Source organism: Nicotiana attenuata, unplaced genomic scaffold (assembly GCF_001879085.1).
Source record: "Nicotiana attenuata strain UT unplaced genomic scaffold, NIATTr2, whole genome shotgun sequence".
NCBI classification, from domain to species: domain Eukaryota; kingdom Viridiplantae; phylum Streptophyta; class Magnoliopsida; order Solanales; family Solanaceae; genus Nicotiana; species Nicotiana attenuata.
The window spans coordinates 10,579-82,667 of record NW_017674234.1 but is presented as its reverse complement, the minus strand read 5'-3'; the positions used below and the strand labels follow the sequence as shown (position 1 = coordinate 82,667).

Below are 72,089 nucleotides of genomic sequence, written 5' to 3'. Positions count from 1 at the left end.
TCCTGCTTACTCGAGTGTTTAAATTCTTTGAAGTACCACTGGGGACAGGCAAGGTGGGGACTAAGAAGCAGACTTTCTCACAGACAACTTTGGAAGAATGCGAGTGCATAGAAAAGAATGGGGGAGTAGGAAGTACATCAACCGTCTCACAGCTTATTAATGCTCAGAACAGTGCAGCTGAGGAAATTCGTCGCTTGAAAGCCAGGAATGCTATCCTGGAAGGTCAGCAAGCCCACGGGGTTCCGGTGTCAAATGATGAAGTAGCTCGTTTGACAAAGGAGAATGCTGATTTTGGGGCGCAAGTAGAGAACCTGAAAGCAGAACTGCTCAATGAGCAAAAGTCGGGAAATGCCCGAATAGATCTTGTTCTCCAAACACTTGCTGCAGCTTCCAAGCCTTTTACTCCTAGTGCCCCCTAAGTACCCCTTCAGTGGCCAGTTTCTGGAAATGTTCTTTAAGTTTTCTTTGTTGTTTTGGCAATTGTTTTTTGTTTTCTTTTTATGTGGTTGGGATGGAACACTACTGCTCCCTAACAAGTCCAATGTTGCCTTTTGCTTTTCAAGCAAAGGCATATTAAAGTTTTATTGATATCAATTCTATCCTCTTTTATTAGATCAGTGCTTTACGTCTGTGTTTCTATTCTCTATCATGTTTGTGTGCACATATGATGGCATGAGTTAGCATAGCTGGACTTCTTTGTGCTGATTCTTCTGTTTGTGTTTTTTTTTAATGATGCCAAAAGGGGAAAAATAAACTCAGGGGGAACATGTGTACGAAAGGGCAAAGAGTCAGGGGGAACTTGTGTTCTCCCGTTACTCAATCTGGTTCTCTGTGCTCTCTAAATCCTCGTTTTTAATTTTAAGTTTGTCATCATCAAAAAGGGGGAAATTGATAGGTTTTCAATATCTTTGCATGGTGTTTTGATGATCTAACAAACTTAATGTCAAGAACCAGAGAGGGAACCTGACACACTTGGACTATACTGCATTTAACGGATTCCAGCTATATATGAACCGCTACAGCTTCAGGAGCTAGGAAACTATACAAGGACCTGCTACCCTTGTGGTTCCCTCATAGCATTACAAAGTCAGTTGGACACAGCTGGAAACGAAGTGACTGCCTGCACTGTTTCTGCCGCACTGCACTGTTTTCAGCGCCCACTCATTCCTGACAAACTAAAGTGCTCACATCATTTCAAGTGATGTAATCAAGGTGTACCAACATGAGTTTATATTGCAACATCACCTGAAGGTTTCAGTTTCTCATTCAAGCCTCTTGCCAAAACAGAGAAACCAATCCTCACGAACTTGAAGAACAAAGTTGAACGCAACTACGGACCAGTTCCTAAAGTTAGCATGTTGTTGTCCTAGTTGAGTTGTAACTTTGTGATTGTACTTATTGTATCTCCTAAATTGCTTTGCTAGAAGCGTTGATTAGGAATCCTTCTGTAAATCCGTAAACTCCTTGAGTTTACGTTGTGGCTAGGTTTAGTCATAAGCCAAAGCCTTTGTAACTGTAGAGTGACAAAGTGGCTTGTGGTGAGAGCATCAGAAGTTAGTAAAAGTCTTTGTAACTAGGGAGTCACAAAGTGGTTGTGGTAAGGGTACCACAAGTTAGTTGAGTAAACTCTTTGTAATGGAGTCATTGCAAAGTGGCTTGTAATCGGTTTTTACAAGTTAGTGAAGTTAAAAGCCTACAGGTGTAGGTCGTGGTTTTTTGATCCCCTTGTGTGGGATTTTTCCACGTAAAAATCCTCTGCCTTATTTACATACAGTTTTATTAGCATTCTCAGCAGAATCTCGTAGAAGACCGGGTACACTACTGGTTGGTGGACTCACACACACACACACACACACACACATATATATATATATATATATATATATATATATATATATATATATATATATATATATATATATATATATATTCTTGAAATAACGAATATCGATTCGATTTAGTTGGCTTAACAGAGGAGTAATTCTTTCCCACATACCTCATATGCTTATTGTGACTTCAGGTTTGCCTCCATTTATTGAAGTTATCCGGTTGTCTTTTTTCTTATGGGATTAATTAGCAAAATTATTTGATATAAAAAATCAATTATAAGTTGTAATAATAATATTTTTATTTTCTATAAATTTATGTTGTTTGGACTTAATGTTAAGTTTCCTTCGTTAGTACTCGATAATTTGATGTTAAGTTCAATATATGTTACGTTCAATAAATACAGGCATTTTGCTCATGTATTATTGTCCTCTTCATTTTTCATTAGTCTCTTACTGCATGTACACAAAGCATCCTATAATCTAATACTCCCACATACAAAATCGTCTCATACTGTGTGTTATATACAAAAAACATAGTTAAAAACTAATATTAAATAATGTGTAATAGTTTAAGTTTTATATCTCCAACACGTCTCTAAAAATTTACGGTATTATAAAATGACAACAATTGGTGGCAAGGTGAGAAAAACACAACTAAAAGTTTTAGTAAGACTTCGTCTATTTTCACCCAAGATAAAATATGATTAAGTTTCAAATATAACGATTGACATAATGAACATGGATAAATTGTGATATGACACATTATATTATTTCAATATGAACTTCATTTATAACAAGAAGTTTAGATGAATTAAAATTTATGTACTAAGGGAATCTTCAAGTTCATTACAAAGTTTGCAAACAATCACGGGTTCCTTCACAATTTAGTCTGATATAGGACATTTGGGAAGAAAATTAAATAACCGGGGCTCTCTTTTGAAACTTTTCTTAGATTTCATACAACAATAACAACATACCCACTAATATCTTATGAAGTATGTATTTTAATATTTTACCATAATAATGATAGCATTTTCAAAAGCCTTGAAAAATGATTTGGGGAATCTATATATTATTTTTTGGTTAAATTGTCAAAATTTTTATTTAACCAAGTATAAGTCTTTATATTCGCTAGCTCATTTGGACTCTAGAGCTAGACCCTGTTCTAAAAACTTTCTGACTAAACAGGTAACACATTTCCTACTACATTTACAATTAACTCATTTTAACTAGGAAAACTCTTCACTCTTTCCAGCTCTTTGTGCCACTTTGCTTCACTCTGCCCTCTGATGTGCAATTCCAGCACAATGTCTTTAATCCTCTGAGTGCAAGCCATCATCTTTCCTTGGAACCTTCTTTGATTTTTCTCTGTCCAGACGTGGTAGACCACTGCTGTAAATAGGAATATTAGTATATCACCTCTAACCTTGCTGGCAGTCCTTCTTTTTATCCATTCAATTTCCTCTTCCCAGCTATCAATTTGATGTTTTTCTCCTATCCACTGCAATAATGTAGCCCATATTATTCTGGAGTAATCACACACAAACATCATATGTTTCATTGTCTCGTCCACACTCTTACCATATAGTACACAGTCGCTTGCTACTGATATTCCCCATCTCCTTAGTCGATCAACTGTGGCTAATCTTCGATGTAATGCCAAGCATAGTATGAACTGGTGTTTTGGCATTGCTTTGGATCCTGTTGTTACTCTCTTCCAAGGACTCTTCTGATACAGACTCATAGCAATATATAGCTGCTTGATGCTGAACTTTCCTTGCTTATAGTAAATGCTCAATTCAGCAGCTGGGTGCTTTTCAATGAACCATTTCTTGATATAAAAAAGCTTCCCAACAAGCCAACATGCCTTTTTAGGAGTATCCATTGTCATGACATTTTGCTCTTTAATATAGAAGCTGTGGATCCATTGGATCCACAAGGTGTCCTTCTTTGCACTAATTGCCCACAGCAGTTTGCACAAGGCAGTATTATTACATAAATGAATATCCAGAACATTTAGTCCACCGGCTGAAAATGGCATACAAACTGTGTCCCATCCAATTAAGGCTCTCTTAGATGGTTCACTACTTCCTGTCCACAGAAAGGTTCTGCATGTTGTAACTATTAGCTTGATAATCTTCTTTGGCAATAGAAACACCTGCGCCAAGTATGTCTGCATTTCAAATATCACACTCTTAAGTAGTTGAAGCCTTCGACTGTATGAGAGAAACTTGGCAGTCCAACAGTTAATCCTAGCAATGATCTTCTCAATCAATGGCATACATTGTTGAACAGTCAATTTCTTTGAAGACAATGGTACTCCAAGATATTTAAATGATAGCTCCCCTAGTGTGAATTGCATCTCTTCTAAAATCATTTCTTTGAATTCCCTTGTGACACCATCAATGTATAGATCACTCTTCTCCATATTAGCCTTAAGACCTGACACCTCAGAGAAATGATTTATTCTTTCCAGTAATAAGTTGATAGAAACCTTATCTGTTTTATGTCACGATCCGAATTTCCCACCGTCGGGACCGTGATGGTGCCTAACATTGTACTCGCTAGGAAAGCCAACGTTACTGAATATTTCACCTTTTCCCTTTATCTTTTTAATATTTAAAACTTAACAAAAACAATCGGCGGAAATAAATGCGGAAGAAATCAGTTTAAAAGATTATCCTTATGCTACTAAAGAAAACTATAATAAATTCCACCCAGAACTGGTGTCACAACTCATGAACAGTCTATGAATACTACAAATAATAGTCTGAATAAAAAGTTTACATATGTCTCGAAAGTAGATAAAATAGAAATACAGTAAAGATACAAGGGGACGCCAGGGCCTGCGGACGCCTGCAGGACTACCTTGGGTCTCCTATGGACTAAAGGCAGCAACCTCGAACTCTGATCAGCCACTAGATCCGTAATCTGCACAGGAAGTGCAGAGTGCAGTATCAGTACAACCAACCCCATGTATTGGTAAGTGCCGAGCTTAACCTCGACGAAGTAGTGACGAGGCTACGGCAGAGCATCACAACATATACAACCTGCAATAGTTTATACTAAAACGAAAAGGAAATACGGAATGAAATATAACAGAAGCTTGCATTAATGTATACGAAAACCAGCTATTCTACCAGTACTCAGCTAGAACCAATCCTTAGGGAGTTCAACACCTCAGTAATGAATTTTAGCAGAAATGAATACTAAAAACAATAACTGATGCGGCGTGCATCCCGATCCCACCATATAAACAATAACAGTATCAATGTTCACCCTTATTACTCCTTGTTGCGGCGTGCAACCCGATCCCACCAGTCCACCCTTATTACTCCTCAACACATATCACCCTTATTCCTTCTGTTGCGGCGCGCAACCCGATCCCACCTGTCCACCCTTATTACTCCTTGTTCCGGCGTGCAACCCGATCCCACCGAACAATCACATTTCACCCTTATTCCTCCTGTTGTGGCGTGCAACCCGATCCCAGTATATGTATATCAGCACCAATCAAAAAAGAATAAAGACGAGTGTTTCACAAGTTAACTCAAATCCTCCACATTACTTATACCTCAACCCACACGATGGAATATCGCTACGATTATGAAACTTCACCAGTGAAAACTACTCAGCGAAACCAACCAAGGTGCACCATAAGGCACCACTAAATCAATATAAGCCAACAGGGTAATAAAACGAAACCATGAAATAATTAAATACCTCAATAAAGAGAACAATAATTAATATGAAGCAATTAGACATGGAAATATTTATGAGCAAGTAGCAATTAGACAGGAGAGCAATATATAGGGAAAACGGGGAAAGGAACAGGCTAAAATGATAATTTGGTGGCGCATAGGTACTCGCCACCACACCTATACGCCACACACATGGAATTCCACATAGCAAATAAGTCGAGGACTCCTAATCCCTCAAGTCAAGGTTAGACCAAACACTTACCTCAAGCCACGGGTATTTCAAAGTTCAATCACCGCTTTACCTCTCGATTCCACCACCAATTCACTCGTATCTAGTCATAATTAACTTAATAGCATCAATAAATACCAAATAACTCGACTCCAATGCATAATTATAGGTTTTCTAACATTTTCCCCAAAATTCAAAAACCCAACCCCGGGCCCGCTTGGTCCAACTCGGAATTCGGACCAAAACCCGATTACCCATTCACCCCCGAGCCCAGATATACAATTGGTTTTGGAATCCGACCTCAAATTGAGGTCTAAATCCCCAATTTATAAAAATCCCTAATCCAACACCCAATTTCCTATGAAAATCCATAGATTTTGTGGTGAAATCTTGCAAAAAGATGAAATAGATTGAAAGAAATGAGTTAGAATTAACTTACCTATGATTTGGAGAAGTTTGGGTCTTTAGAAAATCGCCTATGGAGGTTTGGGGTTCGAGCGAATTGAAAAATGGGTGAAAATCCCGTCTAAGTCCCAACTTAACTGCTACAGATGACGCAATTGCGACTGGAGCTTCGCATTTGCGAAGCTCGCAAATGCGAGAAAGGCATCACAATTGCGAACCTTCCACATTTCTGCTGCGATCGCAAATGCGAACCATTTGGTCGCAAACGCGAAGTCCCCCCTGCCCTGACTACTTCGCAAATGCGAAGAACTGTTCGCAATTGCGAACACCGGCCTCCACAGCTACTCTTTGCAATTGCGATGAGTAGGTCGCAAATGCGAACCCAGCAGTGGTCGCAAATGCGAGGCTTGATCACGCAATTGCGAGATCAGAGGCTCTGCAACAGAACTGAAACACACCAGCAAAACTTCTAAGTTCAAAACACTCCATAGCCTATCCAAAACTCACCCGAGCCCTCGGGGCTCCAAACCAAAACATGCACACAAGTCTTAAAACATCATATGAACTTGCTCGCGCGATCAAATCGCCAAAATAACATCTAGAACCATGAATTCAACACCAAAACTCATGAAATTTTCAAGATAGTTCAAAATTTCTAACTTTCCAACTAAAGGTCCGAATTACATCAAATAACCTCCGTTTTTCACCAAATTTCACAAATAAGGTCTAAATACCATAACGGACCTGTACCGGGCTCCGAAACCAAAATACGGACCCGATACCAACAAGATCATATCTTATTAAATTTCCAAAAACCATTATATTTTCAGTTAAATAATTTTCTTCAAAAATTCATTTCTCGGGCTAGGGACCTCGGAATTCGATTCCGGACATAAGTCCAAGTCCCATATTTTACTACGGACCCTCCGGGACCGTCGGAATACGGGTCCGGGTCCGTTTACTTAAAATATTGATCGAAGTCAACTGCAATCATCTTTTTAAGCCAAAAATTATTATTTCTTAAATTTTTCACACAAAAGCTTTTCGATATCGCGCCCAGACCATGCACGCAAATCGAGGAGGGATAAAAAGAGGTTTTCAAGGCCTCAGAACATGGAAACGGATTCTAAAACAAAAGATGACCTTTTGGGTCATCACACTCTACAACACAGAATCAAATCATCAGCAAAGCATATGTGGGTGATGTTGTTTCTGGAGCACCTTAGATGGTAGTTAAAGTCTGGACTGAACCTGTTCAGGTACTCCATCACCAAAAAGAACTTCAAAGTCTGGATTGTTCTAGAGCCTTGTGGCTTTAGAGACTCTTCACGATTTAGTTTTTTAATTTCTCTTTTTTAGTCTTTGAGATAAATTTTAGATTTGGGTTTTTAGAGTTTGTTAATTGTTTATATTGGGTGTTGCTCAATTGATTGAAAATAGCAAGAGGAGTTTAAAACTTAAATATGAAGTGATTTGTAGTAGATTTGAACTAGATTTGAGTTAAATTTCAGAAAAGGCTCAAGGAAGAAGACGAAGTCAATTTTTGTATAATAGTGTATAATATTGTATAATAGTGTATATGGGTGTATAAACACCTTTTATACACTATTATCCACTTTTATACACCTTTATACAAGCGACGAACTTTTTTCACGATTTTCAGTTGCAATTCTTGTTCAAAACTAGTCCAAATCTCCATGGAATGACTTCAAATTTTATATACACCCTCCTTATACAATTTCTAACAAATCTAACTAACATCCAACTCCAAATTTCTCACAAGGCCAAATTCGAAATTTAAACCCATTTATTTAAGTTTGTTCAACAATGGTGAACCAGTCCAAATCTTCATTAAATGACTTTAAATTTTGTATACAACCTCCTTATACTATTTCTAACAAGTCTAAACAACATCCACTCCAAGTTTCTCATAAAGCCAGATTTGAAATTCAAGCCCATTTATTTAAGATTGTTCAACAATGATGGGTTATCTTTAAAATCTAATTTTTACCTCCCAAATGGATTTGGTTTGTTGAACTAATGTTTGAGTCATAATTACTAATCAAAGATTAGATTAAAAATTTCCGTATCTTTTTTAAAAAAATTAAATAGTAATTTCGAGAACCTATTTGGAGTTGAATGTTGAATCTTAGCCTATTATTTTTGGGCTATAACTTTGCAAAGTTAAATATGGGCCACTTAGTTGTAATGTATGTGTGTGAGTTGTATTTATGGGTAATTCCCCCAAATCTAAATTCCATGAATTGTTTCTGGAACTTCAAAAATAATTCATGGAACTTGAATTGAGCCGTAAAAATTGCACGGGGCGCCCTATTTGGTTGCCCCCATTTAACCTATACCCATTTTTTCAAAATTTTTTTTACTTGTACCCACTTTTTAAATAACTTCAGCCCCTTTCTCCTCCTTCGTCTTCTTCTTCTTCTTCTTCTTCTTCTTCTTCTTCTTCTTCTTCTTCTTCTTCTTCTTCTTCTTCTTCTTCTTCTTTCTTTCTTTCTTTCTTTCTTTCTTTCTTTCTTCGTTCCCATCGTCCAATTCATAATCTTATAGGGAATCGAAGGAATCACCTAGACTTATTCTTTTTACTTTCTCATATACATAATAATGATGTGAATGCTTGAATTAGTCAAAAAATGAATTAAGTTGACAATGTTAAGCATATACCGTGCTATAAATATCACCATTGCTGTTGTCAGTTTCCTCACCAAGAAATCTAAAAGAAAAACAAGCTAGATATGGCTAAATACACAGCCTTCATTGCCCTTCTCTTCTGTCTTCTCCTTGTCGCTGCTACTGGTGAGTCAAATTAAGTAGCTTATTTTTTTTTAATCAAATTAAAGGATTGGGATGTTCAGGATTGTCCCAAGATACAAAACAAAAACTTCCTTCAATAAAAACTTCAGCTCTAGAGCTGAAGTTCGACAGTTCCAAAACAAAAACTTCAGCTCTAGAGCTGAAGTTCACCAGTTACAAAACAAAAACTTCAACTCTAGAGCTGAAGTTCGCCGGTTACAAAACAAAAACTTCAGCTCTAGAGCTGAAGTTCGCTAGTTACAAAAACAAACACTTCGCCAGTTACAAAAACAAAAACTTCAGCTCTAGAGCTGAAGTTCGCCAGCTACAAAACAAAAACTTCAGCTCTAGAGCTGAACTTCAGGCCCGGCTACTAGAATGCTGAAGTTTTACGTGATTGCCTTTGCTACTTCAGCCCCGTATGCTGAAGTTATGCGAAAAAGCGGGTATGCTTGCAATTTTTTTTGCAATGCGGGCACAAGTTAAAACGTGACACAAAAAGCGGGTATAGATGCAAATGCCCCAATTGAGCCGTTAAGGTATTTTTATTCAAACCCGTTTTCGTGTCAAAAAGCTTTCAAAATAGTGACAATGTTTGATAGCAAGAAATAGCTATTTGCCCATTTTTCCGTCTATTTATACATGTAAGTAATGTTATCATTGATTTTCTTTTCCTAAAGATCAAGAAAGAAAAAGAAGAAGCTTAATGTCACGACCCAAATCCACTACGGGTCGCGATGGCGCCGGACACCATTGTCAGGCAAGCCAACTAAATTATCAATTAAATCCTCTTTTAATACCTTTGTAAATCTAAGGGTTTTCCTTCCATTTTTCATATATAAAACAATCTTTGTTTCGATTCAAATTAAGAAATAACTATTAATACACATCTTTCAGAAAACCATCCCAGAACCCGGTGTCACAAGTGCATGAGAAACTACTGATAAGGAAAATAAAATACAATATCTGTCCGAAGTACAGTGGACAGGAAATAAATAAATAAAGTACTGGAAGGGAACTACACTAGCTGCGGGTCGCCTCAAACAACGCAGCTCACCTAGTCCCCAAATCATCCGTGCTGCTATCAAATGTAAATTATACCTGCGCAACAAAAATGCACATAAGTGTACTATGAGTAGGTAATCAACGTGTACTCAGTGAGTATCCCACCTAACCTCGAAGGGGTAGAGACGAGATGTCAACCTGGACACTCATTAGCGGTCCAATAATAATAATACACTAACTGTGTGAGAAAAATATGACATCATATAGCAAGTTCTAATTCACAAGCTGTAAAGCAAGTAAACACCTTTTAACAGTTAACAAGGATTTTTCAAGAATTTACTTTTTATTATCTTATCAATATATATCAGGCCACGAAGGGCAATTCCACGTTTAAAATTCTCAAGCGACAAATAACATGCGCAAATCACACCGAGGCGACGGCCCGATCCAATAGAAATGTAAACTGTGCACTGCCGAGGGTCGAACGGCACGAACCATAGATGCATCTATTTAATCTGCCGAGGCGTTCGGCCCGTTCCATAAATAAACACATACCCTACTCGCGAATCATGCATGCGACGCAGGTACACATAGGGATACATGTTCAATCAGTCAATTAAGAACTTATCGGGGAATATTTATCCAATTAAAACCAATTCTCCTTTAACAAATTTTAAGAAATGAAGTTTAATCCTTTTAGAAATTCATTTACTAATTTAATGTCATTTAAGCAATTCAAGCTATCGATGGATTCACAAATAATTCAAGTATAACATGCTTTTGGGTCCTAACTACCCGGACAATAGCATAATAGTAGCTACGCACGGACTCTCGTCACCTCGTGCGTACGTAGCCCCCACAATTAGGAGCACATAACCATTTAATTCACCTATGGGGACATTTCCCCCTCACAAGGTTAGAATGGAGACTGACCTCGCTCCGAAGACTCATAATCCGCTTTCTACATTCTTCCGAAGGCTTGAACCGACGCACAACACACCAAAACTAGCCAATTAACTACAAACTAATGAGAACATACTCAAATACTCGTTAACAATTCAAATTATACAAATTCCCAACTCCGCTTAGTGAAATGGCCAAAATGCCCTCGGGCCCACGTGCCCGGAATCCGAAATTTTTTGAATATAAAGCTTACCCATGACTTTACTAGCTCAAATATACAATTTACTCCTAATTCCATGCTCAAATTCGTGGCTAAATTCCCATTTATAAATTTCTAGGTCTTCTTCTAAAAACACCAATTTCCCCACAATTTTCATGCCTAAATCCATGGTATAATCTTGTATTTAACTTGGAAATGAGTAGGAGTAACTTACCTTGACATAGATGGCGAAATCCCCCTTTGAAGCTCTCTAAAAATCGCCAAATGAAGTGAAGAAAATGGGTGAAATGAACAAAATCCGACTTTAAAACAACCCCTCTGCCACCAGTGATTTTCGCACCTGCGGTGCATTTTCCGCTTCTGCGGATGTTGCTTCTGCGACTTTTGGCCGCTTATGCGGCTTCCTTGGGCCTGGCCCCTTCCGCTTCTGCGATATCACTTCTGCAGATGCGGTCCCGCTTCTGCGGAACCTTGACCGCATCTGCGGTCCACGAACCTTCGAACAATTCCGCTTTTGCGGCTCCCTCTACCGATTCTGCGGGGCCGCTTCTGCGGTCCCATTTCCGTAGAAGCGGAAATACCAGCAATCAGCAAACCTCAGCCTTCCCAAAAATCTATTTTCGATCCGTTAACCACCCGGAATCCAGCCGAGGCCCCCGGGACCCCAACCAATCACACCAACCAGTCCCAAAACACATTACGAACTTGCTCGAGGCCTCAAATCACATCAAACAACATGAAAATCACGGATTACACCCCAATTCAATCTTTATGAACTTTGAACTTTCTATTACGTAGAAGTACATTTTGTGCTACAGCCTTCCTATCTGATAGAAAAGGATCCCATGATCCTAAACCGATCTTACCTGGGATTGCAAATCCCAAGTTTGTCTATGAAGAGCGGATCTAATTATATTAGTGTCTATAATTGATTTCTTCTGTGTAATACTAATCGATAGGACCTCATTGGTAAGTGCTACAAGATCTCGTGCATTGGAACCCATGGTTATGGACCCGAATCCGTTAGTATGGAACATTTTCTTTTCCAAGTGAAATCCCCTAGTATATGAAAGAGTGAAAAAGTGCTTTCGTTGTTGTGGAAGAAGAAGCCTTCGTATCTTAATGCACGTATTTAATTTATTTCCGATGTTTAAACCTATCAAACCACGTCCGATTGACCTCAAATTTTGCATGCAAATCATATTTGACATTACGGACCTACTGCAACTTCCGGAATCGGATTCCGACCCCGATATCAAAAAGTCAACCTCCGGTCAAACTTCTCAAAAAAAAACTTCAAATTTCTATCCTTAGCCAAATGGCTCCAAAAATGTCCTACGGACCTCCGAATTCACTTCCGATCGCGCCCCCAACTCCAGAATCACCATACAGAGCTATTCACAGTCTCGGAATACTAAACGGACATCGATAACACTGAATTGCACTTCAAGCCAAACTTAAGAAATTTCTTCTAAAATGCTAACTTCCACAATAGGCGCCAAAACACTCCTGGGTTATCCAAAACCCGAACCGGGCATACGCCCACGTCTGAAATCATCATACGAACTTGCTGGAACCTTCGGATCCTGATTCCGAGGTCGTTTACTCAAAATTCCAATCCTAGTTCATTCTTTCAACTTTAAGCTTCTAAAATGAGAATTCTCTTTCTAAATTAACTTTGAACTTCCCGAAACTTAATTCCGACCACGAGTACAAGTGATAATACCCGAAATGAAGCTGTTCATGGCCTCCGACTGCTGAACAGAGCGCTAGGACTCAAAACGACCAGTCGGGTCGTTACATTCTCTCCCATTTAAACGAACGTTCGTCCTCGAACGTGCTGAGAACCATGCCGGAGTAGTCTGAAATCACTGTTTAACACCTCATGTACCTTCCCGAGTTACCGTAACTCAGTTGAGCACATCAGCTCGATCAATTCTGAGGATATTCCCTCTTATAAAAGCAGATAAGCCTTAGGGACCAATTCCAACATCCGGAATTCTATGCCTGGCCTGTTTCCAACTTACGAATACCGTATCAACCACCACACGCTGTACCCAAACATGACTGCCTAACTTTGCTGAATTCACACCTTTCATCATTTTACTCACCGGACCACGATAACATTTCTGCTCAACTTAATTAAAATTCCATGGATCTGGTGCTCTCATTGCACCCCACAACATACACAGGTCTTACCCCAACTCTTACAATACTGCCACGACGGAAGAGATGTGAAGAAGTTCATAATCAACTGCCGAGTTAACCAATCATTGAGTCTATACTTCTGACAAGAAACATTACCATATTCTGAATCGAATAGCAATCCTTGCTCCTTAATATACTTCACGTAATCAGATTGCACTGATCCTAAATCCAACAATCTCGTCTCACCCAATACGAACTGCTCAGGCAATGAGCCATCCCGACATAATCAAAAGTCTTATGTGATGCAACAATGTGCCAATAGGCTACCATTTTAGGATGCGAAACATAAAGGAAAATGAACTCTGAAAAGGATTTTCAACTACCCCGCTCGCGAATCATACATGCGACGTGGGCACACAGCTAACATGAGCTTCCTTCAGAGAAATAGGAAAAAGAACTCATTTAACAGATATGGGGAACTGTACTGAACATTACGCTGTTACGGCGCGCAACCCGATCCAAACAACATAACCATGGCGGCGTGCCACCCGATCCAAATAACATACCCATGGCGGCGTGCCAACCGATCCACACGTAGAACTCACATAAGGAGATAAACATCGAGCTAAATTGCTCATTAGCACAAGATATCGAATTTGGTCACAAGCACGCTAAATGCATAATACCATCCCTGAGGGGACATATAGCGCTATAAGCTACAAAACTCAAGCACAACTGAGGTGCGATATACAATCTGAATCTCAAGAGCCATTTTTGCTCATAATACGTCATTTTCACGCGGATCCTCAACACATAAAAAAAAAATTTCTCAAGCCGTCTCACAACTCACACGGCGCAACGTATCACTACATGAAATATCTGACAACGAAATAACACCCTGACTACTCCATAAGGAGCGCATTACTGAAATGAACACAACTGGCCTGACATAGAGCCCATATTCACATTTAAATCCATCCACCGACCTCAAGTCGATCCTGATCATATCAAACTAAGCCAATAACCTTTCAAAGGTCCATACTAATTTCCCTCTTCTCATAACACAAAAGAACAACCGTCATAACCGGAGTACTCATCCACAGTCCACAACCCAGTAACTGGGTGCCCTCCAGGCATATATTCTCAATTTAGCGACATTATCGCAGACCTTCATACTTGGTTTAAATCTTTAATCATCAAAAACTCCGTTCCTGCTCATTCGAGCTCGCGACATCCTTGTCAACACCGAGCTGTAACTTTGGTCTTCACTTCAAATTTCATACTACTCACTGCACCCATCTTGCCAATATACGATAGAACATGCTTTTCATTATAACTCCGGAACCACTAATAGGTTAACACTTCATCATATGAAAACTTTTCACTTAACTCGCTTCAGGAGATCCATAGTATCACATAGGTGAATTCTCAAAACAGTAGAATATGCAAATCTCTAAGTAGTGGTCTAAGCCACCATAGCCCCTTCCGGAATCTGCTTCCACACAACAGGCCATAACAATAGAAGGCCTCTGAATAACATCAATTGCGGCGGCTGACAAGCCTGATACGTACCGTCACAAATCACTTACATAACTCGATCACGCTGCAGAAACTGACTGCCAACACCAATATGCCAAATTCAACTATGGCCAATCAACTACCTTCTTCCAATTTATCCTTGATTGCCTTGAAGATATTACTGATTTCTTCCAGCACGTAACATACTCCCTCTACACTCATCCTGAGCGACCTCGAATCACGAGACCATGCTGTCTCAAATCCCACGAACCATTTCATATCTCTCAATTGCCACATCGCAAGTCAAAACATCATAGAACATTCTGTGCCTCTTCTCATAGACTGCCACCAAGCTTGGTTCTTAACCGTACCTATAGGCTCAAAACCATTAGGCACCACACTTGACCTCTTTGAATCCACTAGGGCCGTTGCTAAGAGCCACCCGCTCTGACTTGGCCCCGAATATAATCAACTCCATGAGTCTTCCATCACATGAATACCCCCTTGGCGAAGAACCCGCCAAATCACTTCCCTTGGAGCCCGCATCTATACAAGGCAAAATCCTGAATCTTACCCCAAGCCTGAACATGGGCCAATAGGGCCAACGATAGCCCACCTTTAATACTTCCTTTGCTTAAATTACCACTTATGGTCCTTTCCGTAGCTGAAATAGCCCATCGATATGCTAATAGCCAAAAATTTCGCAAGTAGTTAACCATGCAACCCAATCATAAGCGGTGGGTCCCACTTAGCATGAAGCCATTAGTTCACAAACCAGGAACTCACCCGACCTCTTTATCTCTTATGGACATAACCTTGCGCAATCAACCGCCAAAGTTCTCGATATCTTTCTGTAAAACCCCTTCTTATATTCTGACTCATCAATCATATTTGCACAACCGATCCCTTTGCTATATAACTGATAGAATTCTTCGCAGAAGCATTGCCAACCACGCGACCGCTAACCTGCTCACTTGGGTAACCCACCTATAAAAGCTCTCCCTGGCATCTTCCAACGCCGCTGCACGGGGTACAATCACTTCAACATCAGTAACCCATCCCGAGTCTGAGCTCACTCTCCAGCTGCGCAGGTCCATTTACCCCTTGGACATCATTAAATGTGCGACAACATCCTTCCAATTCAAAGCCATGCTGCATCCTTCTTCATTTAAGCGGCTCCTTCCCGTTAGATTAAATCTCCGGCTGCACAAGAACCCCTACTTCAAATTGAATCCGTAGACCCCAATTACCAATCACTCATATTATCAAATCACTCCAAGCTCTCCTTAAGGTACGTGGTCCGTCCACTGCAAGCCCATATGCATCTCGGCCACTCTCCCACTTTGGCGGAACTCATCCCCTTAATCGACTACTCAACCTTTGCTTCATATACATGGCCTTTTAGCAATTTAAAACTCCTCCGGACGCTTCCCGCATGTCCTGGTCATCCTTCGCCGCTCAGTTGTTGCCTTAATAAAATTTATCTTCAGAGAACTTGAATCCTCAATTGGCTACTAACTCCAACCCTTTCCGAAGGTCATCCTTCTCGAACCGTCAACAATAGAAATACTTATTCAATCCTTAACCACCGCATCCAGCGATATCTGATAGTTGAATCTCTGATACTCTTTCACAATACCCTGCCTCAAAGGCGAATTGTAGAAAATCAAAACACCGACAAACTTTATACGTCCAATTAGGACGACTGCACCCCAATATAGAAGGAAAATTCCACTACACTTGCAATTACCAAGCCTCATTATTACCACCAGTCCACATCTGACCCTCCATAGCTCGGTTACCTTTCCCCCTACCGGGAATAACAAACTGAATCTCTTGATTATGCACTGAGTAGACCTCCCTTCAAGTCATTTCTTGCCTCGACACGTGGACAACATCATACCATCATATCACTACTGCAGAATAGTCATTCATAAGCATTGAGGCAACTTGTGCCTAGCCTCAAAGCCCTCGAAATTACCGCTACTGGGCTGAAATAATAAAATATTACTCCATCAGGCGACGACAATAATCTGATCATCTATACCGGGAGAAACACCCCGTATCACATCTGCAGTACCATTACGGTTCTTCAATTTTCGATTTACATCAAGCGCTTCACGTCGCATAAGATTGAGTGGAAAGAAACAAAGGCATAAGCCTCTCATGAAATCGAATCGCACGATAAGGAATCAAGAAGGGAAGTACTCCTAACAGTCCTGCAGCCTTCCGAGGATAAGTACAGACGTCTCCGTACCGATCTGCGAAACTCTACTAGAGTTGCTCATGACTCGTGAGACCCTAGGAACCTAGTGCTCTGATACCATGTTGTCACGACCCAAATCCACTACGGGTCGCGATGGCGCCGGACACCGTTGTCAGGCAAGCCAACTAAATTATCAATTAAATCCTCTTTTAATACCTTTGAAAATCTAAGGGTTTTCCTTCCATTTTTCATATATAAAACAATCTCTGTTTCGATTCAAATTAAGAAATAACTATTAATACACATCTTTCGAAAAACCATCCAAGAACCCGGTGTCACAAGTGCATGAGCAACTACTGATAAGGAAAATGAAATACAATATCTGTCCGAAGTACAGTGGACAGGAAATAAATAAATAAAGTACTGTAAGGGAACTACACTAGCTGCGGGTCGCCTCGAACAATGCAGCTCACCTAGTCCCCAAATCATCCGTGCTGCTATCAAATGTAAATTATACCCGTGCAACAAAAATGCACAGAAGTGTAGTATGAGTACGTAGTCAACGTGTACTCAGTGAGTATCCCGCCTAACCTCGAAGGGGTAGAGACGGGATGGTCAACTGGACACTCACTAGCGGTCCAATAATAATAATACACTAACTGTGTGAGAAAAACATGACTTCATATAGCAAGTTCTAATTCACAAGCTGTAAAGCAAGTAAACACATTTTAACAATTAACAAGGATTTTTCAAGAATATTACTTTTTATTATCTTATCAATCTATATCAGGCCACGAAGGGCAATTCCACGTTTAAAATTCTCAAGCGACAAATAACATGCGCAAATCACACCGAGGCGACGGTCCGATCCAACAGAAATGTAAAGTGTGCACTACCGAGGGTCGAACGGCACGAACCATAGATGCATCTATTTAATCTGCAGGCGTTCGGCCCGTTCCATAAATAAACACATACCCTGCTCGCGAATCATGCATGCGACACAGGTACACATAGGGATACATGCTCAATCAGTCAATTAAGAACTTATCGGAGAATATTTATCCAATTAAAAACCAATTCTCCTTTAACAAATTTTAAGAAATGAAGTTTAATCCTTTTAGAAATTCACTTATTAATTTAATGTGATTTAAGCAATTCAAGCTATCGATGGATTCACAAATAATTCAAGTATAGCATGCTTTTGGGTCCTAACTACTCGAACAATAGCATAATAGTAGCTACGCACGGACTCTCGTCACCTCGTGCGTACGTAGCCCCCACAATTAGGAGCACATAACCATTTAATTCACCTATGGGGACATTTTCCCCTCACCAGGTTAGAAAGGAGACTCACCTCGCTCCGAAGACTCATAATCCGCTTTCTACATTCTTCCAAAGGTTTGAACCGACGCACAACGCACCAAAACTAGCCAATTAAGGACAAACTAATGAGAACATACTCAAATACTCGTTAACAATTCAAATTATACAAATTCCCAACACCGCTTAGTGAAATGACAAAAATGCCCTCGGGCCCACGTACCCGGAATCGGAAATTTTTCGAAGATAAAGCTTACCCATGACTTTACTAGCTCAAATATACAATTTACTCCTAATTGCATGCTCAAATTCGTGGCTAAATTTCCATTTATAAATTTCTAGTCTTCTTCTAAAAACACCAATTTCCCCACAATTTTCATGTCTAAATCCATGATATAATCTTGTATTTAACTTGGAAATGAGTAGGAGTAACTTACCTTGACATAGATGACGAAATCCCTCTTTGAAGCTGTCCAAAAATCGCCAAATGAAGTGAAGAAAATGGGTGAAATGAACAAAATCCGACTTTAAAACAACCCCTCTGCCACCAGCGATTTTCGCACCTGCGATGCATTTTCCGTTTCTACGGATGTCGCTTCTGCAACTTTTGGCCGCTTCTGCGGCTTCCTTGGCCTGGCCCATTCCGCTTCTGCGATATCACTTCCGCAGATGCGGTCCCGCTTCTGCGGAACCTTGACCGCATTTGCGGTCCACGAACCTTCGAACAATTCCGCTTCTGCGGCTCCCTTTACCGCTTCTGCGGTCCCATTTCCGCAGAAGCGGAAATACCAGCAATCAGCAAACCTCAGCCTTCCCAAAAATCCATTTTCGATCTGTTAACCACCCGGAATCCACCCGGGGCCCCCGGGACCCCAAACAATCACACCAACTAGTCCCAAAACACATTACGAACTTTCTCAAGGCCTCAAATCACATCAAACAACACGAAAATCACGAATTACACCCCAATTCAATCTTTATGAACTTTGAACTTTCCAACTTCTATTTCCGGTGTTTAAACCTATCAAACCACGTCCGATTGACCTCAAATTTTGCACGCAAGTCATATTTGACATTACGGACCTACTGCAACTTTCGGAATCGGATTCCGACCCCGATATCAAAAAGTCAACCTCCGGTCAAACTTCTAAAAAAAAACCTTCAAATTTCTATCCTTAGCCAAATGGCTCCAAAAATGTCCTACGGACCTCCGAATTCACTTCCGATCGCGCCCCCAACTCCAGAATCACCATACAGAGCTATTCACAGTCTCGGAATATCAAACGGACATCGATAACACTGAATTGCACTTCAAGCCAAACTTAAGAAATTTCTTCTAAAATGCTAACTTCCACAATAGGCGCCAAAACACTCCTGGGTTATCCAAAACCCGAACCGGGCATACGCCCACGTCTGAAATCATCATACAAACTTGCTGGAACCTTCGAATCCTGATTCCGAGGTCGTTTACTCAAAATTCCAATCCTAGTTCATTCTTTCAACTTTATGCTTCTGAAATGAGAATTCTCTTTCTAAATTAACTTTGAACTTCCTGAAACTTAATTCCGACCACGAGTACAAGTTATAATACCCGAAATGAAGCTGTTCGTGGCCTTCGACTGCTGAACGGAGCGCTAGGACTCAAAACGACCGGTCGGATCGTTACACTTAATTTGTTTGTAAAATACTTAAGTTATAAATAATTAAGTCATATATATTCTAAGAACTTACGAGTTCACTAAGAACTTATAAATTGCATTTAAGTGGTTGAGATATGTTCATCCTAAACAGGTCTCAAGATCAACCTTTTTTTAAAGAGAATTTTTGATAGGAAGCTTTTTTTTTGGTCAAAAGGATATTTATATTATATATAGCTAAGCTCGTACAAGAGAGCCGTTTGCAAGATGCATGAGTGGCATCAGATTTACATGAGCAGTGATTGTTTCTATGTTCCCCGTAGAGGAACCATTACTACAAACTAAACTTGAAGTAGCTAAAACATTACTATAGTTACTTAGTACAGTACTAGTAGAAGACCTAGTATTACACAAAACAAACTGCCTTCTAAACAACCTTCTTCTAAGCATCCCTCCTTGATCTTGTTGATGTAAAGTGGAAGCAAAAAGTGGTGGACTTTCAAAAATTATACATTTTTCCTTTGCATGCAAAGCTCCATAGTTGGCTAGACTATCTATCACACAATTTTGCTCCCTGTAGATGGTGTGGAGATGGGGACTATCCAGCTGTAGTAGTAATGACCTGCAATCATTAATTATATTAGTGTATTGCATTGTATTTGTAGTAAACATACCGAGTAGGGCTTGTGCATCTGTCTCAATGATGAGAGGTTTGAGGTTCTTTTGGACAGCAAGTTTCAATCCCATGAGCAGAGCTAGTATTTCCATCTGGATAGGTGTCCCACGCAGTGTTGTTCCTGCAAATCCTATGACCCAATTTCCTAGATAATTACGAAAAATACCACCAATACCATAGTTATTCTGTTGGATTGAGCAAGAACCATCGATATTAAGCTTGTAAAAAGGTTTGTTTGGGGGGTGCCATTTGATATATAAAGGTATTAGAGTATAATTTTTTGATATTGTATTTGTGAGGTGATAAAACTCAGCAGCCTTTTCTAATATGCAAGATATATTCAAAAAGGTTTTCTTATGATCTATTGTATTTTTATTACGTATAAGCCAAAGCTCCCATAGTGCAAAAGGTATGAGGGTGGTATTTGGAATTTTATGATGTTTGAATATTGACTGTTGATGTATAACCAATCTATAGTAGCATTATGGGATAGTGGGAAATTCGCATTAGTAGTTGACATCTTAAGCGTAGTCCATAATTGTATGGCAGCCGAACATTCTAGGAAGAGATATTGAATTGTTTCAGGTGCCATATGGCACTGTGGACATATAGAGGAATTAAGAATACCTATTCTTGTGAGATATGCAGTTGTTGAAAGTCGATCATGACAAATTGACCATAAGAAGAAAGAAATTTTTGGAGGAACATGCAATTGCCAAATCCATTTAAAGCTATAGATTGCATTAGTTGTTGTAGGAGATGTGTTATTTATGATAGCAGTGTACATTGATTTGGCAGAAAAAATGCCATTATCTGTGAGAGCCCAATATATTTTATCATATGTTGAATGTGCAAATGGCATATAAATATCCGTGATTGTTGTGCGTAAGTTAGGGGGTATAGAAAAAGGTAACATATTAAGGTGCCATTGATGATTGTAATAGTATTGTGAAACATTTTTTTTGTCCTCATATTGGGGAAGGGGTCCATATATGCAATTATAAATTAAATAATTCTGGCTAATCCAAGGGTCATTCCAGAAGTTTACATGCTTTCCCGTTATTAGATTCCATTTATACCCTAAACAGCAGTAGGACCAGCCTTTCATAATATTTCGCCAAGTTATAGAATTTGTTTTTTTTATCAAATATGTGGTCGTATGCAATTGTGTAATAACACATGTGCCCATAGTTGATGAGGGTTCTGAAACAACCTCCATGCAAGACTTGCATGTAATGCTTGATTTTTTGTAGAGAGGTTCTGTATGGCTAATCCTCCTTGATCCAGAGGTTTTGTAATGGTAGCCACTTTATTAAATGTAATTTTTTCTTTTGTTGAGTTGTTCCCCAGAGGAAATTACGTTGATAACGATTTAGATAGGAAATGATGTAAGAAGGGATTTTAATGTATTGCATAATGTGATTGGGAAGATGGTTTAAAGTGGAACGAATTAGAGTAGTCCTTCCTGCTTTTGATAAAAACCTGATTTTCCACCCTGCTAATTTATTCTTGAAATTGTCAATTAGGAATTGATAATCCCTTTTAGTCGGCTTCTTACTAAATACTTAGGAAAACCTAGGTATTTTTCAAAACTCTTCCCTTCATTCATTCTGAAAATTTGTAGTATAGTAGATCTTATATTAGGTGAGCAATTGTTGGAGAAGAAGATTTTAGATTTATCAAAATTTATAGTTTGTCCCGAGTGATATGTAAAATGAGTGATAGTATTAACAATTGATTGGCAAGATTTATCAGTTATTTTAGATGTGAGAATAATATCATCAGCAAAAAATAAGTGGGATAACTGAGGCCCCTTATTCCCCATTGAGATTGGTATCCAATTATGATAATCCACTGATGTATTTATTTTGCGCGAAAGTATTTCCAAGCATAGAATAAATAAGTATGGTGATAACGGATCTCCCTGTCTAATACCTCTTGATGGTGTGAAGTATTCTGTAGGGTTACCATTTATCAAAATAGAAGTAGTAGTAGTTGTTATACAAGACATAATTAGTTGGATAAAAGGAGTAGGGAAATTAAGAGTGACTAGTGTATTATATATAAACGACCACTCTAATTTATCAAAAGCTTTTTCCAGATCCAGCTTCAAGAGCATGTTTAAATTATTACCCTTCATTCTTTTAAATTTGGTAATAATTTCTTGTACAATGATAGCATTATCAGCTGCCCTTTTATTTTTTTGAAAACTGGATTGAGTTGGATGAATAATATTGTCCATAATAGGTTTAATTCTGTTTACAATTAATTTCGTAATAATTTTATAGATCGTATTACAAAGACTAATAGGTCGGAATTGTGATATTGTGGATGCAGTATTATTTTTAGGAATTAAGCAAATGAATGTTGTATTAATAGAAGGATCAAGCTGATGTTCATTAAAAACTTTATGACAGTAGTGTTTAACAGAATTACCAATAATGTGCCAATATTTTTGGTAAAATAAAGGATGAAGTCCATCTGGTCCTGGTGCTTTTAGGGGTTTAAATGAGTTAATAGCATTAATAATTTCACAGTCTTGCAGTGGATTGTTTAAACCCGCTTGTTCATGTGTTGTTAAAATATTGAAAGGCTGTAAATTATTGGTTGTAGTAGAAGTTGTTTGTTGAGTGGTAAATAGATGTTGGTAATATTGTGTAATATGATCCCTAATATGATAAGGATCAGTTATCCAATTTCCCCCCTGATCTTGAATCGCAGTTATACGATTATGTCTTCTACGATTTAGAGTGGTAAGGTGGAAAAACTTTGTATTCGCATCACCATCATTTAACCAGTCAATACGTGACTTTAATTTCCAAAAATCCTCCTCAAGTTTAAGGATATTATTAAATTCCAGAGTTAATGTATATTCCAGGTTGTGTAGAAGTACTCGTTGGGTAATTGATAGAGGATTGAATACCATTCAAACGAGCCAGTAGTATCTTTTGACGAGTAAATAAATTATCAAAAGTGGATTTATTCCATTCTTGTACCGTAGTAGTGAATTGATTAATAGCAGGTATTAAAAATAAATTGTCAAGCCATGCTTGTTGAACTACAGATTGAAAAGTAGGGTGTGTAGTCCAAATAGTTTCAATCCTAAAAATGTTTTTACGAGGTAAAGGACAGTGTTGAAGTTCTAATTTTATAGGACAGTGGTCTGAATGTGTACGAGGAAGATGTGTAACCAGTGCATTAGAGTATTGTTTGAGCCACTCATAGTTAGCCATAATACGATCAATACGTTCAAGTATATTAAAAGTATTATGTCTACCGTTTGTCCATGTATAACGACTGCCTTTGTATCCCAAATCCGTTAAACGTGAATAATTTAAACAGTCTAATAACCTATTAGATCTTGAATTATTAATAGATAGTCCACCAAATTTATCACTTGCATGCAGTATCTCATTAAAATCACCACCTAATAACCATGGACCCTTATAATTATCATATACACATATTATATTATGCCATAAAGATTGTCTAGTTGCTAAGTCATTACTAGCATATATGGGAGTAAATAAAAATTTAAATGGAAGAGGGAGCACCTGAATATGGCAATGGATTTCCTGAGAAGTAGTGGCATTGGTTCCACATGAAGCACATCTGAAAGCCATAAAATAGCAGTTCCTCCCGACTGGCCAGTTCCAGCAACTTCAATTAAGCCAGTAAAGTTAAAATTCTCCTTAACTGTTTGATGACTTTGGCAGTGAGTTTCCAACAATACAACCAATGATGGTCTATTGTAGTCAAGTAGTGAGCAAAAATTTCTTCTAAAGTCATCTGACCGAGCACCCCTACAATTCCAAAAAATAAAATTCATATGACTAAGGATTGGTTCAAGCTGTTGACTGCTCCTATGGTTCCTCTGATTGCTTGACTGCCCTGGTCGAAGTAGAAACGTGGGAAGTAGAAGCATGGCATATTTCCACACGTCTGAATTTGTAGTTGGCCTTAGTCTTAATGATGTTTTTAGTAGATTCAGAGGACACCTTATGAATATCTTTCTTTCGTAGTCCTCTTTCTGGACAAATACCTTGATTCCATCGAGACATGCATGAATTGGTCATGTTTCTCTATTGTAAATGACTGCTGCTTCTAGTTCTGCCTGGAAGTTGGTATCTTGTTCGACTGAACTGGGAATGTGGGTGGTGAGTGAGTTGGTGATGGAGTTGGTGTTGGAAGTGTTGTTGGTTCCAGTGGTAGTATATTTGTTGGTGGATTCACGTAGGGTTGGATCCATGGTGTGGCAGGAGTGGGTGCTGGATAAAATGGCATTTGAAGAAGATGTGGGTGAAGATGGAGTGGATCCCAATATGGTGTTGGGAGAGGAATTGGGTGATATGGTGCAAGATATGATGCTTGCATCATGGACCAGTGGTATCTCCCATAGATCTCCGTCCCTAACTGCATGCCCTCCGCTACTATTTGTGCTAAGTCCCTGGGATGGTTTATGAGAATTGTCACCTCCTGATGATTGACCTCCATCGTGAAAGTTAATGCATGATTCTATAATCCTGTCTCGAGCCAGGAAGTTAGATGTGTTGGTGCATGGGGGGTTTGAGCTGTGTAGATAATGGTATTGGGTTCCATTATCAAATGAGGAGGAGGATGGGAGAATGGAGTGTTGGTGTGTTGGAGACGATGAGTGGGTTGCCTGGGTGAAGTTTGTGGTCTGCGTAGATAATTAGATTGGGTGAGAACATCTTCTTGATTGATGGATTGGGAGTGTGGTTTGAGTGTAGTATTTGGTTTAACTGTATTGAATATATTCGGATTTGAATGAACTATAGCTGAAGATAATTCTATGGTAGTTTTGGGTGGTTTGAATGACTGATTTGTTGGTTGTGTGTTTGAGTGGTTTGAAGGGGTGGGAAGACCATCATACCCTAGTTGCATGGGAGCTATAGGGTTATTCATTGTTGTTTGTAATCCGATTATGGGGTGATTGGGTAGATTTTTTGTTAGGTTTTCTTGGGATGGTGAATAATGAGTGTTTGGACCAAGGAAGATATTTTGCATGTGGGTGTACCTATCGTGGCTATCTGCGACTTGGCTTTGAATAGCCTTCATTTTGTAATTGGGCCGATTGGGAAGGCAATTGAGTGGAAATTAAAGGAGGTAATAGGTTATTGTCATCTAGTGGATTAATTGGATTAGACTTATCCAAATCATTTGGTATTAGGGTAGCAAATTGATTAGCGGTTAGTAGAGGGGTTATAGGTTGTTTAGGACTATTATGAGTAGTAAGTATAAGAGTAGTATTATTAATGGTTAATTTTGTAAAAGGAAGATTATTAGGGGTTGTGGATACATACTTACCTGAAGACTTTGTAGGATTATCACCCAAAGGTTGCCTTGATTGTAGTTGATTTGCTTTGTAAGGATTGATTGGCATGGAATTTTTTCGTTTGGGTAATTGCACTGTCTGCCATTCCTCAGTAGATGTAACATGATTATTTGCAAAGTTAGGGGTAGAAATGGTTGAAAGTGTATTGGTTGCCATATCAGTAGTATGTTTATCTTGTAATTGATAGGTACAAACCCTTTGATTATGCCCCATCCGACCACACTTAGTACATAACAAATTTAATCCTTCATAAAAAATATTTTGCTTATGATTTCCAAGGTAAATATGTGTACGTAAAGGTTGATCCATTGGTATTTCAACACATAACCTGGCATATCTTCCTCTAGTTGTTGAAGAGGTGCAAGTATCAATAGTTAATAATATCCCAATTTTGTTACCTACTTTCTGAAGAATCTGAAAATCATAAAATTTCGTAGGTAATTCCGGTAATCGCAACCATATAGCAGAATAAGTTATTTTTGTTTCAGAAGCCATAAATTTAGGTTCCCATTGACGAACAGATAGGAAGTGATTTAAGATGAACCAAGGTCCATCATGTAGTGCATGATTCTTATTTTCTTCTTTTTGAAATTTAAGAAGAAAAAAATCCGATCCTAAACCAATGAGAGGTAGATTTTCAGTGGGTTGCCATAAAGTATAGATTTTTTGCCTAAGTATTTGATGTCCAATCTTGCGTCCATATACTTTTACAATTTACTGCATGTTGCCATGGTTTGTATATCCTATTTTTTTTCCTCAAGAGAAATTGGAATGAAATTGGATGGATCATTTGGTGTATCCAGTTCATCATTTAGCACCAATCCAAGTTTTAACGGTGCATGTTGGGTAGTTGGTGTATAGGTATCATTAGAGGAGATTAGTGTATTTAGATAGGATTTTGTATTTGAAGCAGTAGGATTTTGTGTAGGTTCCATTGTATCAATAATCATGTTAGTGTCTAAGGTTGTGGAAAGATTGGTTTTGGAAGGTTGTGATGGTGGTGAAGGTGGGGTAGTGGAGATATCCGGTGGTTTAGGTGGAATGGAAGATGACGGTGGAGAGTGAATATTAGAGAGCATTTTTTGTTTCTATTTTTCTCGAAAACCCTTCCCATAAACCTGATAGGAAGCTATTCCTTCTTTGATGACCTTATACGATGTAAATCTGAATTAATCAAAATTCACGAATTTTGGATACCAGATGATTTTTAAATATATAAAAAAAATAAGGAATGTGGATCTTCTCTAAACAATGATATCGCGATATTTTGTTCCCAGATTATATTTATCTTGCTCTCTTTTTCCTTTCAAATTAAAGTCCTTAAAAAATATATAAAAAAAATAAGGAATGTGGATCTTCTCTAAACAATGATATCGCGATATTTTGTTCCCAGATTATATTTTTCTTTCTCTCTTTTTCCTTTCAAATTAAAGTCCTTAAAATATTTTAATTAGCAAACATCGACAAAAGTACCTATTACTAGACAAATATAGCTATTAATATCCTAATACTTAAAAATCATGATTCCGTACGCTCCTTCCCTCGCCAAGCCTGAAGAAAGGAGAACATGCATATGCCTAATAATTTATTTCTTTGGCTCTCTTATCCCTTGGTAAGAAGAAAAGATATTCAAAATCCTACATTTTTTATCAACTTAACAATGTTGTTTTGTCAAGAAAGTATTGTTATTATAACTCTTTTAAAGTTACTTTTGTAAATTATAGAGCTACTCGATTAATGAAAAACCAGATATACAGGAAGTGTTGAAACAAACTGCTAACCAAGGAAAGAATGCAGAAATTACAATTTCAAGTAGATGATCAACACAGTTACCTATGTGATCAGACTCAGGTGGAGACACAGACACACCTCTTTGGACAATGCAAATGGATAGCAATCCTAAGGGATAAGTTGAGCATCTAGATGGGCATCAAAATTCACAACAGTGAAGCTAGTAAGTTGATCAAATGGATCCAAAGGAGAAGATTGAGCCAAGTCCAGAAGGAAATAATTGTTGCTGTATGGGGTGCAATGTTGTATTACACCTGGCAAGCAAGAAACTGGAAAATATTTAGGAAAGTAAATGTAAGCATAGACCTTGTAAATGAACAAATTAGAAAAGAGATTGTAAATAGATTGGAGACATTGTATAGGAAAAAAAGAGATAGGAAAAGAAAGGTGTTGATTCAGAAGCTATGTAACTAGATGTGCTGATATGCTTGGAGATCTAGAGTCTGGATCTCCGGATCCATTCAAACACTAGAGGCTCGTAGGATGTAAAAACTGATTTGATTGTTATGGTAATATTCATATTTGTTACCACAAAAGATATACATGAAGCCTTTTACGGTAAAACAAAAAACAAAATGAGATCTCTACAAACTTTACAAAAGAAAGGAAAAAAAAAAAAAAGAAAAAACCGAAGTCGTCTCGAGTTATTGATGGAGGTGATGCACAAGGAATTATCCTAGCATCAAAGTACTGTACGTACAAACATTGAATTTATTGTACTAGACATTTTAGAGGAAAGAGTTCCATCCTTTTACATGAGATTGTATATATAATTGAGGTCAATATTAGCAAGGGAAAAAAGAATATTTTTCCTGAAGGCAAGAAATATTTATTAAATAATCAAAGCCAAAATAGAATTACATCATGAAAATATCCTTGTTTTCTAAATGAGAAGTAACAGAAGAAAGAATAACTATAGAAAAAAAGAATTTTAACACATAATATACCGAAGTATCCTTAAATTCTTGTGATGTTTAACGGGTCATTCTTCATATTAAAGCATATTGCTAAAAATAAAATAAAATAATTAAAACCAAAATATTTCTACAATTCTAATTTTCAAATTTAAAATATAACAGAAATTTCCTTCAGTAAAGTTGTTGGAGTGCTAATTTTTGGAATCAAAACATGTGAACAAAAGAACATTTTAAATTTCCTTTCCAAGAAAATAAACAATCCACACACACCTACCACCGCCTTTGCTTTTAAAATAGGAATATTCGTCATTTAACTTTACTATAATTGTACAATTGGAAAAGCATACCAATTATCTCACTCCCCTCAGCAGAGAATCTCACACTCTGCGAAAAATGGCGGAGAAGAAGCGATTGGTAACTGTTGCTGCTCTGCAGTTTGCCTGTACCGACGATGTCTCCACCAACGTCGCCACTGCCGAGAGGTTTTTTTTCCTCTTTCTTTCATAGCCCCTTTTGCATATATGTATTTAATTACTTATATGGCCAGTTTTGGTTACTTTTTCAATTTCAGTATAAATACAATTAGGATTTTTAAAAAGTTGAAGACTTTTGTTGTGTCCTCATATGTCAATCACAATTAGAATGTTTTTGTAATATAAGAGGTTAATTTTGTAGCTCACTGGTACAGGAATTGGTATTTGGTATCATTCAGCAAATATGAGCCCGTTTGGATTGGCTTAAAAAAAGTGGCTTTTAAGCACAAGTGCTTAAAAGCACTTTTTAAGTGCTGGAGCTTGTTTTATAAATAAGCAGTTACGTGTTTGGATAAAAGTGCTGAAACTTAAAAAAAGTTGTTAAAGTGTTTGGTAAACAAGTGTTGTTAAGCACTTTTTCTTTTAAAATGACTGAAATATCCTTAAAGCTGATAACACTAAAAATAAGCTTATTATTACAAGTTTTTAATGCTAAATTGATTCCTATTCAAATTTATGTCTTGTTCTCGTTAAGTTCTCAATGATTTGATAAAACAATTTTAATATATATAATTATTTATTTAATAACATATAATAATAATTTGACTAAAATAACCACTTGGCCAATGGCATATAATAATAATTTAACTAGTTTACTACTATGCCAATGAACATATAAATGAAATATATTTAGATGTTTCTAACTTTCAAATCTTTTTTGTGTGAATTGCCTGTCAAATTTGACTCGTGATGTTTATTATAAAAAATATTGTGACGGGAAAGGAGCACCACTGGAAAAGAAAGGAAGGAAAGGAAAAGATGGGAAAATAATAATGAAAGAGTAAAGAAAGGAATAAAAGGAAAAGAGAGGAAAGTTATGGAAGAAGAGGAACAAGAAAGCAAGGCTACTGCAACAGAACGGAGAAAAGAAAAAGATAGCATATTTTAGGTTTTAGGGGTAATTTCGGGATTAAGAAAAATTATAAGGGATAAGAATGTAATGTACTTGGTCAAAGCAATATGGCTTTTAAGCCAATTTAGAAAAAGTTGGGTAAAACTTATTGCTTTTAGCTTTTTTAAGCANTTGCTTTTAGCTTTTTTTAAGCAGATTTTAACTTTTTTTAAGCTCTTTTTTTTGGTTGCCAAACACTTCCACAAGTTAAAAAGGGCTTAAAAGCTGGTTTGACCAGCTTTTAAGCCCATCCAAACAGGCTCTATGTATTCTTTAGATTTGCAAAAGGGGAATTATCTTGATGACATTTAGGGGTCGTTTGGTTTATAAACCAGTGGTGCAGGAATTGTAATGCAGAGATTATTTTGAAATCGGGCCTTTGGTTATTTGTACTAAAAATGGGGGGTGTTAATGATGGGTTTGAGGAAAAGACATTAGGCTAATTTTGCTTTTTAGTGTTTAATCTTTGTATTGTTATACCATGCTATAGGCGGGAAATAATACACCAATTGCTGTAGTAAAGTATACTAAGACTAGCTACGCAAGATTCAAAATACAACCAAACACCGGATAAAGCAGTACCAAATTTTATACCATGATTTCATCTTATACATCAAAACCAAACAGGTCCTTACATATTGTGGCTCTAAGATTATGGCTTTGATACAGATTGGTTAGAGCTGCTCATCAGAAGGGTGCAAATATCATCCTCATACAGGTACAAGACTGCCCCATTGTTGGAATATTTGGCTATTACACGAGAACCCATGTGTGAACATGTTGTCAGCTTTTTTATCCATTGTTCCTTGTTCAAGTGCTGGAACTTTATTCCCGAGCTGTTTGTTTTCCCTCGAATTGTGGTAGTTTACACTGAGATTGTTGAAAGTGATATTTAAAGGTTTGGTGGTCTTTAATAGGTTAGAGATGAGACCTTTGGCGTGTCTTAGGGCATAGCTTAATGGAATGCTAGTCTGGTCATACCTGTCAACAGCATGTTAACTGACACTAGGAGTTGCTTGGCCAGTTCTTATGAGAGTTCCTGATCGAATGGTCCCTTAAGTTTGGGAGAAGATTTATTTCCATAAATGTAGTACAACTCTGAGCATATTTGAGAACTTTCGGTCTCTGTTAACAAACTCTGTAAATGTGATGGAATGGTTGTTGTGCTTTGTTATTTTAAACTAGAAGCATCTTTGTCTTGTTTATTCTGCAATTCAACTGTGGATGCAGAATTACATGTACAATCGAGATAGTCAATATCATTTCTAAGTCACAACTAGCCAAATAGTAAAGTACTTCAAAACTTTCTGCTCATAAAGGTTATTACCACTCCCAATAATAACAGCACCTAAATAACCATGGCTGCTGGACAACTGTCTTTTTCCAGGATATTGAAACCATTATAAAAATAACTATACATGAAAACATTAAGAGAGAGTGAGAGAGAGAGTGAGAGAAAGACAGATAAGAGGATAAAGAACAATCTATTGAATATCAGACCATTATACTAATATAATAGGCAAGTGTTCAAAAATTTAAGCGAAAATAAGTATATGTCGTGAATACTTAGCATAAAGCATGTGCTTGCTCCAAAACCAGATGAAGAATCTTCACATAATAAATAAGCTCAGGTAAGGGGCACGGAAAGGAAGAACATGATAAGTGAGTCGATAGGGATTACTAGAAATCAATAGGCATGATATTCAGAATTGAAGTTTCACTGATCGATTAAAGTAGTATGATGATTCTCCTTGCTCTTCCTGTATTTTATCCTCTTTCGGGCGTCCTTTCAACCATTCTTTTCTCTGTGTATATATATTTCTTATGTGTTTGTGTAAAAATTCTGTCTCTTTCTCCGCTTGATTTTTGTTTCAGTTGCTTAGTCTAACCAGTTCCTTCGCCTGCACCCCCATTCTCTTAAGCATTTAGAGCTTTATTCAGAAATAGTTCTGAAAATTTCCTGATAACTCCTAGCTCCCTCCTGACCTCTTTCATAACTCCTGTGCTTCTTGGTCCATGCATTGCAAGTGTGGAAACGTAACTTGAATGCAGAGAGAGCAAGTACCATTTAATGGCCAGTAAGGTTGGAAAACAATAGCGGGTCTTTAACAGAGTGCTGGGTCATTTCATACGACAATTTTGTCCTGTTGTTACTGGCTCTTTTTCGTAGACAGGTGTGAGAATGAGGGATAATTGCTGAAGCAGGGAGGTGGTTATAGAAGGAACCATGAGCAGCGTCGGACCACTTTGTCACATTTAATGGAGCTTGTTAACTGATAGCAGAAGCACTCAGTTTTTTTAAATTTAAGTAAGCGACTAACAATTGCTATCAAAGCAAGAAGTATAGACTATAGACTTGTAGGGCATATCTCACAGCTACTAAACTTAAGGGGTTAGATATGCTCGCGATCATAATATAAGGACAAAGATAAACGTCCCCCCCAAACTTGTAGGACCATTTGAGTTAAACTCGTCTTTGTAGTTTCCTCTTGTCTACTTTCTTGCTCATGCTAATGCGTAACAAAGTAGTTCAAGAAATCTGTGCCACTTCTGTTCCAGATTGGAGCATATTCTGGAGACGTGGTTGGTACTTGGCTTGGTTTCAACTCGCTTCAAACAGCCTTGAAATAGAAATGTTCATTTGGTTTAGCTGTTAGATTCAAGAGAACATGATTGGGAAGTTAGCTAAAATGAACGGAGAAGAATATTAAAACTGGTTATATAACATATTCGAGTCGGAGACATTTGCGAATATTCCAGTATCCTACAACAACAACAAACCTAGTGTAATCCCACAAGTTGGGTTTAGGGAGGGTAGTGTGTACGCAGACCTCACCCCTATCTTGTGGAGGTAGAGAGGCTGTTTTTGATAGACCCTCGGCTCAGGAAAAGCATAGTAACAGCATAGTTGAAAAGTATTCAAGTATCCTCCGTTAAGTAATTAAATCTTACCAACGGTTTTGTCAATAATCTTCCCCATTTAAGTTGGCCCAAGACTGTTCACTTCCATAATCTCATCATTACACATCAATGAGTGTTCGGAGTTAAACAAGAGTAGTAAAAATGTAAAATATTTAAGTTTAACGGGGTTTTAAGATAAATATGAGAGAAGCTGTGCCTGAATCCTGAACAGCTGTCCCCCCCCCCCCCCCCACAAACACCCCATACGGGGTTTTTTTTTGTGTGTGTGGTGGGGGGCAGTATGAGCAGGCCTTGAGAAAAAAAAGATTCGGTTTGGCCTGAGTGTGTCAGAAAGGTTCAGATTTGGTTAAAACATATGAACTTAAGTGAACTGACTGAAATTGATGCCAGTTGAAGCTATTGAAGTGAATCAAACTTATGCAGTGTTGGTTACTGTAATTTCAGCGTATGGTACTGGTTTTTCTTGAATCTTTAGAGGGGGAGTCTAACTCTTCCGTTATATATTATCATTATACTTTAGTATAAGTATCCTTAGGAGTGTGGCTAACAAAAAGAAAGGATTTAGAGCTAAGGTGTTTACAGTGTTATATAGGTGTTGGTAACTAATAAGTAATAACTATAGAATGAGGTAAAAAGTTGTATATGATTGTTTAAGTGTTAATGATTACTGTCCTAAGGAGTTGTCAGATCAATTTGAATTGACCTATCACTTTGACTAGTAATCTTGTTTAGCTCAGCATTTAGCAGTTGTGCTTATTCTTGACACAAGTGATTAAGCTAGACAGTTTCGAGTTTCTAATGATATTTTTATAGAGTTAGGGTGATACTCTTGAAGTTTGTAGTCCTATGAACTACTTTTTGAAAGTATTTGGTATTCATCTGCATGTCTGCAGTCCAGTTTCATTGATACTTCCCTATTTACATCTCAGGAGTTGTTCGAGGGTTATTACTTTTGTCAAGCTCAAAGGGAGGACTTCTTCCATGGAGCAAAACCATATCAGGGGCATCCAACCATTGTGAGGTGAAAATTCTGATTACTTCTGGTGTCTTATTGCTGGTTTCGTTAGCATATGTGTCAAGGTTCCAATAACAACCTGGCTTGTTCTTTCTATGTGCATGTTTGTAGGATGCAGAAGCTTGCGAAGGAGCTGGGAGTGGTTATACCAGTTAGTTTCTTTGAAGAAGCAAATAATGCGCATTACAATTCTGTGGCTATTATTGATGCTGATGGCACAGATCTTGGACTTTACAGGAAGTCCCATATTCCCGATGGACCTGGTTAGTAAAACTTGTAAGAACATTCCAAAATCATTGTGCTACTTGTCATTATTCTGTTAGATTCCCTTCAACCACTTTCTTCAATACTCCTTTTTTATCCTCTTAAATTGTTTGTCTCTGCAGGTTATCAGGAAAAGTTTTACTTCAATCCTGGTGACACTGGTTTTAAGGTAAGGAATACTAAGTCCTGTTACGATATTGTGATAGTGATATTTTTCCTGCTTTCCCCTTTGCTCATGGACGTAATGGTGTTCATAAACAGGTGTTCCAGACTAAATATGCAAAAATTGGAGTTGGTAAGAGAATATATGTTGTCATGGTTGTTCTTTAGGTTTCATTGTGTTCTCTCTACCTTTGATGAACATTTGGATACATAGGAGAAAAATAAAAGTTTGCTGCTGTGGGCAAAAACCTTAAATCTCCAAAAGTACTTACATACACTTCACTTTGTAATTTTAAGATTTTATTAAAGAGGACAAAGATACTCTTGTTGTACATACAGTGAAAACTGAAGATACACTACCGGTAGTATTGACTGTTATTAAATTCTGTCCAGCAATTTGCTGGGATCAGTGGTTTCCTGAGGCAGCTCGAGCTATGGCACTTCAAGGTGCAGAAGTACTGTTCTATCCTACTGCAATTGGTTCTGAACCTCAAGATGATGGACTTGATTCTCGTGATCACTGGAGGAGGGTGATGCAAGGACATGCTGGAGCTAATGTGGTAAGCTTTATTTTTCATTTTTAACTTTTTTTCGTTAAGAATGATAAGTAAAAGGGATGTTTATGTTGGCATGAGCAGGATAGCCTAGTTGCAAGGATCCTCCACCTTCAATCATAAGATTTTAGGGGTTCGAGTCACCGAGGGAGCAAAAGTGGGAAAAGGGCCACTATTCGACTCCTGGGCAAGGGGTTGGGATGGTGGGGTTTTAGCATAGCCAAAAAAAAACAAGGAAAGTTGTGTCCCAAGCTAGAATTTTGTCCAGCTAAAATGTTAATTATGCATCTTGATCCTTGTTTATTAATTTTATTATACACCGAGCTGCTTTAGCTTATTCTTTTCTTTTAATCATTCTTTTGCTCGGCTGAGCAACGTACCTGCATTACAATTGGGTAAAAATCTCTGTAAGGGACAAGAATTGAAGAGATGTACAACAAAAAGTTTATGCAAGAAAAAGGAAACACTGAGTCATGCCCCTCTTATATATTTGCTGGACAGATTGGAATAGCCATCAAAGGTGCTTTTCCTCTCTTAACCAACCCCTTCTATCATAGCTCCTATTTGAGCTTAAAACTGGACTATTTCAGTTGTTCCCTGTGTGTTTTCTTGGTGTGGGTTTCTTCCTCAACTCTAGGGCTGACATTATATGTACCCCAATCTGGATTCATATTCTATTTGATGTGCCGTATATATATACACACACACACACACTGCTAATCAATTCTTCACGACAAGCATAGCAATTTACTGTACACTATGTATGCCATTTTCCTATGCATTCTCTGTGTAGAAAAGGAAACCAACAATTATTTGCAACTTTTAGTAAAAGAAGAATTTCGATTTCTGTGGTTTTAGTACACCAAATAAAACCAAACTCGAATTGTTGGTTCTCAACTCATTTTACAAGACCAAAGCCAAGAAAGTGACTTTTAAATTTATGGTTTGGTTTGAATCAATTTGGTTCAGTTTTTTTCTAGAAACACTTTGTCCACTTTAATTTTTATCGTGTTCAGGTACCTTTAGTAGCTTCAAACCGCATTGGAAAGGAGACAATTGCGACAGAGCATGGGAAAAGCGCGATAACATTCTACGGCTACTCTTTCATTGCAGGTAAGCTATTTGACAAAAATCTGTAGCTATAGAACTTGAAAAACATCTATCGCCTTATGTTGCTAAGGGGCTCTGAACCTGGTTTAAAAATGAACAGGGCCCACTGGGGAGTTGGTAGCAGCTGCTGATGATAAAGAGGAAGCTGTTCTTGTAGCGCAGTTCGATCTGGACAAAATCAAGTCCAAAAGGCAGAGTTGGGGGGTATTTCGTGATCGACGCCCTGATTTATATAAGGTTCTTTTGACATTAGATGGAAGCAACCCAGTCAAGTGATTCAAGATGGACCAAGTATCGCCTATTCTCCTGCCCTTTTTTTGTTGTTGTCAATCTTATCAATAAAAGAGTGAGGACTTAAATATAATCTTGTATTCAAGTTCTGTTGTCGTGTAACTCGTTATATGCTGTAATCTGTCACATGCTACACTTTCTGCAATGAATGGCAGAGTTAGGGATTTTGAATCCCTCAATGTTTCAGAAGTAGCATGAATGTGCAACTTTGGTGGTTTTTGTCTCATCCAAGTAGTGAACACATTCATCATTGGGACCTTGATTTGTATTTGTTTACACTGGTGGATGGCTGTTCTGGAAGATCCCATTTTAGAAAACCATTTCCAGACATATACCTTGATTTGTCAATTTCTCAATATATCTCTGAAAGCATTGGAGCTATATCTGGTGGTCCACAATATCTTTCATCGTATCATTTTCTTGATTTTTAGATAGAGTGATTGCGTTTTCGGTCCTTCTATATTCTGTTTTTGATCCATTTAGATTGAATGAACATATTCTTTGCCTTATATTTAGTTTGGAATTGTTTCTTGTGGAATGAATGATCCAATTGCTACAGCCACTTGGAAACACCAAGGCCACAGATTTATTCTGCTTAGAAAAAATCTATGTTTTGATGAATAAATATTTTATTATGTCATGCACTAACAATGTGAAAAACATACTTGTCATATTACAAAGAAAAACAAGGTACGAGGTAGAGTTATTATATAAAAAGGTAAGGTAAAGGATAAAATAGGATTATTTAATAAATAAGGAAGTGCAAGATGAGAAAAAAAGACAAGGTAATAATGTGACCATACCAAATCGGTCGTAAAGTGGTACTTTCGGCGTATATAGTAACGAATTTAACAACACGATATAATAAAATTAATTAAAAAATCAAAACAAACATTATATTTAAAGTAACAGCACGATACAATATAACTATTCAAACAAGCTGTAAGCTTTTGTAGGAAAAGTGATTCCATATTGGTGGGGTAGTTGAGGTGCGTCTGAGCTTTGCTCAAACAACATTGTTGTTGTTGTTGTTGTTATTGTTGTTGTTATTTTAATTATTTTTTCCTTAAAAAAAAAGGAGTTTCTGTGGCCTATGAGGCATTGTAAAATATCCTCTTTTGTGGGTTGCCCTCAGTGATGATTATGTTGCATAGGGTTCTGTGATGTTTTGTTATCTTTTCTCATCTAGTCCATACGAATTCTTTGCTTGAAAAGGGCATCCCTATTATCACAGGAAAAGCGTCCTGTTTGTTAGACTGATTTGAAGGTGTTAAAACTACAAATGTCAAAACTTTTCTCCATTTTACTTTGTGATTGTGAGAGAAACTGATATTTTTATTTGGTAAACTCACGTTGGCTCTTTCTTAGAGTGTCTCTTCTGTTGGTCCTAAGGACATTGGTAGGTTTTTGAGGATGTCTAGTTAGTGATTCGGATTGTTACATGTGTCTACAAAAATTAGAATATAGGTGGCTTCTTTAGGTCATATTCATATACTTTCGGCTACAAAAAGTTGTAGATATTTTGCAGTCTATCTTCATCTGAACATAGGATTACTGTGTCTTTGAGCTACCTCCCTTGTCCCATCTCCTAGAACCCCTCCACCCCCAAATGACATTCGAAATTCCTTTTTTTTTTTTTTAAGAGTTTAAGTTTTATGTACGGATGGAATAAAAAATACTGAGGAGCCTTTTAGTTGAAGGGATTAAGTAAGTTACCCCGATTTAAAGTTTGGGATAAAATGTATTATATATTTGGTTGAGGGCATTAGTTAGAATCAGAATAAGTTTTATACCTGGGAATATTTATCCCATATTGAAAGTAGAATAAATAATCCTAGTTATAATCGTGGTTATAATTCCAGAATAACCTGTGATTGAACCGAACGACCCCCGATTCTACTTAAAGTAATTTGCTATAACAAGTTACTACATTAATAGTATAATTTTTTTTTGTTTTACAGTTGGTCTGTATAATAAAGACACTGGCTATCAGTATTCGGGAAATTTTTTCATCCAAACAAGTAGTGACAAGTTCAATTTATAGTACGCGAAATGTTTATCTTTTTCTTAAACAGAAATTCAATTCACAGTAAAAAAAAAAAAAAAAAAAAAAAAAAAAAAAAACAAATATTATAGGATGTAGCAAGTGGTAGCTTTTTGTACAAAGTATCCCGCATTTCTGCAGGGTTTAGGGTCGCACCCCAAGAAGTGTGATGTAGGATGTAGCAAGTAAATAATAAAAAATCCTATAGTAAAATGCATCCAGATATGGAATAAAGAATTCCTTTTGCAGTTTCTCTTTATTTGCAAAATTTGCAGAGAAGAAGAAAAACAAAGCTTTTAAACTATATCTTGCAGGTTTCCTGCAACTTTGGAATATAGCAGACAAAGGAAATACCAAAAAAGTAAAAACTACGAAACAAAATTAAACAGCTTTCATGCAATACATGTTTTATTGATGTTCAACTCCTATACATGCTTTGCATCATGTTCTTCTTCAACATTCTGTGTATCATCATCGTCGTCCTCGTCCTCGTCTTCGTATTCATCTTCATCTACAATCTCATCATCTGAATGAATAACATGCATCATTAAACGTCCATCTTCTCTGCATGCATGCAAGAATTCTTGAGTAGGAATTCTAATTTCCTTAAGAATAAACCTCCCATCTTCCCTAAATGATTTAAAGCAAACCCAAGGCTTCCCACTTCTCCCTATGCAAGAAATAGGAGGTGGAAATGACCCTTTGTTTGTTCTTGATCTCTTTGAATAATCATGATTAATAATTATTTGATTCTCTGGCCTATAGGGAACGCGCGTTCTCCCTTTTTCTTCTTCTTGTTGTTGTTTCTGATTCTCGATACTCAAATCGTTCATTAGGTCTTCAACGTCATCAGAGCTCTCGAATCCAAGGCCTTCTGTGCACATCGATAGACTATCCGATGTTCTTGATGAAAAGCTATCACTATGCCTGTCTTGTTTCTTTTGGCTGCAGCTATTGGTATTTGGATAATAACTTGAAATAGGGCTCTTGTTTCTTTCATACTTGTCCTTAATATTGTCCAGCCCTTCAATCTCAGATTGGTGGATTGCATCAAGGAAAAACGACGAAGAAGACGACAATGATGATGAAGCAGATGATTGAGGGAGACAAGAAGAAAAAGATGACGAAGAAGAAACAAGAGAGGAGGAGGAGGAAGATATAGAAGAGTTGTTTTCTTTAAAATGTAATTCGCCGAAAATCTCAGTGAAGGAGGAGTTATCAATATTAGGTTTCAAGGATTTAGAATTATTCCATGAGGTTGAGGAGAGGGATTCAATAAGTGTTGGATTTTCAGGCAATGGTTTCTCAAATATGTGTTGTAGGCTTCCACAGGCAGCCATTGTTTTTGTTGCCTTTTTTTCTCTTTGTTAGTTGGCACAAGACCAACAAAATAGTACTCGTAGTAAATTTTTGAAGGTAAAGACCTTCTTCTTGTTGTGTAGAAGGAAGAAAATATGCACGAGATTGCTGATAAAGTCAAGAGAGGGGAAATTAAAGGTGCTGTTTTGTAGGAGTACCTCTCACTTTGAAAAGTAGAATAAAAGATGAGTGGTTATAAATCTTCTATTCATTTCGTGGTCTCTATTTTACATGTCAAACTGTAATTTCTCTTTCTTTCTCCCTTATCTTTTCTTAATAACCATTCAACTACTTTTTACGCGGAAATGAACTGACTTTGGAATATACTGCAAGTCCAAGAGGATTATATATATTGTTCAAGTAATGACTGAATGATAGGGTTAACTTTCTAATCTTTGGCTAGTTAGTTTATTAAACTCTCTATTTCTTCAAATTCTCACGTGGAACACGTTTTGCTTCTATAATCAGCCAGACAAAAGCACTATCATTTGTTTATATGGAACCGCATCAAGACTGTGGTCTAGTGGTTAATGAAGTGGCTGCAAATCTTAAACACCGGTGTTTAGATTTCTTACAACTTGTTTGGATGGTTGTTATGTATCGTTTTATAATGTATTGTATAGTATTGTATCGTTTTGATGTTTACAATATTTGGATAGATTGTATTGTTTGCCGTCGTTTCATTATGTCATGCATCAACAATACGAAGAATAAACTTACAATATTATAAAGAAAAAATAAGGTACGAGATAAAATTATTATATAAAAAGATAGGATAAAGGATAAAATAAGATTACTTAATAATAAAAAAGGGCAAGATGAGAGAAAAAAGTAAGGTAACGACGCAGTCACAACAAATGGATCATTCCATAAAGTTGCATTTTTCGTTGTTACGTAACAACGAATTTAACGATACGATATAATAAAATTTAAGTAACAATCAAAACAAACATTAATTGTATATAAAGTAGCAGTACGATGCAATACAACAGGTAACAACCATCCAAACAAGCTGTAATAATCATCTGCCTAAGCGTTAGTGGAGAGAGTTACCCGGTATCTGTGCTGGTAGGAGGTTGCAAGTGCCTAATGAAATAGTCGAGATGCACGCGCAAACTGGTTCGAACACCAACGATATCAGAAAAAGAAGAAATAAATAACTACTATAACAACTACGTCTTAATCCCAAGCAAGTTGGGTCGGCCCTATAAACCCTCATTATGCATATCAACTATCAAACATAGACCTAAAGTAAGCGCAATAATAAGGAACTACCATGAGAAAAGTCAAGTGGTCTCTACTATGGAGTGAAAGCCACTTATACATGCAAGACAGCACTAAAAAGGCTCAGGGACCTCAGCAACTTTCTGTAGTTTTCCATCTCATCATGCAATTTGAAGTCGTGTTCCATAAGTATCTTTGATGTGATTGCTGAAAGGTTATACACCTATACTAGCACATCCTGGATTAGATTTTATTATTTAATTGACGAAATTGCTAGATTGTAGTCAATTTCCAGATACACCTCCCTAAACTAGTATACACTTCACATTCTAAAATAGTACTACTGCTATCAACTAAAGGGCAGACTTGCATATTGAACATGATAATCTTACGTATAATCGTCATAGAAAACATACCTGAAGCGGAATCCATTATTGTGAAGCGGAAGCGTTAATCGGTAAATTAGTTTCTCGCCCCTTGCCCTAGCTTTCGTTACCGCCGCCTTTAGCGATGGAAGAGAGAATAAAATGCGGTAACCTAATGGGTGGGGAGAGCACCAATTTATAGAGGTACTTATTTAATCCGGTACGTCCATCAAGTAACCGATCAGACGGATGAGATTTGCTCATTAATTAAATATTAATTATGGGCCTTAAACTTATTGGGCCACCAATAAATTAACGTAAGAAAATCTTACACTCTCCCACTTGGCCCAATAATCACATAATATTAATATTTAATATAGGAACATTAGTTGCGCATAAACAAATTTCTTCTATAATGTCCATCATAAATACCATAATACGATAAACTACTAAATGTGAGTTATGTCGGTTATATATAATTTATCTACATACTCCTTTCCATATTTGCACTAAGCTTCCACTATGTGTGGGGTCCAGGGAAGGGCCGGACTGCAAGGGTTTATTGTATGCAACCTTACCCTATATTTTTGGAAGAAGCTGTTTTCACGGCTCGAACCCGTAACCTCCTGGTCACATGGTAGCAACTTTACCAGTTACGCCAAGGCTCCCCTTCCCTACTGCTATCAGCTAACCCTCATAAATCAACCTAACTCTGCCTTCCCCTGCCTGTAGTTTTCAACTAGCTGAGTATGAATCTCGTGGATCCATAATATTGATCATCCAATTCATTTCAAAGAAAATGAAAGGCCACTACAGCAATTTATCGCATAACAATACTATGGAACCACAAAAATGACTTGTTAGTGGTGCTTTTTCATTATTTGGGTGTTTTTCCTCGATCAACAACAACAATAATAAACCCAGTGTAATCCCACAAGTGGGATCTGGGGACGGTAGTGTATACGCAGACCTTACCCCTACCTCTAAGAAGGCAGAGAGGCAGGCTGTTTCCAGTAGAGTGTTTTTCCTCGATCAGGTTTACTAATATGAGAACATTATTGTAGCATCAGAATTTGACAAATTTTATCTTTGTTGTGGTCCTGAAGCATCAGCATTTCTAACATACCAAATACAGTTCATCAATAGAAAAGTAAAAGGATTGGTCCTCCACACAGATTAGGCAATAAAGTATATGGAGGTGGACATCCACATTGTGCAGGTGCAGATCAATCATATTCGCGTTCTAGTATTTAGAAAGCAGACTGTATAATGTACACATCAAACTGTAACCAGTTAAAAAAACCACCGACAGTACACTAGAACACATACATGAAGCATTAACCATTCACATTTTCACAACCAAATAGTAACTGTTACCATCTTAGTCAGCATAGAAAGTTGTTCACTCCTCTTTACCGCCAGGCTTCTATCCGCTCTGTCATTGAGTTTATGCGGCTCAAGTTGCTTATTCCTTTCGATTTACTATCATTTCCCAGAGACTGAACTACAGTTGGCTCTAAATCGATTTTCAGAACATCCTTCGTCTGATTAGAATCACTTGACTGGCCTATCCTTTGAGTGTCCTCTTCAAAGTTTGAACCTTTTGTCACACAGCCTTCTCTTGCCATGGTATTAACATGGATAGGAGTTTCACAAGATACACTATCGTCGGATTCCTCTGAAGAAGTTGTATAACTAAGATATTCATCATCAGTGATGTTATCTACTCGATTAGATTCAGACACCTTGGCTGAATCGGGCTCTTCTACAGTATATACCTGCTCAGTCAGTTCATCTGATTCATTGGTGCTCTCCAGAGATAGTTGCGGTGGACTTTGACGACCATTCTCATCAGGCCGCCCTAGGTTAGAAACAGAAGCCGGTTCAACAAGGAAATCTTCTCTTTCTTTTAAGGTCCTTTCGATGAGGGTCCTCAAGAAATTCATTACTTGGACAGCATACATCAGTGCAGTCAACGGATCTGCCATCTGCAAGGAAGAAGCTTTAAATTACTACTTATTATACTGATCCAGCCATTAGAGGAGAAATGGTTGGAGATATCCACGGAAACAGAACCAGTTTAATGGTGCAGATGTTAATTGATTTAAGAAAAAGGAAAGAAGGAATAAGAATTGCAACTTGTTCTCACTTGCGGTATTTTTTTATTTCATTTTCTTCCAACAGTTATGGAGTAGATTCACATTGAAAATGAGTTACCCGTTTATAAATGTAGGAAACCATACAACTGGCTTTCCAAATTTCAACTCATTCTCTATTTGCTTAGCTATAAATTCTCAGCTTATGGAAGGTAAACCGTCCCCTTGGAAGTTTCATGCCAGTATTGAGGAGAGAACCCACACCTCCCTCCTCTTCGCTAGTTATAATTTTTCCCATCTTGTTTATGTATCTTTTTTCAATTTTGGGATTTCGGCCGGGGGGGGGGGAGCGCATAGGGCCATGATGTTTATGGGGTTTACTTACAAATTATCTCGGCTACCAAAGAGCAAATGCCAACAATGTGCATATAGTCAAAGAAACCAAGTGCCCAGAAATTACCTGTGTCATGTTAGGAGCAAACACCATTGCGATGTTGCGCGTATTCATCTTGTTAAGGTGTTCTTCCTGGACAACATCAGCCATGAGATTGATAGCCCAGTCCAGCAGAGCAGCTTCTGTTGGTGGCAGAAGTCTCACGAGTGCAATGCTGTCCTCTTCTGATTGGGATTGCATGACCTGCTCGGGAGAAAGAGTATCTAATACCCCACTTGGCAGCTCCCTGAACCAAGCCTGTTCAGTTACATGATGTCAGATCAAGGATAAATATACCAACAACAGGTTTTCAAAGACCAAAATAGAGAAATATCTATCAAGACCTTTTTTTTTATTGCCTCAACTGAAGAAACCACCAACAGGTAGCAATGATGAAGGGGATCACTCTAACGTCATTTAAACCGGTGAAACATAAAATGCTATATTTACAGCAGAAACATCATAGTTCACAAAATAACCATAAACGTCAAGGACATAAAAGGAAGTTGTCTAATTGCAAGCCTGTAATACCAAAGTCACTTTAGTGAGACAAACTTACAACATCATAAGGTGCAATTATGTAGACTTCTACTAATTAAGATGCATTTTAAAAATCACAAGTTTCTAGAGTTTCGTCTTCACTAATCCATCACATGATCTGGCAGCTAATTGGTAAAATTTGACAAGCAAATAAAAAGGCTAAGTTGCTTCAATCTCAAGTTGTGGTGTCATCTACTGCAAGTGTACAAGAAAAGAATGAAAGAACATGTTAGATTTGATTCCTGACTGAAGGAAGCAAGGAACATAAAATTTTGAAATGTTAGTAACTGGTCAGAGGAAGATATGAATGCAGTAATCAACACAAGGTTTCATAATAGAAATCTGAATCTCTATACATTCATCGATTCTAGGATATGATCAGAAATCATATGCCTTGAGTTACCAAGAACTACAAAAAATAATTGACCATGCGAAGAGTAGGCTTATTATTTCCACTTCTCTTATTACCTAGTACCTATACAGTTTTGGCAAAGAGGCAGTTTACAAGACTTTTATCGCTTGTTCGTGCTTAAAGCCTTTAAACCTCCAAAAGCGGCCAGTACTATTTATATAATGAGTTGCTTATATCATTGAATGACACACTCAGAATCCCATTATCTGATAACTATAACGGAATTAATGCAAATGTTCCAATCTGCATAATTTGAAGCAAGGTACCATATTATATGCTATCTAATTGAAGCATTTCCTTTATCGTGTATTTGTAATTTGCAGCAAAATTTCGGGGTTTTCCTAAGCAAAATTAATTTCTTATAACGTAGGTGCACACACCAATGTGAAAAAGTGCACGTTTGTCTGCACACATGTTTAATATGCATGAATGCATACAACATTAACAGTTATTCTGAGCATTCACAAAGGGTGAAATATATTAGATAAGTCTGAAGAAATATACCTTAATGAGACCTGCCAAACAATGTACATCAATCCCATCCGGAACTATTCCCCTGTTTAATTGCTCCCTAACAAGCTCCTCCTCGCTGTTTTCAGCATTTATTCTGAAAATCCCTTCTGCCTGCCCACGTAATACAAACAACTCGGATATGATAATGAACAATTATAGGACACAGCACTACTCCTCGATGATGATGAGGAGGATAACAATGACATCCAATAATATTGTTAATGCAGTTTTTGAATATTTGAAAGAATAAGACAAAACGCAGAACGCACCTGTAGACCCCCTTGAGCATACAAACGCCTTTGCATTAGAAGGAGAATAGTTGGAACACTATTCCCACGGGAGTCGAATGATAACTGCATGGACTCCGTTGACACTCCAAATACAGTGGTACTACAGATGGAATACCAAAGTCAATAGCACTTCAAGATGCAGTCATACTTATAGAAGAGTTTATATCTGCATGACTATCATAATGTATAATACCAGTAACATCATAATAATCTTCTATCCACAAAAACTCCAAGCAACTCACTAACGACAAAAATGGAACTGTAGCAGTTTCTTTCATGAAGATGTTTTCAAGGAATCCTAATTATCTTCAAGGTCTACTAGCTGGAGCAGAAATAAAAGATGTCGCCATAAATATATAACTAAAATGTTACAGCATTTAATGCACTCAAGTATTACATTTCTTTTTAAATCAATCACCTATGAAATTACATTGCCATTTTTTAAGATCACACAATCTTTTCACATAGTAGACAAGTCTGCTAGTTTATTAAAAATTAAAACAGGAGAAATTTAATTGCAGACCAAAACAGAAGCAGTGAGTAGAACCTACAAATTAGACAAGTCTGCTAGTTTATGATTTAAAAGAGAAAAACATCCTTGTATATACCAAAAATGTGAGAAATTTTAACTTGATAAAGAGAAGATATGATAATTGCTATTGCTTTTAATGAAAACTAGGAAATTGAGATGGCTATGTGTCATTCATCGAAACTGCAACATGACTGGTAGCCAACAATTTAATGCAAAACCACATTAATGGTTCACCCACCGATGGAGGACTTTATGCACTAAGATAAGACTCACTCCCAATTTGATTACGTTCTGAAGATTTTCTGATGAAGTGATTATGTTTTTCATCATATTGTGACAAGGAACAACATAAACAAAATCAGCAGATAAATGAATCAAAAACTCACATTAGTTGGTAACTTCAGGCAGAATATAACAAGAGGACATTTTTGCTACCAATCAGCCACTTCTAATGCAAATTAACATGATAAAGATCCAATAAAATTCCTTGTAATTGTCATTTACAAAAAAGAAAAGATCTCTTTTCCAATTTACCTATAGATCAACACGTGAATTTTTAAATAATCTAGAGATATATGAAGGTGCTTTTTTTTTTTGATAAGTGAGATATATGAAGGTGCTTTATTAGCATATAACTCGCTTTGTAATCTTATAAAGGTAAACCCACAAAGATAATATCTTTTCCATATTTCACTACTAAACTCTCTTTCAATACTTTCTTTTCTTCTGGATGACACCATTGATATGGCCGATTGACTAGGACTACACTTTCTCTTTCAAAAAAAAAAATGTAAAATAGGAAAGATTCACTTTGAAAAGTTAAATTAACTGTTGTCTAAGGTAAAATATAAAGCTCAAAATGGGATACATGGTCAAGAACTAAGAATTAACCTATAAGGAGTAGATCACTAAATTATTTAACAATTATAGTTAGAATCAAAGTACAACAAAGACATAGTATAAATCTACTTGTAATAGACAGATGACTTCATCTGTAACAATGTTGACCACACGGAATGTCTGCTCAGGCAAGACAAGACACTTTGAAGAATACAATAATGATCACACACAGAGAAATTTTTCATGAAAAGTTGAAAAATTGAGAGATTCAATGAGTTGAAAGAATGAATTACCATATCCAACCTCTTTCACCACAATTTGTACCAACTATATTATGTTCACAAAGAAATAAAAAGGAAGTGGAAATGTAAGAACTATCTTAAAAATGGATCATAGGATGTTCCCTAGGGGATGGCCTAGCGGTTGAGCTATGGGAGTGACAACATAGAGATTTCAAGTTGGAATCCTAGCTACTTGACAACCCATGTGGCCGTGCTGATGGGCTGAACCAACAATCTGCTAGGTAGATTAGTCAAGCTATGCACAAGTTACCCCAAACACCACCAATATAAAAAAAGAAAAATTCTATGATTTGATGCTCAAATGTATACCCCAACAATCTTTCCCACAAAATTCAATACAATGAGGGTAACTGCAAACTATGAGATAAATCTCAATTTCTAACGGGCATTGCAATTCTCAGTTTTTCCACCAACAAGTTATTACTAATGGGAGGAACTTGGAAGAAGCAACAATTATGAGAGAACAATTCACAAGAGAGATATGGTAAGGGGGATAGTTATGAGTTTCAATATAGATGTATAAGAAATAGGTGAATTGGATGTCATCCTTGCAGGGAATAGACTTCAATCACATCGAGTTAGGATCAACAATTGATTGGAAAGGAGTTCTAAGAAGAGGAAGCTCGCAAAGCTGTCAACAATTGTGCTAATGACATGGCACAGGGACCTGATGGCTTCACTATAGCATTTATCCAACAGCATTTGGGGATGTAGAAACAATTCACAACTTCTTCTAGACGGGAAAATTCAAAAAAGGTCTCAATGCCTCTTTTATAGCAATCATAATAAAGGAGGGGACACCAAACATCAAAGATTATAAGTGTATGAGTCTAGAAGTAATTATCTATAGGATCATAACTAAGTGCTAGACGTGTCCATATCGAGTCTTCTCAGGAAGCTTCTGTGGAGGGAAGATGGATTCTCAATGTAGGACTTATAGCTAATCAACTAGTGTATGAAGAAAAGAAAGGACCCCGGGAACACAACAAGGTGCTTTGCATGGAAATGATAAACGCAACACCAAGTAATAGGAGATTTCAATCATTATTTCTTTAATAACCGTGGTGTCCGGCCCAGCTTGCGTGCACCTCAACTAATTCCATGAGACACCTGCGACCTCCCACCAGCAATAGGTAACTCTATGCACCAAGGCTTAGATAGACGGAAAGAAATCACTTAGTTCTTTTGCCTTGGGCCCTTGGCTGGGATTTTGAACCTGAGACCTCATGGTTCTCACCCACTTCATTGACCACTAGGCCACACCCTCGGGTGCAAGACTTCAATCACTCTTAATGTATTGAGGTTGGATTTTCCAATCAAGCTTAACAGTACTGACAAAATTGATGATAATGAGACAGCAGAAAACATAACATGTCTGCTTATGATTTGAAAATCCAACCTAAGCAATCTTTAAAGAGAGACTCTCTACAACTAACTATTAAATACTATTAACTATCTTTTTTCCAGTTTTCCCTTTCCTGAGGTATCCTAACATAACCTCCACAACACATTTCACAATGTCAATTAAAGTAGGAGCCAAAATAGCATAAGAGTAAAACTTCTAATTCCATATTTGCAAATGATGAATTACTAAATCTAATCACCACAAAGGATATCAAGATTACTACACCACAAATTCTACAAAATTTTGATAAACTATAAAGTAAATCCTCATCAAAAATCACAAAAAAGTAAAACAATGTACCTAGCACTGGGGGCTCTTCTGGAAACTTCAGGCTCAAATTCAACAGGAAGACCCAAGAATCCATTGAACCTATCAAAGGTAACATGCGCAACATGGCGCACATTAGTAGGCCACCCAATTTCCATACCCCTACTACCACCACATAGATCTCCTCCTCCTTCCCTATCTGTCTTACAAGCCATCCAAAAACTCTTCCTAAACAATGTCACTAAAAGAGCCAATAAAGACAAATGATCTCTTCTTTCTTTCTCTCTCTTTTTCTCCTCTATTTCTTCCTCAGAATCACAAACAGCAACCTCAGAACCCCTCTCAATTTCTTCTTCTATAAACAATGTGTGGCCATTGTGTGTAGGTGTAGATATTGAAGGAGAAGAAGAGGAAGGAGAAGAGGAGTGGAGGACCTCTGTCATGGCTGCTTTAAAGGGTGTATAAAAATGTATCAAGAATCCAATAAAGAAATGATCTTTTTTTCTAGATTCTTGAATTGAAATGGCAAAAACCCACCAAACTCAGTAAAGAAATGATTTTTTCAGATTCTTAGATTGAAATGGTAAGAAACATCAAACCCAGTAAAGACCAATTCTTGGATTTTGACAAAGAAAATATGGTTATAGTAATGGAAGGGGAAAAAAGGAATTGGATTTAAGAAATGGGAAAATGGGGTAAGCTAGTTTCTTCAAGTTAAGAGATGTGGGACGTGAGAATCACGAAGTCTGTCATATTGTTTATTGTTTCTTGAACTAGCCCTTTTAATGGCGCGTTGAAGAAGCAATAAAGACAGTCTTTTTAAAAGTACTATTAAAAAAGAAAAGAAAAAAAAAAAAAGAGTTGAAATGCTTTGCTGTGAAGTTGGATTTGAAGGGTATTTGTTTATTGCTTTTATTGATTTTGGGTTAGTGGGTAGAGAGGTTCTTGAATCGGAATCAGTATAGTTTTTGTTGGAGATGGGAGGAAGAGATAGAGAGGAGAGTGAGAAAGAGAGAGGGGTACTTTTGGAAATTTATTGCTTCTACTAAATGTTCTTTATGGTGTCATCCTTGTGTGGCCAATGGGTTCTCGCCACATAAGCTGTTGGCTCATTTAAGAGTTTGGGAGGAGAAAATACAGCTGACAGAAAAAACAACAAACAATTCTTTAAAGAGCACACAAATAAAATAAACTCACACACACCAAAATTTTAATTTAATACAGCTTAATGGTTGAATTGAAGTGAGAATATAATTAACTACTCCCTCCGGTCTAAAATAAGCGATTTTTTGGTCTTTTTTTTGTGGTCCAAAATAAGTAATTTTTCCAGATTTCAAGAATGAATTAATTATGTTTTTCCTACATTGCCCTTGGAGTAAATAGTGTTGGAGTATGTGTTAGGAGTATTTATGTGAAGAGATAGTAAAGGTTAATATGGTCAATTTCATAGGTAATTAATGTTAAAAGGTGAATTTCTTAATCTGTGTGAAAACAGCTAAAAAATCACTTATTTTGGACCGGAGGGAGTAATGATTAACTGAGAGAAATTGTATGTTTTTTTTGGTAATTAATTCTTTCATTTACCAGGAAAATATTTACAGAGTAAATCAAACCTTTACATATTACTTATCCTACTAACTTCTCCCCCCACCACCTAGTTATCATGTACATCTATTACATTGGATACCAATCTAATTTCTGCAAAATTTTCTCTACTCTCTTGTTACTACGACAATGTATCTCTTGTGTTATCAGTTTGCAAACTGTCTCCCATCCTCTTGTCTTGTTGTTAAAAATTCGACCATTTCTTTCCTGCCACACATAGTAAATTGCAGCTGCCAGCACCATTTTGTATAGTTCAATTGTTGCAGTCTTCCTTTTGGCCCATTTCTCTGCCCATTTTAGCTCCTCATCCCACCCTTGTACTGGTCTGGCAATGCCTTGCCATGCTAAGAGTTTGCTCCATAGTGTTTTTGCATATGGACATTCAAAAAACAGATGTTGTATGGTTTTCTTTTCACTGTTGCATAATATACACTCTTGATCAACTTGTATTCCCCATCTTTGCAGTCTATCCTTTGTGTAAAGTCTTCCATGAGCAGTCATAGTTAGCACAAAATTTCATCTGGGACACCCTCCATTGTGGCAAACTACTTTCCTCCAACTTACTTTCTCAAACGTACCTCGCAGCATGTGGTAGATTTGTTTGATAGTGCATCTGTTCATGTTTATGATATCATCATGGCTGAAACCAGCATCCATCATAGTCTTCTGTGCCTTCATGATCTTACCTACCATCCATGAAGTTTGCTTTAACTGTATTGTCCAGATGTTTCTTCCTCTGATGTAATATCCATGTACCCATTGTATCTACATCTTCTTTTTCTCCTTACATAAATTCCAGAATTGCTTACATATAGCAGCTTTATTCCAGATTGCTATATTCATAATATTAAATCCACCCGCTGACTTTGGCATACATATTTTCTCCCATGCTAATAGTGTTTTCTTTGACACTGTACCTTGCCCTGTCCATAGGAAACTTCTGCACATTGCCTCAATTATTTTTATGATCTTCTTTGGTAGAACAAAAATTTGGGCCCAGTATGTTTGAATAGAGAACAGGACACTTTTAATGAGTTGGATCCTTCCTGCATAGGATAAGAACTTGGCAGTCCATGAAGTGATTCTTCCCATTATTTTGTCAATGAGTGGCTGGCATTGTGTTATGGAGATTCTTTTGGAACTCAGGGGTGCACCAAGATATCTGACTGGTAAAGTACCTCTCTGAATTCCTAGAAATTCTAGGATCTCCTCATGCTCATCTTGTGTAACTCCTCCAAAGAACATTGAACTTTTGTTCTTATTAATCATCAGTCCAGATGCCTTTGAGAAGTCCATAAAGCATTGGAATAATAGTTTGACTGATCCAATGTCTCCCCTGCAAAACAATAAGAGATCATCAGCAAAACCAAGTTGTAAGATTTGCATCTTAGCACACTTGGGGTGGAAATTGAAGTTTGGGATCTCTGCCAGTTTCTTTAGTTTCCTTGTCAAATACTCCATTGCAAGCACAAATAGAAAGGGTGAAAGGGGGTCTCCTTGTCTCAGTCCCTTCCTAGCATCAAATGGCTTAGTTAGTGCACCATTTATCATGATTGTATATGTCACAGTTCTCATGCATGTCATGATCCATCTTACAAATTGTTCTGGGAAGGCTAGTGCATATAATATCTGCTCCATAAAGTCCCATTCTATTGAGTCATAGGCTTTTTGCATGTCCAGCTTCATCATACATCTTGGTGATATCCCTTTCCTCCCATATCCTTTCACCAGTTCATGGCTCAAAATAATATTGTCTGTTATAACTCTGCCAGGAATAAATGCTGCCTGTGAACTATCAATCAGGAAGTCCATTACACACTGTAGTCTCTTGGTAAGAATCTTTGATATCACTTTGTACAGGAATGTACAACATGAGATGGGCCTATAATCATTGACACTTACAGGATTCCTAACTTTAGGTATTAAGGTAATGGCAGTGCAATTGATAGGTCTAAACATTTGGTTTGACTCAAAGAACTCCTGTACAGCCTTTATCACATCCTGACCAATGATTGGCCGGGATTTCTTGAAGAAAATAGCATTTAGTCCATCATAACCAGTAGCTTTAAGATCATTTTATATCCTTCATTGCTTCCCATATCTCTTCCTTGGACACTTGCTTGACAAGCAGTAGCTGATGTTCCTTGCTCAAAACTGGTCCCCTTTTCATATCATTTGGATTGATAGCTGGAAGACTTTCAGCACTTGAACCCAATAACTTCTTATAGTACCACATGATTTCTGCCTCAATATCATCTTCCAACACTAGCTGGACCCCCATGTCATTAGTGATAACTTGAATCCCATTCAAATTACTTCTGTTCTTCATCTGAGCAAAGAAGTAAGCTGAGTTTGAATCTCCCAGCTTAAGCCATTGCACTCTTGATCTCTGTCTATATATGCTTTCCTCAATCAGAATCCATTTTTCTAGGTCACCCTTTAGTGCTTTTTCCTTCTCAATTAGTTGTTGCCTCTGTAACTTAGAACTCATTTCTTCCTGAGTTGACTGGAGATCCTCCCTGATTCTTTTTATTCTCTCATCTAATCCTTTGTAATATTTTGTGTTGATATCTTTGATAACTTCCTTTACCCTCTCCAGCTTGTTCCATACTGTTTGCATCATACTCCCCTTACTCCTTTCTTCCCAGACTTGCTCCACTTTCTGTAGGAATTGGTGATGGTCAGCTATACAATCAAAGAATCTGAATGGTCTCTTCTTCCTCCCCTGCACTTGTGCTATCATTAGTTTTAAAGGTGAGTGATCAGACACTAGTGGCTCTAGTACCTGCACTTTCATATTAGGCATCATCATCATCCAATCTGCATTTACCAAACCCCTATCTATTTTACTGTAAGTGTGATTATTAGTCCATGTATAGTTCCTTCCCACATATTGAAGTTCATGCATTCCTGTATCAATCAGAAACTCCTTAAAATCTCTTGTCTCTATATCTTGCACCTCAGTACCATGCTGCCCATCCTCTGCCTGTAGGATAGCATTATAGTCTCCCATCGCTAGCCATGTGCCATGTTGTGTGCTGTGTATTTGTCTCATCTTCCTCCACAAACTTAGCCTATATTTTATAGTATGCAACCCATATATTGCTGAAAAGCCAAATGTGATTGCCCTTGATAAAATACTAACCTGCCCATGTACCAACTGCTCATCAAGCTCTTCCAGATCAAATTTATATATTCTAGGATCCCATAGTACCCATATTCTACTTTTATTGTTTGAACTAGCATTTGATATCTAGTGCCAACCATGTGCTATTTTTTTTGTTATCTCATTTTCTCTATGCTCCTTTACTCTATCTCAACCAATGCTATTATAGCTTTATTATTATTTCTTATGAACTCCCTCACCTCCTTTTGCTTATATGTTTTATTCAAACCCCTAATATTCCAAGTTATCACACTCATATTGGTATGAAAAGAGGTATATAATAGATCTCATGTTCCCCTATACTGCTCGTTTGCACTTTGCTTGTACCTGGTACATCACAATTGATTCTGTTGTGCATGCTTTGAGTCTCTTGTTTTTCTGCAGCTCCCTGGTCCTCATTTTGTTTAGCCTGAGATGCTCTTGCTGCTGATTTTCCAAGTACTGTAATCCACCCTTCTTCCCTTTCTTGCATTTCTTTCTCTGCTGGTACAGATTCACCCTGCTGGACTGCTTCCATTGTTGCCTTTTGATCTGGTTTTCTTTTCATTTCTTTCATTCCTATCTGTTCTTAGCCACACCTATTTGCCTGTAGCTATTTTCCTTTGTTGGACCATTCTTTGTGGTTGCTCCTTCCTTATCAAAGCACAATCATGTCCTATTTTCAGACATTTAGCACAATATGTTGGTTCCCAATCATAGACTACCTCTTGCTGAGTTAGTTTCCCTTTAGGATCCTGTACTTTCACACTTCTAGGCAGAGGTCTGCTTATATCCATTTCAATTAACATACGTGCATAAGAGATCCTCATTGTCCCAGTGGTGCATTCATCTGCATATACTGGGTTCCCCAAAGTACTTCCTATCTTGCTTAGAGCTTTCATGCTCCAGCAATTAAGAGGCAGATTAGGAAACCTTACCCATAATGGAATAGTCTTCAACACCTCGTCATGAATATTGAAATCTTCAGTCCATGCCTTCATAATTATAGGCTTATTATTCACTGTATGAGGCCCAGAATATAGTATTTGATCCCTTTCCTCCAGATTGCTGAATCTAATCACAAAATATCCCTCGTTATGGTAGTAAATCGGTGGTTTCCTTGAGAACTTGCCCACTGAGCTAAGAAACCTTTCCATAGCTCCAATGGTAGGCGAATCCCCTATCACGTACAGAACAATTGCAGATCTCCATTTTTCATTCTCCTGCTCAACATCCTCAACTTCTAGTTTTGCTATTTTCTCTCTATTTTGAACTACTGGTGCCACAAATTGCAGGTTCATACCCTTCATAGCAAGTTTATTTCCTACGACCACGTTTGCCCATGATTGATTCGATTTAACTTCTGTTGGTTCATCGTTTTTGTTGTTCTCAACAGTACCACTATTGCATGGTACTGTTCCATTGCTGTTGGTCTTCCTGGCTTGCTCTTGAGCTTTCCCATTCCCAGATCCACTTCCTGAAGCTTGATTAGTTGCAGGTGTAACTGCAATCATCTTCAATCTGTCCCTACTTCCCAATGGTTCTGTTTCCCCTTTTCTTATCTCACTCTGCATGCTCCTTGGAGTGAGATTTCCAGCTTGGTCTTCAATTCGAGCTCCTTTTGGTGATACAAATAGCTCAAGTACTGCTTTCCTAGTTTCCGATGATCGTTGTTCCACCACCGCATTTCGTTGCTGATTTTTCTTAGGTCTGCCTCTCCCTCCCATGGCTTTCAAGCGCACGTTATCTGGTCCACGTTAACGTGCGCCGAGAGAGATTTTGAAGAGAGAGAAAAAAAGAATTCAACTAACTGTATGTTAAAAGTACCTAATATGTATGTATTTATTTATTGGTTTGATAAAGTACGGGTTATGAAAAGAGTTTTTTTTTGTGGCAGCAAGGCGAGGAATACGTTTAGCTTTGTTTCTACCAAAATATGTGGTGGGATAAATGAGCCTATTCATGCTTCATTAAAAGTCTCGAATGTAAGTATGAAGATAAAATTATCCCAATAAGAAATGCTTTCTCACTTAATAGGTCCTATGTATTTGTCTGTAGTGTGTCCTGGATACCAAATCCTTGGAAACAGAAAATGGTGATTTGCACAAATAGGACAGACATTTGAGGTGTCACTCTTGATTTTTTTTATCTCCCTTCCCTGGTGGCGAACATTAAATTTAACAATTGTCCCTCGTTTGCAACATGGGTAACACTTTTGACTATTCACTCATATACGTAACTAAAAGTAGATCACGAGGGGTTGAACCTAAATTGACTCGTCAAAAATTGGGACCAAAATAGGCTGAAAGAGTACAAAATATACAATGCAAAAAGTTATTTGAAGGCCTAAGCTAGAAGTATCTTAAGAAGTTATTGATCAATTCTATTCCTAAAAGACAAAGAATATGTAGATAGCTAAGATATCGCTGACTTTAGTTAAAATATTATTTACATAATCAGATCAACTAAAAGTTGATTACAAGTAAATTTTTGCACTTAAAATTGATTATGATTAAGTTACTAAAATTTTTGGATATTAGATTACTACACGAGATACATAGCTTAGATGATACTAAGTGTGCCTGTTTACATTTATCTATGCCTTCGATGACAGCAGCAATAACAACCCGGTATGATTCCACAAGTGATGTCTGGGGGATAGTGTGTATCCAGACCTTACCCCTACCCTATAGGGTAGAGAGGCTGCTTCCGACAAACCAGTTAAATGACTCTTTCTACTAATAATCATGTAAGAAAATGACATAATTTATACCACATTTGTACTGATAAATGATATCATATCACCAAATATAAAGCGTATGAGCTCCTATTTATTTTTTGATCAGTAATAGAATTATATATTACTACTTAAACAGAGTTCAACGTATTACATAGCATAGAATCACCTGAGGTGGCATTAGGATAGGAGCTTGGGTACGTAGACCCTTCATGCAAAAAGATATTGTCACTTGCAATGTTTTGGTTACCTAGGGTTCTAAGCATATTACAAACATTTATAGGAAGATTTTTTGATAAAATATAATCCCCGCTCATATCCTTGGTAAGCATTTTCTCCACAAAAAATGGCGGTGCAGCAAATATCTTAATTTCCCCGGGCAAATATTGTTTTTTTTTTAATTTTTTGCATCCTTTGCTAACGCATCCACAATGCGTTATGAAGCTTATGAACCACTAAATCGGTACTCAAACCCGGCATGTCATCATACGACCAAGCAAATACATCTCTGTACTCGAAAAAAACTTGAATTATGGCATCTCTCGTCTTTTGTTTAGTATGGATGCTTATTTTAGTTTCTATGGTTTCTTCAGGACTTCCAAGGTTAATTGCCTCAGTTTCATTTAAGTTAGGCTTAGGCTTATTCTAAAATTGATCCAATTCCCTTTTTATTTCCTTAAGAGCTTCATCTTCATCATACTCAACTTCTTGATTCATTATTTCGAGATTAGACAACTTTTTAAGATCTGGGCATGAATTCCACGTGCATGTCATGTTTTTAAAGCCAGCACTAACGAAATTGAAAATGATAAGAAATTAACAAATTAAGGAAAGGAAATGACAGAATTCTACAATGAAACTGGAACTTCATTTCATTGAATTTGAAAGGATAGAAGGGTTAACATCAAAGCAATGCAATTAAACTAAAATATCTCGATTACAACCCTGAACATAATCCAAATACAGAAAAAGCAACAAAACAGACTACCAAGACACCTTCCTGATGGGAAGAGGAGTTGTTTCCCAGTTGTTGAGCGAGGTATCTGGACCAATCAACTGAACACTTACACGGCTAGGGACCTCACCAACTTGAACCATATTGATCTCATAGAACATCTCCTTGAGACACAGACAAACTTCATCAATGTCATCCTGAGTAGAATGATTTTGGACTTCTTCAAATTGTGGCTTGACAAAAGAGTAGGCAATATGAGGGATTGGTTTGGACAAATTCCAACCATTCTTTTTGCGGGCCTTGGCTCTGTTTATGTCAGCTGATGTTGGTTTAGAACCCAAGCCAAAGGTATCTTTCTTCGAAAAGGGAGCAATGGGGTTCACAATTCCCTGTAGAGAGGATCCTAATCCTTTTCCTGGTTCATAGCCGTTCCTCAACATCAGCAAAGCTACCATCATAGATGTGGCTGAAAGACGGAGATGCAGAATTGGTTTTCCTTCTTCCACTTGGTCCACCTCAATCACCTCAAATGCTTGATATATGATGGATTCACATCCTTCCTTGTCCTCGATACATGGAATGGATGGGTCATTATAGACGGATGAGTCGTCCTCCCCATGAACAACAATTTCTTGCATGTCCTACTCGAATTTGACCATTTGATGTAGGGTGGATGGTACAACTCTGGCCATATGGATCCACAGCCTTCCAGAAGAAAATTATAGGAAGTTTTCATATCCAACACTTGAAAGACAATGTTAAAATCAACCGGGCCGATTGTCATGGTGAGTTTGATTTCCCCAATAGTTCTTGAACCATCAAAAGCTCTGATGATAACATTACTAGTTCGAATTATGTTAGTGTCAATGTTCAGGTGTTGTAGAGTAGAAAGATGGCATATATCTACACTTGAGCCTCCGTTAATCATGAACCCTTTTACGTAATGCCCTTCACATTTGACCATAAGATGCAAAGCTCTATTGTGCCCAGCCCCTTCCTCAGGCAAATCATCATCGCTGAAAGTAATTCTATTTACTTCAAAGAATCTTTTAGCCATTTTTTCTAGTTGATTCACCGTTGTCTTTTCTGAGACATGCCTCGTTCAGAGTTTTGATTAACACACGGCGATTCTCTTCCGAGTACAAAAGAGAAATAACAAAGATATCTGAGCAGGGGTTTTCCTTAGTTGGTCAATTATTTAAGGAATTCCTTTGCTTCTTTTTCTGCAATGGGTTCTTTCACTGGCAAGTGACTTTCCCTGGCTTGATTAGCTTTTCTCAATTCCTCTGGTGAGTAGCACCTTCCAGAGCGGGTCAAACCCCCCATTTCATATGTTTCTTCCACTATCTCTTTTCCTTTGTATGTCATGACAGTTTTGTTATAATTCCAGGGAATAGCTTTTGTGTTTGTCACTAGGAGTTGTGCAACAGGTCGGATCATAACTGGCTCTGTTATATTTCTCAAACCATTATTCGGAACAATCTTTTGAATGTCCCCAAAGATGTAAAATTTTGGCCCACCCAATTGAACCTCAACCTTTTTTGTGCTTCCAGGGACATAGAGAATCGTTTTTTCAGAACCTGCTAAGTTCAAACTAGAACTCGCACCTTTCACAATCAACGGTGCCAATTGCAGCGGGCTTACTACCACTTTTGGTTCTTGCCCTATGGTTCCCACATCCATCTCTATCTTGCCAGACTGCTTATAATTCCGATCATCACAAATCATCCTAATAAAATGTGTATTATCATGAGCTGGGAGCGGATTGTTTGTGATATTAGGAGTATCCTCATTGTTTGTTACCAAAATTGCCTTTGCTTCAATCAAATTTTCAATGGCTTTCTTTAATGTCCAACAATTTTCGGTAGTATGACCTTAGGTGTTAGAGTGATACTCACATCTTGCATTTGAGTCAAAACCTTTTGAATTTGGATTTACATAATGGCATGATAGGTTCAATCAACTCCAACTGCATCAACTTTCGAAATAGGCTTGTATACGATTCTCCAATTGGGGTGAACTCTTACTTTGGCTCCTATTCTCTCACATATTCTTGTCAGGGACGAGGATTATATGGTGCCTGAAAATTCGGCCGGAGTTGACGGGAGTCTTGAGGAATCGGTGCCCTCCATTGTTGGTGATTGGAAGGCCTAGCATAAGCCTGAACATTAAACACTGTGTATTGTTACGGGGGAACTGAGTATCGGAGACCCTGAGGCGGATAGTAATTTTGAGGAGAATTGGATTGTCCTTGTTGGAATTGCACATAAGAAGGAACTATTCCTCTTTGAACTCCCCCGATCCCAGATGCCATCATTGATCATTCCTCCTTCTTTTTCCGATTTTCGAAACTGCCTGACCCGCTTTGAATTGCTTGCGTGGTCGCCTTAAGGGCTGCCTGACTCACAACTTTGCCCGACTTCATGCCATTCGCAACTATTTCACCAATCTTAATCGCTTCAGCAAAAGATTTACTAATGGAGGCCAACATATAATGGAGGTAATCGGGATCCTGAGCTTGGAGAAAATAGTCAATCATTTCTGCCTCTTTCATTGGTGGTTTGACCCTAGCATCCTGCTCTCTCCATTTGATTGCATATTCTCTGAAGCTTTCTATTGGTTTCTTCTTTATGTTGACGAGAGAGGAGCAGTCTGGCACTATATCAATATTATACTGAAACTGTTGGACAAAATCTTGAGCCATGTCGTTCCAAACGTGCCAGTGAGAGATGTCTTGATCTATGAACCACTCTGAAGCAATTCCGGTCAAACTTTCCCCAAAATAAGCCATGAGTAATTCTTCTTTGCCTCCTGCTCCCCTTAATTGGTTACAATACCTCTTCTAATGGGCAATGGGATCACCATTCCCATCATACTTGTCAAACTTGGGGGTCTTGAAGCCGGGTGGCAAATGAACATGGGGAAACATGCATAGATCGTTAAACGAAACACTCTTGTGGCCACCCAAATCCTGTATGTTTCTCATGGTTTGTTCCAAGCTCTTCATTTTTCTGGTCATTTCCTCTTGTTCCATATTCTTGTCGGGCTTTTCGATCTCGATTGGGAACACTGAGGAGTATTTTTGTATGAATCTGGAACCTTGAAAATCAGTTTTGGAGACCAATGTTGGGCATCATGAGCATTCAGTTGTGGATCATTGTTGGACTTTGAGCAAGAGCCGGTTAAGGGACATTGAAAGTATGGACTATGGGTACAGTAAATGGGTCATTTATGAGGGGTGCGGTTGAAGGACGTGGAATTGAGGTACTGGGATAGGGGGAAGGTTAATGCTCGGGCTGAATCTAGGTTGGTACAATGGGTTACTTGTTATGGAGATGGGCATTTGAGTTGCAACTGACACATTATGAAAATTATCCGAAGGCCCTATGGGTAGTGAGGGCGGTGCTTGTCCATTCACCCAGGCTTGGTACATCTCTGCCAATTGTTGTTTCAACACTCTTACTTCTTCAACCAGTCTCGAACCTTATTCGATCAATTGTTCATGGAAATCATCATTATCTGACTCATTCTCACTGTTGTTTGCCATTCTACTTTTTCCTTTTGATCTCGTGTTGTAAGGGTGAGTCGCCAGTTTAAATCAAAAACCAACCACCTCTGTTTAACTTTATTTTAAAAAAATGACAAACAACAAACGTGTTAGAGTTAGGCATTTTTGCAGATATTAATCACACATTGTATGTCATGCACCTAATGCCATTTTTATTTCTAAAATGATCTTGGAAGGCTTCATGCTTCATCCCGGCTTATTGGTTTATTTCCTCTTGAATTTAACGCTCTCTTTTCTTTTTTTCTTTTTTTGTTGTTTTGTTTTTTAAAATTTTCTCTCAATTTTTTTAACATTTTTTTCAGATTAATTATGGCTATGGTCGCATCCGATGAGGACTGCCTACGTATCATGACACCGCATGAATCAGACCATTACGTAGTTTAGGGGATCAAGAATAGAATAAATAAATTAACTCTTACTCTTATACAATTCGGTCCGATGAAAGCTCCTAATAAGGAAAATATTTTTTGGATTTCTAAAACTTTTTATTTTGAATTTTCGAAATAAAGACTTCAAAAGAAGAAAGAAAATATTTTTGGATTTTGAACTTTTATTTTGAATTTATAAAAGAAACGACTACCAGAGAAAAAAGAAAATATTTTTGATTTTTTTTTAAAAATAAAAACTCACGAAGAAGAACGAAAATATTTTTGGATTTTGAGAAGAAATTTAAAGAATATTTTGGGATTTTTTGAAAAGTGAGGGCCGGACCCGATGAAGGTTGCCTATGTATCTCACATCCGGTGATAGTCAAATAGTTCGGTTAAAATAAATAAAATAAAATATCTTGAAAATTATGTTTTTATATACCAGAACCTTTCAAAATTTTATTTAAAAAATACAGGTACTTTATGAAAAACTTGGAGGAAATTTTCTCTTTCTCTCTCCTCTGTTCAATCAATCTATCCTAAAGCCGGTCAACGTTTGAGTGAAGCCTACCAAATAATGTTACATATAGCACATAAAGATGAACATGTTGGTCCAAAAAATTGGTACCTGTCCTATACGGGCCCGACCCCTGTGCTGAGTCCCGCTAAGTCCAATGCACATGATGCAAATAAAGCATAGTCTACTAGGGATATTCATCGCTCGTGGCTTGTTCTTCTAAGTTTTCAAATCCTAAAGGAGATGGTATCTAGACCTGGCTTACCCGGGTGGACAACCCGAGTCGAGGAGCGTCAAGCGTCACCAGTAGTAGAACAACACTGGCTAGCTAACGGCTCTCCCGCCTAAACATGTGTGACTAAATCCTCCATCAGAAGTTGGTATGCTAACTGGCTTTATCTCAAGACAGAAATTTTCTGATGCTGGTAGGCAAATACAAAACTACCTATCATAAGACTCAGATGAGTGCGAGAGAGGATACAGTTTATATCACAATTCAAATAAATATAAAAACAACAAATAAGCGACAAATAGCACATTAGGCTTCCAAACACAATAATATCCAAAACAAGATAAAAGCAAAACAAGAATCAATATACAAAAGCTCGAATTCTAATTAATTTGTCCCCAGCGGAGTCACCAGAGTTGTCACACCTCTTTTTTCCCATGCAACCCTTATTACGAGGTAGAGTTAGAAGAGTTTTTTCAATTGAAGTGACGTTTTGAAAAGGAATTATTTATTATTTAGAGTCGCCCAAGTCACCTTTTATTGAATCCCCTATCAAAAGGAAGATTTGACTCCTAATTTATGGTCTACGAAAACAGAACACTGAATAAGGAATTCTGTTGACCGAGGGGAAAGTGCAAGGTACCCCTCGAGTCCTGCGGTTCTAGCACGGTCGCTTTATTGACTAATGTAAGGCTTAAATTAATATTTAGTTATTCTTGTATTTTATTGACTATGGCTTATTTATTATCGCTTAATTAATTATTATATTTTATTAATTGTGTTCACCAAGATTCGGAACACACACAAGGTACTTTTTTGAAATTAAATGTTAAACAAAGGTACGGAATGTACACATGGTTATAACATAATTATTAAATCTAAAGGCATTGAGACGCGGGATGCGCACATGATCCTTTTATTATTTAAGCATATCAATCCATGGTTCGGGTATGAACACATGGGCTAATACTTAAAGTACATCTAAAACTTTTCTAGCTATTTTAGAGTTACTTTTTGCTACATTTGACATAATTGTGAAGGCCATAGATTATGGATATGAAGTTGTGGTAGAAGCGTATGATTTAAACAATTATTCACAACTCAATCAACTTTAGTAACTACTTACGACTTAATAAATTACCAACATTCTATATCTTGAATTATTTTGATATCTATTAATACGTATAAGAGATGAGCTAGCTAGAAATTACCAATTTTGGTGGCCTGACAAAACTCTTTGGCCTAAATAGTGAAAAAGGCCTCATGTACGATCTAAAAACGATCTCAAGAGAATTGGCTTAAAACTCAACTATTCACAACTCACTTCTTGACAAAGATCCAAGACAAATAAGAAATAGTAGTAACACAATCCGGTAAAACAATTCAAACGATCATATGCCCTTACTTTTTAAATGACATTCCACTGTCATGCAATTTACTCAAAGTTTACTTAATGTAACAATTTATCATGGACAATAAAATACTCATATCAAACATGATAACAGCAAGGTCGGGTGTCGCGCCCCCTTTTTCCTCCTCGGGGAGAAGTCTGGGTTTCAACATTCACGGGGTGTAATGACTCATTTCCTTTTGGGAATTGGGTATTTGAAGAGTCGCCATCTAACGATTTAAGGTGCGTTAGGGAACCTAGAGTAATTAACTCTTGGGTTGGTTTGCATTACCATAGATTAGGGTAAGGGCTCGAAGTAACCTCGAGGGGAAGGTGTTAGGTACCCCTCTTGGTCCACAACTGTGGGTCCCGGTCGAACTTATATTTACAAATTAGTCCATAAACAAACAATTGAAGCAAATGATTGCAAATAGAGCATGTTGGGCATTGTATAAAATAAGAATTTAAACAGGTTGTAAAAAAAGGAAAAATAAAGTTTCAAGCAAACAGGGTTTGGGGGGAGAGGGAGGTCCTAGGTTGGTTAGCATATAGGATCACATCAGTACAATGCCCGGTAACCACTCCTTAAAAAGGGCTACGCGTGGCATTAGCGCACCGGTCATCATATCCATGTCTACCCTTCACATCCCCTTATTGGTCATGCAAAGCGAGTGTTGATCAGCGATCTCTATTGCGTGCTGCTATCCGTCCCTTCTCAATGGTCCTGGAGGGAGTTAGGACCTCTACCTATAGGTGGTTCTAGACGTACCCCTAAGGTTTTAAAAGGCGAAAACTCTAAGGCGACAGTCAAAACATTTAGGACTTTCACATAATGGGAGCAATTACGAGGCTCACAGTTCCCTCCTCAAACATACACACAAGCAGCACGTCTCAAGCACAATTAAGGTCTTTAAAGTCCTAAAGCAGGATCTCTAAGTGAATGTGCAGAAACAGACCAAACTTTATACCCAGAAGTTGTAACCTAGTAGCTGCCTAGGGATTCTTTTAAAAGTTATTAGAATCAGAAACATTAAATGGCGGAGAAAGAGCTTCAGGGGAATGCGGTCTTTGAAAACGCCCTAAAGCTTGCCTATATGCAGTACTATGTCTATATAAATGTAGAAACAAACAGGTTTTCGAAATAGACCCTTTTAATACCTATAGGCAGGATATCTAATGAGATTAAAGCAATTACGAAGGGACTGGTTTCAGGAAATGTTGACACTTAATAAGACCAGTTTTAAGAAATAAACTAGGCGAAATGAAATTGATTTATTAGGCTAATTAGATTATCAGACATAGTTACGAATAGAAATCCCTATAGGCATGGTACCTAGGCGTATTACTGGTTTTGGTCAATTTGCAGTAACATGAGGAAAGACTCATTAGAACTGACTCGTAATTAAGCCCTATAGGCATGATACTATACTTGGATTGATTTAAGACATGATGGTTTGGAACCTGGAAACATGGTCTCTAACATGACAAATCCAGAATCTTATGGACATGGTTTCTATCTGATGCAAACGACATTGGAAGTGAAACCTTATAGGCATGATTTCTACTTGATGCAAACGAAATTAGAAAAGAGATCATATAGGCATGATCTCTATTATGAAAAAGCGATCAGATTCAATCAAAAACCCTATGAACATGCTTTCTATTGAGTAAAACAGGCAAATTTGAAAAAAAGTAAAATCCTAAGAGCAGGATTTCTACCCATATTACCCCATAAAGTATACATCTACCCACCCCTTTACTAAATATCCCCAAGTGTCTGTTTACAAATTATTACAAGCCGATGAATGAATTACATAAATAAAATAGAAAATGAAGAAGCTATTCTATAGGGAGCCTACAATTAGGCCCAAGTTTCCCAAAGCCTCCAATGGTCTCATGAGCCTCAATTCCATAGACAAATCAGAGTCTAGGTGCATCAAAGTTCCCTAAGGGCCTCAAGAACCCCGGGCAATGCTTACACCTAGACTTAGCAACCAAGAATTGAACCAGTGCAGTGTGGAAAGGCCAGCCTCAGTATGCCAGAGTTCAGAGGGCTCTCAAGAGGATCCCAAGGCAGTACACATACTAGAGGGGGCAGAACTTATTGACTAAGAGTAAAGTGGAAGTGCATGACACAAGTTGAAAAGAGGTTATTAAAGACTATATTGGAAAGTCTGTTTTGAAAGAAATTAGTAAAGCAACAAAGATTGTTTGAAAGAGGTTGGAGTAGTAAACATGCTTAAACACCTTAAGAAAAGATCACACATAGCTAGTTTGCAGAATTCAGTAGTCATGCAGGGGTCAAGGGGTTGGGGATACATAGACATTTGGCTGCACAACCCAGCAAAGATCTTAAGACTGGGTTGGACATGCTCAAAGATAGTTGACTCTGGCATAATCACACACCAGTCAGGAGAGATACAAACACATAGAAAGGGTGATAAGGATTTGGAAATTCATGGGATGGTAAGCACACAAGAAGTAAAAGACAATCGACAAAGCATGCTTTGAAACACACATAAGGGGATACATTAATCCAAAGGGAAAGGGAGACATAATAGCATGCTTATAAGGCAACTTAACTACAAGTTCCACAATAGAACCACAAGTAGAAGCAAACTAGGAATAAAAGAAACTGAAACAATAAGAGAAGCATATTGTTGTTGGAGCTTTAAATCAAAACTAGGACATACCAGTGAAGGTAGAAGTAAGCAGAATGAAAGAACCAAAGAGCACAGATGATTAGCCTTGGCTATCAGCCGGCTAACAGTAGCAAGTAGCACAAGAGAGAGGGAGAGCAGAGACTTTCTAGTAAGAGAGGTAGTTTTTGAAAACCCGTGTTTTGTTAATGAAAGACTTAGGGTATTTATAGTTGAAAGTAGGTAGTGAAATAAGGTAAAAATCATAGTAGTATACTAATTTAAGAACTCAGAATCAATCAATTAGAGAATCAAGGAAGTACTCCCTTAAGTTAAGGGAACCAAATCAAATCATTGCATGACTAAATAAGGAAGGAGTCAAGGTTCAATAAGGATAGAGTAGCCGATTAGGACCAAATTCATAAAGCCTTAATTGAGGACACAACTCAGTCGAAATAAGTATCATAGCAAATATGGCAAGGAAATCAGTTAGCTTAAACAGACGGGGTAAAACTTGTAAGGCTTTAAAAGAAAATCTTTCAATCTCCATCAATTAAGAAAATCAGAATCAATCAAGAGGGAGTCATGATTCCGTATGTTCAACATATAAATAGAGGAGCTCAACAGACATAGCAAAGGGCAAGGTTAGCCATATTGACAGCAAGAGGCAAGAGATAAACAAACAAAGTGAGCATGGTCACACAGAAGTGACATAAGTAGGCTAGGAATTCAGTAAATACATTCGAAGCCTGGTGACCACGAGAGATCAACGAGAATCAAATAAATAGGCTAACAAACAGAACCAAGGCAAAGAGAATCATGCTAACACACAGAACCAAGGCAAAGAAAATCATGATAACACATAGAACCAAAGCAAAGAAAATCTTAAAAATTAGGGCTTTAACAGAGTCGAGTTAAAAAAAAAAGTAGGAGCATAAAATTGGTCAAAAATAAGCAAGGAAAAAGGTTTAATCATAAGGAAATCGATTAAAACAAGCGTAGAAGGATCTCCGAGAAACCCTAGTTTTTCAAAGAAAGTAAAGACGGTTTAAAGTGGAGGATCTTTTAGAAGAAGCTCGAGAATAAGAAAATCATAGAAGGAAACAGGCTTAAAGTGTAAAAATAACACAGATCTGAGAGATTCAGAAGAGAGTTAGGGTTTCAAAGGGAAACCCAAATAGAAATCGAAAGAACCTGTTGCAGACTTCAGCTATCGTAACATAGCCCAAAATCACACCGGAGAAGCCATAAATAACAGAAACAGAAATCCTAGGTCCAAATCGGCATGGCCCAGGACCCTTGAAGGTCTTAGAGATGATGAGCAAGGCGATGAGAGACTCATTGGAGGCTTGGGTTGAAAGGATGGTCGCCGGAGATGACCGGAGAATGAGGCGTTTGACAGAGTCTAGGGTTAGGTTTGAGAGAGGAGAGAAAATGAGAGTATCTGAGGGCAGCAGGGATTTGGAAAGTGAGTAGAGTTAGGGGTCTTTTGGAAATTAAAAGGAAAGGAGAAATGAGGGCCGTTGATCTAAAAGATCAACGGCCAGGATTTAAAATAACTTGGATCGGGTAGTGGGTAATTGGATCTAGGTCGGGGTATTAATTATAAAATTGGGCTGGGATTAGGGTCCGATTTGGGCTATAATTGAAAGCCAGATTTGGCTGTTATTTAAATAGCCAGTTTTTCCCTATTTTAATTTTAATAAATAATAAGTAATTTCTGGAAAAGAATTCAAGGTGCCAAAATGATTTAAAATACATAATTAACATTTTAAAAATATAAGGGTCAATTTTACACATATAAAATATAATTATATCTTAAAAGGGCTAATAACGCAATTACATGCAATTTAGCTTAAAAATACTAAATGTAATTGTAAGAATACATAAAAATCACATTTGCCATATTTCTGGCATAAGTATAGAAATTAAATAAATGAATTGTCAAAACAATAATTTTGGAAATAGTTATTGGGGATTTTATGGATAAAAGGGGAGAAAATAAGCCAACTTAAACCCTTAAAATTATGGGAAAAAATAACAAAAGCCTTGTGTATGCTTATATATGCATACATGTGCTATTTTGAAGGTATTTATGCATATTTAATATATACAGGAAAAAATTGGGTATCAACATCGGGAATCCAAACTAGAGTAATAATTTGAAGTAAATGCGGAAGCAATAACAATAAGAAATTGAACGACTAGAATTAAAGGGAAGAAAATAAAGGATATGGCAAAATTCAAGGAAATAATTCCAAGAACTTCCAGGAACGCAAATTTTATAGCCTTGACGAGATCCAAGCAACAACGTTTTGATTTATTGAAGAAATCAAATACCTTTACTTAAGAACAAATCAAAAATAGTAGTTTCGGATCTTGACCGCTTTACGAGTAACTTGAGACAATAATTAATAACTAGTATTAATCGCCTTCTAAGAATATCACAAAGGAATCAATAATATCACAATAAAGAAGTTATCTTACTACCTTGAACTATGAACTAGTAAAGGTTGAAAGATAAATCTCAAAGCATAAGTAACAAAGGTTCAAAGAACTCTCAAAGTATAATATTATTAATTAATAATGAAGTACCATAATGAATGAAAAGAACTCCTATTTATAGGAGTAAAAGAATCCTTAAAACTAGGTAGGGTGGCTGGCCAAAACAAACCCTAACTTGGAGGCTAAGCTAAATACTAGAAAACCTAATAAAAGCTAATAAAAATAAGAGGGTGGGCGGCCAAATCCCTTAGGGGCGGATTTGGGCCTTAAAACTACTAGTTTGGGCCATTGGTTTGGACTCCAATTGGGCTCCTTTTGAAACTTCCCCTTTTGGACCTCTTTTAAGCTCTTCTGGGGTGCCCTTTTGGTGGACTTCAAGAGCTCATGTTGGGACCCAATCTTCCTCCTCTTGGACTTCAATTTGGGACACCAAATAATTGTAAAACTTGGACAATTCATCTCCTTTGATCTTGAGCTCTTCCTCTACGATTAAAAGCTTTTTTATTTTCCATTGAAGTCCAGCAACCTTTATCTGCAATTCTTTAGCTTGAGATCTTGTAAATGGCCTTATTGGAGCTTCCAAAACTCTGTCATTGTCCTTGATGCTATCAAAACATAGATGACAAACTCAAAACATTTAAGCAAACAAGTCATGCCTTTTAATCATGGAGTAAAACTGGAAATATTATGAGATAAAAATGGACATTTGCATTAACGAAGAAAATACAGAGTTATAATTTTGGCTGGAACAACTGGACAACGACTGAGACCTTTAAACAGTGACCTTGCAGGAGCCTTGAACGGAATGGATAACCTCGAACGGACTCGCCGGACAACAACTTCAATTCAACCACTCGCTTCCCCTTTAATGTTGTTGCTTTATGTCAAAGAAGAAGGGTTGTTTCGTTGGAGCTTTTAGCTAGTTTTCATGGCTGTTTTGGGATGATTTAGAGGTGTTTTAGAGCTGAGTTCGAGATGATTAATGGAAGGTATTCATGGCTGCGTTTTCATGGAGTTTCAGCCTGTTTTCAGGTCGCTTTTAGGTGGTTATGGACCGTTTTTCAGCTTCGTTTTCTTTCTTACGAGTTGCTGCGCCGGACCTAAACCTCTAGGGTTGTTAGCCTTCTAAGTCGTCCCTCCTTTTCTATTCACAATCATCTCTGTCCCTAATCTAATGTGTACGCCCAATATATATATAGAATGTGTGTGAAGAGTGATGAATGGAGGAGTGGGCAACAAGACGTGAGGGACGGGATGATCGCGTGTGTGTGCGCGCGCAATGTGAGGTGAATGACGTGAAAGGTGGGGAAGTTAGGGGGATTCGATTAAGATGAGGTATATTAGAGAGTTAGTTGTGGATGAAAATATATTTCTTTAGATTTTCTGTTCTTATTCCTTTTGAAAGCAAAACTCAAGACTAGTTAATCAAAAGTAAAAAAAAAACCTATTTATACTGGCATCAACAAGAAACTACTCGACAATTACCATTGCTAATAGCCTGTTTGGCCAAACTGCAAAAATCAGCTTATTTTGAGAAGTGTTTTTTTTCAAAAGTGCTTTTCTCAAAACTACTTTTGGCAAGAAGCAGTTTGTGTTTGACTAATTAGTTTGAAAAGCACTTCTGAGCAGCAATTAGTGTTTGGCCAAGCTTTAAAAAACTGCTTCTAAGTGTATTTTTCTCAAAAGTGCTTCTCAAAAAAGTGCTTTTGGAGAGAAACTACTTTTTTCTACTTCTCCAAAACTGCTTCTGCTTCTCCTCAAAAGCACTTTTTTTCCTTCCAAAAGCTTGGCCAAACACCTCAATTTTTGGCCAAAAGTGCTTTTGGCAAAAAAAAAAAAAAGCACTTTTGACCAAAAAGAAGCTTGGCCAAACAGGCTATAAGGCCTACACTACTAAAAGAAATGTACTTATTTTCCTTTTATAAGACAAAGCAAAATACCTAAATAATAATATTAACTAACTATTTTAGAGTATAGAAAATATTAAATATTTAGACTACAACTTAAACTGACACTAAGATGAGCTTTTATATATATATATATATATATATATATATATTTTATTTTCTCTTTACAAATAGAAATAAAATGTGTACTATACGTATGTGAATATTTTTGTAATTTTTAATCGAATAAAATTTATTTAGAGTAAGATAAAAGTTTAAAACATCAAGATTAGACCTAAAGACGTACTTATACTAAAATAGTATAGAATTAGGGTGTGGTCAAAAATTAGTTGTTCACAGAGTGAGGTTTATAGAATGGTCCACACTGGTACTCTCAAGTGGACAACTTGAGAGGGAAAGGCACGCAACAGTCGACTGCACCGCTGATCGACTGGTCTACCGCAAATAAGCCTTTCCGATTTAAAAAAGGGTAATTTTGGAAGAGCTCGGACACTCATCAAGCGTCGCTATGTTGATAATTGGCACGAGTGGAGTATGATATGGAGCATGCTTTATGCATAGATAATAACACGTTGCCAAGTGTTTGCATGATAAATATGTAAAAGCAATAAATACAATAGTAAGGTAAACATGGAAAACATAGAAAAGAAAGACAAAAGGACAAAGTCAGTTTAGTTCGTGGAATATATGCAAGAATGTAATAAAGCAGGTAAGGGAGTAGGGATGGGAGAGGCATGATATGGCCGTCTTAGACAAGATGAAAAGAAATGAAGAGTGGTCATAGCAAATAAAGGTGAACGGGGAATGGACGTGCATGCCATAACAAATTTAAACAAATAAAGGTGAATAGGGGAAGGGATGTGCATGCAATAGCAAATTTAAACAAATAAAGGTGAAGATAGGAAGGAATGTGCATGTAATAAAGAAAGTAATCCACATAAGCCAAGTTCATTATGGTAAGAGCCTAAGTATAAATTCCCAGCAAAGTCGCCATGTTGTCGCGCCCTGTTTTTGTTATATCCCGCATTTCGTACATAAAAGTTTCGTCGTAAGTTAATCGACGTAGACTTGGGAATGAGATTATCTTGAAGTTATAAGCATTTAGGCTATTTATACCAAGCTATAAGTAAGTGCCGTGAAGGTTAAAGGGTAAACGAATCAAAGAAAATGAGTTTTGTTGAAGGTTGTCGATTGGGATAAAATACGGTCCGAGCTATAATACCCGGTATTTATGGACTAGTGCCATACAAGGTACTACATGATCATGATAGTAAGGTGTATAAGGTATGTTAAAAGTGAGTAGTATTTTAAGTAAGTTGAGATAATTCTTAATTATGTGGGTAATTGGTTAATTATTGGATAATGGAGATTACCTAGTTAATTAAGGAGATGTGGGTGATTAATTAAAGTATTCAGTTAAGACAAAACACCCCCACGTGGTAGGAAACTAACTCTTAAGTCAATAGAATTAGGTGGTAATTAAAGGG

At 37.4% G+C, this 72,089-nt stretch overlaps 3 protein-coding genes and 1 long non-coding RNA gene across 4 annotated transcripts; 1 reads left to right on the top strand and 3 right to left on the bottom strand.

The window, feature by feature from the left end:
- The first annotated feature begins 28,961 nt into the window (after window positions 1-28,961).
- On the top strand, window positions 28,962-36,796 carry LOC109218257 (N-carbamoylputrescine amidase). Its single transcript, XM_019382610.1, has 9 exons — window positions 28,962-29,154; window positions 30,767-30,815; window positions 33,949-34,040; window positions 34,146-34,297; window positions 34,421-34,467; window positions 34,560-34,593; window positions 34,854-35,020; window positions 36,031-36,127; window positions 36,225-36,796. The coding sequence occupies exons 1-9, from the start codon at window positions 29,066-29,068 to the stop codon at window positions 36,398-36,400; spliced, it is 903 nt and encodes a 300-aa protein (XP_019238155.1). The 5' UTR covers window positions 28,962-29,065; the 3' UTR covers window positions 36,401-36,796.
- A 1,868-nt stretch (window positions 36,797-38,664) lies between these two features.
- LOC109218256 (uncharacterized serine-rich protein C215.13) lies at window positions 38,665-40,020 on the bottom strand. Its single transcript, XM_019382609.1, has one exon. It carries the CDS (start codon window positions 39,797-39,799, stop codon window positions 38,885-38,887), a length of 915 nt encoding a protein of 304 aa, XP_019238154.1. The 5' UTR covers window positions 39,800-40,020; the 3' UTR covers window positions 38,665-38,884.
- A 2,580-nt stretch (window positions 40,021-42,600) lies between these two features.
- Window positions 42,601-50,030, bottom strand: LOC109218255 (rho GTPase-activating protein 5-like). The gene is made up of 5 exons (XM_019382608.1): window positions 49,071-50,030; window positions 45,671-45,791; window positions 45,393-45,512; window positions 43,964-44,194; window positions 42,601-43,395 (listed from the first exon to the last, which is right to left on the bottom strand). Exons 1-5 carry the CDS (start codon window positions 49,478-49,480, stop codon window positions 42,820-42,822), a joined length of 1,458 nt encoding a protein of 485 aa, XP_019238153.1. The 5' UTR covers window positions 49,481-50,030; the 3' UTR covers window positions 42,601-42,819.
- An 18,710-nt stretch (window positions 50,031-68,740) lies between these two features.
- Window positions 68,741-69,991, bottom strand: LOC109218254. The gene is made up of 2 exons (XR_002066738.1): window positions 69,466-69,991; window positions 68,741-69,300 (listed from the first exon to the last, which is right to left on the bottom strand). It is a non-coding gene; the product is annotated as an uncharacterized LOC109218254 (long non-coding RNA).
- Between the last annotated feature and the right edge of the window lie 2,098 nt (window positions 69,992-72,089).

Excerpts from the sequence above, each read along its gene's own strand:
- LOC109218257 (XM_019382610.1), top strand. The coding sequence starts at position 29,066 with ATGGCGGAGAAGAAGCGATTGGTAACTGTTGCTGCTCTGCAGTTTGCC. Across the intron at positions 29,155-30,766 it reads AACGTCGCCACTGCCGAGAG|ATTGGTTAGAGCTGCTCATC; the intron begins GTTTTTTTTCCT and ends GCTTTGATACAG. Across the intron at positions 35,021-36,030 it reads GACATGCTGGAGCTAATGTG|GTACCTTTAGTAGCTTCAAA; the intron begins GTAAGCTTTATT and ends TATCGTGTTCAG.
- LOC109218256 (XM_019382609.1), bottom strand. The coding sequence starts at position 39,799 with ATGGCTGCCTGTGGAAGCCTACAACACATATTTGAGAAACCATTGCCT.
- LOC109218255 (XM_019382608.1), bottom strand. The coding sequence starts at position 49,480 with ATGACAGAGGTCCTCCACTCCTCTTCTCCTTCCTCTTCTTCTCCTTCA. Across the intron at positions 44,195-45,392 it reads GTTTGGCAGGTCTCATTAAG|GCTTGGTTCAGGGAGCTGCC; the intron begins GTATATTTCTTC and ends GTAACTGAACAG. Across the intron at positions 43,396-43,963 it reads TTGCTCCTAACATGACACAG|ATGGCAGATCCGTTGACTGC; the intron begins GTAATTTCTGGG and ends TCTTCCTTGCAG.